Source organism: Mesoplodon densirostris, chromosome 4 (assembly GCF_025265405.1).
Source record: "Mesoplodon densirostris isolate mMesDen1 chromosome 4, mMesDen1 primary haplotype, whole genome shotgun sequence".
NCBI lineage: Eukaryota > Metazoa > Chordata > Mammalia > Artiodactyla > Ziphiidae > Mesoplodon > Mesoplodon densirostris.
Genome location: NC_082664.1, coordinates 39,472,720 through 39,535,264, shown reverse-complemented (window position 1 = coordinate 39,535,264; position 62,545 = coordinate 39,472,720). Strand labels below are relative to the sequence as shown.

The 62,545-nt window shown below is 39.7% G+C and overlaps 1 protein-coding gene across 10 annotated transcripts; it reads right to left on the bottom strand.

The window, feature by feature from the left end:
- Positions 1 to 20,097: 20,097 nt before the first annotated feature.
- WDR89 (WD repeat domain 89) lies at positions 20,098 to 56,729 on the bottom strand. Of its 10 annotated transcripts, none has more exons than XM_060098053.1 (4): positions 56,654 to 56,729; positions 54,778 to 54,915; positions 45,308 to 45,436; positions 20,098 to 21,405 (listed from the first exon to the last, which is right to left on the bottom strand). In XM_060098053.1, exon 4 carries the CDS (start codon positions 21,373 to 21,375, stop codon positions 20,215 to 20,217), a length of 1,161 nt encoding a protein of 386 aa, XP_059954036.1. In that variant the 5' UTR covers positions 21,376 to 21,405; positions 45,308 to 45,436; positions 54,778 to 54,915; positions 56,654 to 56,729; the 3' UTR covers positions 20,098 to 20,214. The 10 variants fall into 10 exon arrangements, 9 of the variants coding, with proteins under 9 accessions (XP_059954036.1, XP_059954037.1, XP_059954035.1 ...); XM_060098054.1 differs by having other exon boundaries at positions 56,649 to 56,712; XM_060098052.1 differs by lacking the exon at positions 56,654 to 56,729 and adding an exon at positions 56,408 to 56,427.
- Positions 56,730 to 62,545: the final 5,816 nt, after the last annotated feature.

Below are 62,545 nucleotides of genomic sequence, written 5' to 3'. Positions count from 1 at the left end.
AGAGCTTTGAAACAGGGATAATGGCAGCAGTCACCTGTAGTATTTGAAAATGTTCTGTCTGGTGGGTTTCAAAGTCAATAAAGCTTATATTCTTGGGACTTCCCTGGAGGTTCAGTGGTTAAGACTCTGCACTTCCACTGCAGGGAGCGCAGGTTTGATCCCTGGTTGGGGAACTAGGATCCTGCATGCCATGAGGTGCGGCCAAAAACAACAAAACAAAACAAAACAAACTTCTATTCTCAGATTTGGATGGTTAGTGACCTGGTTAACAAACCAGTTGGCAACTGGAACAAACTATTTATGAAAAAGTATTTTTGAAGAACAAGCGTTGGAAGAGACTCATTCAAAGTATAAAATTCCAGCTCTCTTGACCTTTAGAGGAAAAAAGTTATAATTAACTAAAAGTCACTGGCCTCAGAGGCAAATGGGAGCAAGTTCTCAGCTTCAAGAGAAATCATCATGATCATCATGGTGAGTACATTTCAATAAGCCTTTCAAACATTTAATATCAGAGAACTTTCCTAACCAAATTTTCATTATTTCACTTAATCATTCCCTCATGCATTCATTCCAAACATTTAAGTAACTACTCTGTGCTCTGGGAAAATTCAAATATGAATAAGACATAATAAGTACTATCACTCTAGTGTATTACAAGATGTTATGATCAAGAGCTAATTATTATGGGAGCCCAGAGCCCAGTGTAATACCTTGTGACCAGGAGGGGGAAATGGAAAAAAAATTTTTAAAGGAAGAAGAGGGCATGATATATAAGCTGAACCTTGTGACACTCAGAGCTCTCATTCACTCCTGGCTTGACATCTTATTTGTTCATTTGTTTATTCGTTACTATAGGCCAGGAACTATCCAATTGAGTCACATAGATTATTTTCATTTTATTAATAAGTGCTCAACCGGGGTTGAATTCTTCCTTCCATTCCTTCACATCTTCCCTAGGCCACCTTCAGATTTAAGAATTAGGATACTCATGACCCTTCACTCTCTGTGTGCCGGGATATTGAGGGATAGGGCAGAATCTAGGGCTCTCTCTCTTGAGTCAGAGCAACAGGAGCCTTACCAGGGACTTAGCTGGTGTAAGCAAAGGGGAGGAATTGTTAGAATTCTGGGCAGGGACACACAGCCTCAGCTAGCAGGGACTAGCAGCAGGACAGGAAAGCCCTGAGGTCTTTTTTTGTCTCTGTCCCTTGCTGTGATTGTACTCTTATCTTTTTCTCTCATTAAAGAGGGGTTTTCTCTGAGGACAAGGCTACATGGTGCAAAACAGCAGATCAAGCTCTCACATTTTCATTGGCTCCTTTTAAGAGAGCATCCAGAAGTTAGGCTAGAATCCCTGGATAGGGGGCTTTGGTCCAGCCTAGGTCAGGTACCCATGTCTGGTCCAATCAACTATGGTCAGGACATCAGAGGCGTGTTGCACAAAATGAGTGACTGGGGCTCTCTGCTGTTTCGATGTGTGCTGGGAAAGAAAAAGAAGAAAAAGAGCCATTGCCCCAGAACACATGCAATGATTGTCTACTTAGGACGTCTTTGATTTTTTTCCTCAAATTAAATTTATAATAGTGGAATTAATGGTCTAGGGATAAGAATATTCCTTAAGTCCTTGATTAAGTTCCACCACATTGCCAACACTCTCACTCCCTTTCTCATCTTGTCTAAGTTGATAGGCCCCAAATTTGAAACTAATCATAACTTTCATCTCTTTAATTACAGAGCTAAAATAGTTAAAATATTTTCCACATATTTAGTAGTCATTTATATTTCTTTTCCTGCAAATTGTCTATTAGCATTCATAGCTTATTTTTCTATTACAGTTTTAATGCTTTTGTGATTTACTTACATGAGCTTTCTACACATTGATTTTTACATACAGGAGTATACCAGATTTCCTTTGGGATTTCTTTCATTGCTAAGCATAAATTCTTAGAAAGTCTTTGCCTTAAAAATTCCTCCCCCTGGAAATATTTCAAACAAAAATACTCCTAAGGTTTACCAGGGATATTCACTGAAGAATTTTAATAACAAAAAATATAAACAAATATGTATCAGTTGAGGGATAGTAAAATAAATTATGGTACATTCATACTATGGAATATTATGTAGCCGTTAAATATACGGGAGATGTATATGTACTCATATGGAAAGGTATCTATGGCATTAAGTGAAAAAAGCAAGAATTACAAAATTTTAGGTTAAGTAGTACTCTATATTAGGAGAAACCTGATGTATAGTTAGATATATAGATATCTAGAAAAGGTAAATATCTAGAAAAAGTCTGGAAGAATATACTTCGAACTGTTAACAGTGAATATTTTGGGGCATGGGTCAGAGGTAGGTAGTAAAGATTAAATTATATACTGAGATACTGTTTCAATTTGTATAAGGAATATGCATCATCCTAAATCTTATTTAACAAAACATTTTAGACTTACAAAGAGCCATAATGAGTAATATAACAATAGTGTAACCACACGACTCAAGAAATAAACACCAACCTGGTGGAAGTCTCCTATGTAACAGTCTCCGGTCACATCCCTTCTATCTCAGAGGTTACCATGACCCTGAATCTGGAGCTTATTTTTCCCATGATGTCATACTTTTACTAAATAAGTACATTTTCCTAAACAGCATGTAGTACTTTTTTCATATTTTATGATTGTATACAACTGGTGTTATACTGTACATTATCTTCTGTAACATAATTATTCATTCAACATGATGTGTTTTTAATTTAACCATGTTGACAGAGGTACTTTGGATCATTCACTTTCCCTGCTATATAGCATTCTACTTACAAATGTTCTGCAGTTTATTCATCCTCTTATTTTGTGATGTTTGGGTTGTTTCCAGCATTTTACTATCTTGAACAGTGGTGCTGTGAACATCTCCTTGTGTACAGTAGTTTCTCCAGTGTGTGTATCTAGAAGTGGCATCAGGTCATAGGGTATGTGCTCTTCAACTTCACAAGATAGGGGCATATTGCTTTCCTAAATGTTTGTACAAATTTACAATCTCACCAGCAGTATACAGGAGATTCTGATGTCCAAAAAAATCCTTCCTCATCCAGAATGTGGACATTTATCTACATTATCTTCTAATTTTTAAAAATTTTTCTCTTACACTATACCGTTTAATTGAGCTTGAATTAATTTTGGTATATGGTGTAAAATGAGAATCTAAATTGATTTTTTATAAATAATCAATTTTCCCACCATCATTTATTGTCACAAGTCTTTCTTCATTACACTTTTAAGTCTTTTTCTTCCTTATTCTCACCTGATGACTCGTGTAGTTGAATATTGGTATCATGTTGTAGAGCTCTCCTAAATATTATAATTCATTGAGATTTGATTGCAATTGCATTAGGCCCAAGAACTATTTTAGCCTAAAACCCACACTGAACAGATCATTCTTCCACTGTCAAACTGAAATGACTAAACTCCTCACTGCACAAAATCCAGTATCCTCAGCCACTACTGAAGTCCCCCCAATATCTGTAATCTCTTCTCAACTTTCAGGCTCATCATTTTAAGCAGGCCTGTGTCCTCTTTGTCCCCTAAGCTTTCGTCATCTATTTTTATCTCCAAACTTTGCTCATGAGGTTCCCTCCCGCCAGAAATGCTAACCCTTCCTTCCGTTCCCTTATTTTGTTTATTCAAGACTTTTCCTTCCTTCAAAGAAGAAGGAAGGGGTCTTAGCTACTCTAAGAGTCCTAGTCAGGAGTTATCCCACTATCTTGCATTGCAATTCAATTTTCTCATGTGTTTGTATTTAATCTCTCCAATTCTATGATTGCATTAACTAAAATAAGAAAAGGGAGGCAAGTAGAACTTGCCTGGAGAGAAGTTGGTAAGAACAGTTGCTGGTAAGAGGATCAGCAACCAGGTTAGGCATTCCACTTTTAAAATCTGTAATCTGGCAGTGGAGAAAATAGCAGGACAAATGGAAGACAGAAGCTCAACATCTCTCATGGTGCTTCAACATCCCACCATGCCTGGGTATGGCCAGATGCAACAGTGGGGAAGCCAGATAATAGAGAAATCCACATCATCACCATAAAACAGTGCTTTAGGGTCTGCCAACTTGCACACACATCATCTCATTTAACCCTGAAAAACTCTTTGAAGTAGTGACATGATCTCCATTTTACCAGGGAGGACACTGAGACTTAGAGGTTTAATGCAATTCCAAGGTCACAGTCAAACAGCTAGGAATTGGCAGTGCTAGGTCTACAACTCCAGCCTTCTAACTGAAACCTACTCACCACTCTTTTTTTTTTTTTTTTTTTTTTTTTTTTTTTGCGGTACGCGGGCCTCTCACTGTTGTGGCCTCTCCCATTGCGGAGCACAGGCTCCGGACGCACAGGTTCAGCGGCCATGGCTCACCGGCCCAACCGCTCCGCAGCATGCAGTATCTTCCCAGACAGGGGCACGAACCCGTGCCCCCTGCATCGGCAGGCGGACTCTCAACCACTGCGCCACCAGGGAAGCCCTCTCACCACTCATTTTATCACACCCACGGTTGTTTCCGTGATAACTGTGTTAACTTTTTAAAGTATCTTTGTTTATTTATTTATTTATTTGCTGAGCCCCAACGCATGCAGAATCTTAGTTCTCCAACTAGGGATCGAACCCATGCCCCCTGCAGTGGAAGCATGGAGTCTTAACCACTGGACCGCCAGGGAAGTCCCCTAAAATTATTTTTAAAAAATTTTAATTGTGGCAAAAAACCCACATAATATAAAATTTTCCCTCTATTTTTAAGTGTATAGTTCAATAGTGTTAACTATATTCACTTTGTTCTGTAATAGATGTCTAGAATTTTTTTCATCTTGCAAAACTGAAACTCTTTAGCCATCAAACAACTCCCCATTCCTCCCCGCCCTCAGCTCCTGGCAACCACCATCCTACTTTCTGTTTCCATGATTTTTGACTGTTCTAGATATCTCATATAAGAGGAATCATACAGTATTTGTCCTTTTGTGACTGGCTTATTTCACTCAATATAATGTCCTCAAAGTTCATCCATGTTGTAGCATATGATGGGATTTTCTTCTTTTTTAAGGCTGAATAATATTCCATTGTTTGTTTATACCACATTTTCTTTATGCATTCATCTGTCCATGGACACCTGTGCTGCTTCCACCTCTTGGCAATAGTGTAATGCTGCAATGAACATAGAGGTGCAAATATCTCTTCAAAATCCTGCTTTCAATTCTTTCGGAATATATACCCAAAAGTGGATCACATGGTAATTCTATATTTAGTTTTTTAAGGAACCAGTTATCTTGTAAACAAATAGCCCCGTTCTCACGGACTCTCCTGCAACATGTTAAGAGGCGGCATATTGCCTTCCCTCTAATTAAATTGAAAATAGCAATCATGCTCATATACAACCATTACAGTATGTTTAAACTTCTTACTTAAGATGCATCAATTACAATGTTGGCAACTGTAGACACTTCCATTTCCTCCCATTCTCAGTTGACAAGCCACTCTTCACTTTTAATAACCTCCCCCCCAATTATCAGGGTCACTAGATCAGAAGATACATGATGGAAGGACCTATCTGTTTTGTCCAATACTGTGCTTGAAGTAACTAATCCAGTCGCTGAAATAGAATGAGCACTCAAAAAATGGATAAATGGGACTTTCCTGGTGGCGCAGTGGTTAAGAATCCACCTGCCAATGCAGGGGACACAGGTTCAAGCCCTGGTCCGGGAAGATTCCACGTGCCGTGGAGCAACTAAGCCCGTGCGCCACAACTACTGAGCCTACACTCTAGAGCCCACGAACCACAACTACTGAGCCCACGTGCTGCAACTACTGAAGCCCATGCGCCTAGAGCCCATGCTCTGCAACAACAGAAGCCACCGCAATAAGAAGCCCGTGCAACACAACGAAGTGTAGCCCCCGCTAGCATGCAGCAGTGAAGAATAAATAAAAAAAAAAAAAAAAAAAAAAAAACGGAATGTTATTTAAAAATGGATAAATGAATAAGTACATGAACAAAAGACCATGTTTCTGGGTATAGTTTGAAAAATTGAACTTAACCCAGAAGTGGGTGTTGTCTTTGATGAGAGAGAATAGTTTAGCACTTCTTGTTCCAGCAAGCAGGAAGTAGAACATAGATGGCAAAGAAACACTCAATGACATGAATTTTGCCAGAATGATGATAACATCCCTAGGATGAATTCAGACTAAATCTCTGCTGATAAGACTAAATCTCTGCTGATAATGTAGGATCATACTGACCACAAGGATTTGGGGAGCTCAGAGGACTTGGGGAGCTCAGAGAACCCTTGGAATTCTAAGGTCTGCCAGATTGATGGGACAGTGCTCTAGGTAGGAAAAGCCAACAGAGGGCACTAATAGTGCAGGATTGTATTTCCCTTCTCTTCTGCCAGACAGCATGAGCCCTGGGTAGAGAGCATCAGAAGCAAAAGCATTGCCACCCCAAGTGGAAGATTTTCTGCTGGCCAGCTTGCTGTGCATTAGGCTGACTGATGCCCTCTATTGGGGACAGGGGTGTAGAAGCAAAGAGAGGATTAAACACACTGAGGGTAGTTATTGTCTCAATGAGAAAGCAAGCTCTCCTGTTAAAGGCTGCTGTCCATACATCTTTGGATTTAATATATAATCTTATGAAAGGAGAAATGGGATTATACTATATCAATGAAAATTAAATTTAGACTTAAAAAATTACACGAATTTATAAAGGATAGAGGCACCAGAACAAATTGCTCAGTGGAATCTGTGCTCTGCACATGTCTGAAGAATGAATGAATTGTAGCTCTCTTCCATTTTAATGAGGAGATGGAATTCAAGAGAAAAGTATCTTCTAATAGGCATGTCTTTCCAAAGGGAGGAAAGACAAGGTTACGTTGTTCAGTGATTTTGTGAAATTTTTTCCCATTCTCTTAGTTAAGAATTTAAATTCACACTAGCAAATCAATACAGTAAATAGTGGGACGTTTTATACACTGCTCTATAGAGGGGTCAGCATGGTTTAATGGAAAATCTGCTAAACTTGGGTCAAAAAGACTTGAGTTCTGATATTGGTATTGATTTGACTACTTTAGCCCTTCAGAGAATTATCAGTCCCCCTTGTCTACACTGCCAACAGAATGATACAAATCTCATCATTGTCACTCCTTAACATAAAATTCTTTATGGGCTCCCATCACCTATAGGGCAAATTCTGAACACCTCTGTCTAGTACATCCCTTCATTATCGGACTCCTGCTTACCTAACCTGCATTAACTTACATCATTTGCCCCTCACTTCGTGACAGGCAACACTGAATGGTCCGTAGTTTCCTCAAGATACACCATAGTCATTTAAGCTTCCTCTGCTTGAATACCTTCCTCTCTTCATTTACTTGGCAAACTTCTCAACATTCCTGTCCCAGCTTAAATGCCACTTTCCTCTGACCTTCCTCCTGGAATTCCTATATGTCCACTGATCCTTATCTGTACCTCCACAATGACAACTGTATTATAATTAGTAATTTGCATCCCTGCCTCACCATTAGACTCTTCCCTTGCACCACACCTTTTATTTTTCTGACTGTAAAATTAATATACTTTTATCATATAAATTCAAACACAGTGTAGAAAATAAAATGGGCTCTCAAAACCCACTCCCAAAGACAGCTCTTGATAACCAAAGAGCAGGAACCATACATTTCCATCTTTGAATTTTCAGAACATAACAGTGCCTGGCACATAAGAGGCCTCTCTAAGTAGTGTTGAATGAATCCATAAAATGAAGATGGCATAACTGGCTATACCAGCCAATAGAGTGATGGAATCAGGCGGGATAATAAATGTGAAAGGTCTTCGAAGACTGTTGAACATTGTGCAAGCACAAATTTTTGTGATCAGTGACTAATGGCCGTGGGCCTCATTTTATCTGACTTCTGCCACCTGACGAACTCGGTTCCAGTGACGACGATGATGATGATGTTGATGGCTAACACTTATCGAGGACTTTTCTTGTCCCAAGTACTATGCTAAGTGCTTCACCCATATTAATTCATTTAATTCTTATAACAACCCAAAAGGCAAAGGCTATTAATTGCTCCATTTTTTTCAGATGAGGAAGCCCAGGCACAGAGAGGTTATGTAACTTGCCCCCCAAATCCACAGAAGCAATAATTAACATAGCCAGGACTTAAACGCAGGCAATCTGACATCTGAGTCCACACTCTTAACCACACAGATCACATTACTGCCTCCTACAGACAACCGAGAGGATGTCACCAGTTTTCAGAACAGAAGCCACTTCGTAAATACAGTCTAGTTTAATCAATGAGGAGGCTACTGGAACCAAAAAACAGATAAACAAGAAGACTGAAGCTAAATGAATGCAGCATTGCCCCCTAGGCTAGGGACTAAAGACAGAGGGTAGAAAACTAACAAACCTGGCGTTAACTAGAAACAAAAAGCTAAAAACTAACCAGGAAGTTTTTACAAAGCAATCTTGCAAATGTTCTGAATGTCAGAGATGAGCATGAGCCTTTAGAAGGAAGAGCTTCTGAATGTGCACAATTGCAGGATGAGTCAACGGCGAGGCCCTGAACTGGAACCAGAAGAGTAATATTAACAACTACACTTATTATCTAGTGGTACTGAGGCTAGGAAACAGGCTCAGGGAAACACAGTCCTCAGAATTAAAACAGTGAAAAATCAAGACGTAAGAGATGCGATGAGCCATCTGTGGAGGTAACTCACCCTAAGAAGTGTTTTGTGAACGTGTTTGCAGAGAAACTCAGGAAGACCTGAGTCCGACGCTCATGACTAAAATTAACCACGTATTTTGTGCCTCTGCGTCTGTGCACATGTTGTTCCTTCTGCCCATTTTATCTTCTGTTGCTCTTTTCTCCCCTTTCTCCAGTCTATCAGGTAAACTATTTTTCTTTCAAAATACAGTCCAGGCATCATCTATTCTTAACCTGAGCCTGAGAATAGAATGAATCATATTCCCATCCCTCCTACCTGTGCACTCTGTACATCGTATTATCATTATTAGAGACTCTATCTCATCTAGCACATTGCAAGCCCTGTGAGGACAGAGACCAAATCTCTTTCTCCAGCATCATCTACTACAGTGCCCAGTCCAATAGATATTTATCCTAACTGATCAACTGAATCGGCCAGGAGAGGGGAGGAGGGGTATGTCTCCTCTAAGGGTGGTGCATCAGGATCTTTTGGCAGGGGTCCGGGGGCGGGGAGTGAGGAGGGGTTTGCAGGATTGGCATATTAATATTGTAAAATATTAAATAGGTTTAGGGGCAGTATCAGAATCTACATGAACCATGAGATTTTTATGTTTATTGAGAGAGAATTCCAGTTGTTTTTGTTTGTTTTGTTTTGAATGAGAAAGAGTGGTTTAATAGGGAGACAAATGTGTAAACTGAAATATCAAGTTGCTATAAAAGTAGACACAAGATTAAGAACCAGTATAAAGCAAAGGAAGGATTAACTCCCCAGGTGGGGATCAGAAAAAGTTTCAGAGAGAAGGAAATGATAATTCTGGGGCTTAAGGACAAATACAAGTTTGCCAAATAAACCTCTAGGCAGAGGGAACAACCTTACCAAAGCATGGAAATAGTATAACATTATAAATATTACTTTGCACTCACTCTAAGAGCTGATAGTGCTCTAAGAGCTTTGACATATATCAGTTCACGTAATGTTTTGAACAATCTTAAAAACTTTATACAATGTTATCAGTTAGGTTCCACTGCTTGCAACAGAGACCTAAAATAACAGTGGCTTAAGCAGTAGTTTAATAGTTCCTTTCTCCACAAAACCTCAGGGTCCCAGGTTCCTTTTAGCCAACTACTCTAGAAGCTAGTTGTGGCCATCATCCTCCTGGTCCAAGATGTTGGCTAGAGCTCCAGCCATCACATCCACATTCCAGATGGCAGGAGGGAGCACAGGGAACTCAACGGTCATTTTATGGAGGTTCTACATATGTCTCATTAACCCAAAATAGTCTTTTTTTTTTAGCCATACCATGTGGTTTGTGGGATCTCAGTTCCCCAACCAGGGACTGAACCCAGGCCATGGCAGTGAAAGCCCAGAATCCTAACTACTAGGCTACCAGGGAACTCCCAACCCCACATAGTCTTATAACCACAAACAGTTGCAGAAGACTCTGGAGAATATAATCTTTATTCCGGGCATTACATCCCCACCTGAAATGTGGGGTTTCCATAAGTATGGAAAGGGAGAACAGATAATGGGAGACAATTAGCAGGTTCTGTCACATGCTCATCTTTATTTTTCAGATAACAAAACTGATGCAAAGTGTGGTTGCATTATTTTCATGGGGTATTCAGGGATTTCAAGTAATTTCTTTTGGTTTATGCATAAGGTGTAAGAGTGGGAAGAATGGAGGGTGATAAGGCTGCAAAGTCGTATGATTTTAATTCTGACACTTCACGTGATCAAAAAGATAATGGGCAGTGAAAAGCACAAAACCCAGGCAGCACTAAAGTGCAGAAGACATAATGTGTGAGTAATCTCAAAGCCAGACAATTGAGATTGGTTTGTGGATCCGAGAGATGGATTTACTAATGAGACAGTAATTGAATAATAAATTAATTCAATATGATATTACTGATTGCAGTGGCAGATTACATAAACTTTGCGAAAAAGACAACAAAAATCATCTGGCACATTTTTCAATTTTTCTTTTAATTTTTTTTTTGAAGTATAGTTGATTTACAATGTTGTGTCAGTTTCTGGTGTACATCAAAGTGATTCAGTTATACATATATATTCTTTTTCATATTCTTTTCCATTATAGTTTATTACAGAGTATTGATTATAGTTCCCTGTGCTATACAGTTGGACTTTATCTATTTTATTTTTTTACTTTAATATTTTTAAAATATTTATTTATTTTTAGCTGCGGCATGCAGGATCTTTGCTGAAGCATGTGGGATCTTTCCTTGCCGCATGCAGGCTCTTCATTGTGGTGCGCAGGCTTCTCTCTAGCTGTGGCGTGCAGGTTTTCCCTTCTCTAGTTGTGTGCAGGCTCCAGAGTGCGTGGGCTCTATAGTTTGCAGAATGTGGGCTCTAGTTGAGGCGCAGGAGCTCAGTAGTTGTGGCACGCAGACTTAGTTGCCCTGCGGCATGTAGGATCTTAGTTCCCTGACCAGGGATCAAACTCGTGTCCCCTGCATTGCAAGGCGGATTCTTTACCACTGGACCACCAGGGAAGTCCCTGTTTATCTATTTTGTATATAGTAGTTTTCCTTTCAATTTTTTAAATGTCTACCTCTCTTCTAAACAATAGTCCAATAAAGATATAATAGATATATAGATATAATAGTTTGCATTTAATGCATGTTGATCACTACAACAGTGCAAGTTAATCATCTCACAAATATATATATTTTAACATCTTTACTGGAGTATAATTGCTTTACAATGGTGTGTTAGTTTCTGCTTTATAACAAAGTGAATCAGGTATACATATAAATATATCCCCATATCTCCTCCCTCTTGCGTCTCCCTCCCACCCTCCCTATCCCACCCCTCTAGGTGGTCACAAAGCACCGAGCTGATCTCCCTGTGCTATGCGGCTGCTTCCCACTAGCTATCTATTTTACATTTGGTAGTGTATATATGTCCATGCCACTCTCTCACTTCGTCCCAGCTTACCCGTCCTCCTCCCCGTGTCCTCAAGTCCATTCTCTGCATCTGCGTCTTTATTCCTGTCCTGCCCCTAGGTTCTTCAGAACCATTTTTTCCCCTCACAAATATCTTACATTTATTTATTTGATTCAATGATAAAGTGAAAAATATTTTGAAGTAACACATACACATAACTGAAGTAGTTAGTACCTGTAGAAGAACTATTCATCAACTCCAACCTTCTTTTCCATACTCGTCTCTGAACCCATGTGCTTCAGAGGGGCATATGTTATCTACAAAACCACAGGCTTGTGAGTCATGATTGGGTCAGTTGGTGGTAATTGTTATTTCTCTGGCTAGTGACTATTTTTGGCTTGGGCACATAATGAAATTTCTGCCAATGACACTTGCTGCACGGCTTCTCAGAAAGTGTGTGTAATCGTTAATAAAAAGAATCACAAGCAAATGTCTCCATTAAACATTGTTGAGGGGACTTCCCTGGTGGCGCACTGGTTAAGAATCCACCTGCCAATGCAGAGGACATGGGTTCGAGCTCTGGTTCCGGAAGATCCCACATGCCGTGGAGCAACTAAGCCCATGCGCCACAACTACTGAACCTGCACTCTAGAGCCCATGAGCCACAACTACTGAAGCCTGCACACCTAGAACCTGTGCTCCGCAACAACAGAAGCCACTGCAATGAGAAGCCCGCACACTGCAACAAAGAGTAGCCCCCGCTTGCCACAACTAGGGAAAGCCCGTGCGCAGCAACGAAGATCCAACGCAGCCAAAACTAAATAAATAAATTTATATATTAAAAAAAAAAACCTTTGTTGAGTATGGATGTGCTCATTGGCTGATTGTAGTCATCTTGTGAACTTGAACCTGACAAGATGAAAACTGGCAGAGCAGAAAAATGGAAAGAATTTGCATTCTTGCTAACAACCAGCCCTGGGAATGCTTCACTCCTGAACTTATGCAAGGTAATATGTTCCTTATTTGGTTAATTTGAATTGAGCTGTGATTTGCAGCCAAAAGTATCCTGATATTCTACCAGAAGGTATGCATATAACAAAAATCAAAGAACAACAAAAACAGCAGTCTCCTATCCTTTCTTTTCTGCCTTTCTTCTCCAGAGGGAACCACTTTCAACTCTTCTGTTTTGGCAGGTGATTTACTTACATACTTCTAAAAAAATATGTTTATATGGCTATTTTCTTGACTTATCCATAGAAAGAATGCTGACTTTTTACAATGGAAAAGGAAAGCTAAGCATTTGCACACCCCTTTCACTTTCCTTCCTTGCTCTCAATATAGTTTTACAACTTTTGATTAAATCAATATTGTCCTTACACTATGACCACATAAATATTATTCGCCACGGGGTCAAGCAGTACACTACAATCCCATTTCTTTTCTCATACAATTTTTCCCCACTTGGAGTTAAAAATTACCCCCTGCCTCTTCATTTGCATGGTTTTCCATATGCCTATGATTAGTTCTCAAACTCTCCAGTGGGGTTGTACTATCCCTTCAAAGAGATTTTCTTTTCTTTCCTACTAAAATTATTGTCTTATCTCTCTCTCCTTCCTCTCTTATTCTCTCTTCCTCTTTTATTTCTAAACCCACTTCCATTCCCTTCTCTCCCCATACCAGGCAACCACCCTAACGTGATTAACATGTATAATTGTCTGTATATTCTTGCAAAATGTGAATTGCTTTTTGTATATTTTAAACGTATATAAATGGTTTTCCCCACACATGTATTCAATTTCTTACTATTTTCATTTGGTACTATATTTTTATGATCAAGCCATATGGCTAAAGTATATCTAGTCTGTGGTTTGTAAGTATTGCAGAGTACTTCATTGTGTACATCCACCACATTTTTACCTGTCTCCCAGGGATGGATATACAGGTTGTCTCCAACTCCATGACATCACAAATAATGAGCGACAATGGACCTGTATGCAAATATCTTTGGGATATCACAACAGGCAGTGTTATTCCTAGGTCAGAGGGTAGATGAACACGTTTTTGCTCTCCAGAATAGCTGTATCTGTGTATCTACACTCCCATCAGCAGTGCATGAGGGTTCCTATATGCCCACGTCTCCAATATCTTGGTATCATTTAATTTCCTAACTTTTGTAATTCTAAAAGATACAAGGTGATTATTTTTTCAGTTTTCTAATTACTAAGGAGTTTGATGATTTCTTTGGTTTCTTCTGAAATTTGCCTTTTCATATTCATTGCTCATATTTCCATTGGTATTGTTTTCCCTTATTGATTTGCAGAATTCCTTCTATAGTCTACATTTAATCATTCATTGATTTCAAGTATCTTTTCTCCCATTCTGTCATTTATCTATAGATGTTCTGTGACCAGAAATGCTTAATTTTGATATAATCAAATTCCTTTTGTTTTGTCTTATACTTCATACTTTTGAAGTTTAAGAAGCCAGTTGCCACCCTCTAAGTTAGAGATATTCTCCCATGCTTCCTTGTAAATTTATAGTTATAACCTTTTATCATTTAATTCTATCATTTAAGGAATCTAGCTTTATTTTTCTCTATATAGTGAGCTAGTATCCTCAAAACCACTTAATAAAAAACTCTCCTTTTCTATTATTACAAATATTACAAATATTAAGTTGCCATATATCCATGCTGTCTCCGAGCTCTATTCATTTGCATTGTTCTATGGCCATATCAGTTCTCACTGCTATGAGTTTGTGGAATATCTTAATATCTGATAGGGAAAATCCCCCTTTCTAAAGTTTACTTAGTTATTTGTGGACCTCATTCTTCCATACAAATTTTAAAGTAAGTTTGGATTCTGCAAAAAATTCAACTGGAATTTGGTTGGGATTAATTTTTAAGAGTAAATTTAGAATGTTCACTTTTTTAATATTGTCATCTCACTGGAAGCATGGAATGTTTCTTAGATCATTTTCTATGTCTTTATTGGAATTTTAGAGTTTTCTCCAAATAGATCTCTTATATTCTTGGTTAATTCCTTGATAGTTTTTAACGTTTGCTATTGTGAAATGATGTTTGGATTTTTATAGGCTGACTTTCTTCTGGCAACTTTGCTGAACCTCTTTATAGTTCAAATAATTTGTGGATTGTTGGATTTTTTCAGGTATTTATCTTTTGCAGAGTTTTTTTCCCCTCTTCTCTTACAATCCTTACATATTATAGTTTTTTAAAAATCTTTCCTTATGGTATTAGACAGAATCCGTACTATGATAGGCTTACCCACTGTCTTGGTCTTGAAGGAAATGCATTTAATCTAATAACATTTCTCCACTAAGAATAACATTTAGTTTAGATTTTTTATATATAAACCTTAACCAAGTTAAAAAATTATTCCATTGCTGGCTTGATGCTGTATTTTTCATAATAGGTGTGAAACCTTGCCATATGCTTTTCTATATCACTTACGATAATCACGCTTTTTTTTCTTTTTTTGTCCATTATTCTGATAGATTTTCTGATGTGGAGTCATCCTGGTATTCCTGAGATAAATCCTATTTGGTCACGTATTTTAAAATACACCATTGGATTTGGTAGCTAGTATTTTTAACTGTGAATATATATTCATAAACAAAATGGGCCTTTTTTCTTCATTTTCGTCTGGTTTTGAAATCAACATTAGCCTTAAATTCTATTTTGTCAATAATTAAGATTGCAATCTGGGCTTTTGGGTTCATATTTGTCTGGTATATACTTTTTTCTTTTTTTGGCAAGAGCTTTATTCAGATATGGTTCACATACCATACAATTCATCTATTTAAAGTGTACTATTCAATGGTTTTTAATATGCTCAGAGTTGTGCAACCATAACCACAATCAATTTTAGAATATTTTCATCACCCCCAAAAGAAATCCTATACCCTTTAGCTATCATTCACACCCTCTCATTCCCCCCCACCTCCCAGCCCTAGGCAACCACTATATATATATATATATTCTCTTTATAGATTTGACTATTCTGAACATTTGATGTAGATGGACTCATACAACATGTGGTCTTTTGTGGCTATTTTTAGTTAGCATGTTTTCAAGATTCCTCTAAGCTGCAGCTTGTATTAGTACTTCATGCCTTTTTATGGATGAATAATATTCCATTGTACATATATACTTTTACCCATTCATCGGTTGACGGGACATTTGGATTTCCACCTCTTGGTTATTATGAATACTGTTATGAACATTCATGTAAAAGTTTCTGTGTGGACTGTTTTCAACACTCTTCAGCATATACCTAGGAGTGGAACTGCTGTATCAAATAGCAACTCTGTTTAATCGTTTGAGGAATTGCCAGACTGCAACTACCATTTTACATTCCTAACAGCAGTATATGAAGCTTTCTATTTCTCTACACCCTCACCAATATTTTTTTATTATATTCACCCTAGTGGGTGTGAAATGGTATCTCATTATGGTTTCAATTTGCATGTCCCTAATGACTAATGATGTTAAACATCTTTTTTTGTGTTTACTGACCATTTGTGTATCTTCTTTGGAGAGATGTCTATTCAGATCCTTTGACCAGTCAAAAAATTGGTGTCTTATTATATTTTTAATAGATTTGTTTTTTCCTTTTTTTTTTTTTTTTTTCTGGCAGCGCCACATGTGGGATCTTAGTTCCCTGACCAGGGATTGAACTTGCACACCCCGCAGTGGAAGCATGGAGTCCCAACCACTGGACCACCAGGGAAGTCCCTGGGTCGTCTTATTACTGAGTGGCAAGTTTTTTTTTCTGATTTTTTAAATAAGTTCTTGATACAAGTTCTTATCTATTATTTGCAAATATTTTCTACCATTCTGTGGGTTGGTATACCTTTCCTCATCCTTTTAACTTATGCCTTTAAGTGAATCTTATTTATTGCTTTTATCTTTTAAAAACTTTTATTTTTAAAGGTTTTCACTTAAAATTTTTCAATATAGGATCTCCTGTAATTGAGTTTAATCCGCTTATACCATTTTCCCCATGGTCAAATGCATTGGGTAACCTGTCAGTTCATTTTTTTCCCTGGACATCTCCCTCCCCATAGCTCATCCTCCTCCAATCTGGACTGAATATTGTGGGCCTGCTGCAAATGTTATCCTGTCACTATACTGGGTTGGGGCACTGATTTCTGGTATCTCTTGCCTCCCTTGATTTACTCCCTTATTTTTTGTGGACTACATCCTCCAGTAGACTTTTATTTATTTTTTCCTAGATGAGCCTTTTTTTTTTTTTGCCATAGCTAACAACTTATTTATTTTGCAAGTGCTCATATTTAAGTTTTGTTTTTTTCTATTTCTTTTAACATCTTTATTGGATTATAATTGCTTTACAATGGTGTGTTAGTTTCCGCTTTATAACAAAGTAAATCAGCTATACATATACATATATCCCCATATCTCCTCTCTTGCAACTCCCTCCCATCCTCCCTATCCCACCCCTCTAGGTGGTCACAAAGCACCGAGCTGATCTCCCTGTGCTATGTGGCTGCTTCCCACTAGCTAGCTATTTTACCTTTGGTAGTGTGTATATCTACATGCCACTCTCTCACTTTGTCACAGCTTACCCTTCCCCCTCCCCATGTCCTCAAGTCCATTCTCTAGTAGGTCTGCGTGTTTATTCCCAATTTTTTTTTAAGATTCCATATATATGTGTCAGCATACGGTATTTGTTTTTCTCTTTCTGACTTACTTCACTCTGTATGACAGACTCTAGGTCCATCCACCTCACTACCAATAACTCAATTTCGTTTCTTCTTATGGCTGAGTAATATTCCACTGTATATATGTGCCACATCTTCTTTATCCATTCATCTGTCGATGGACACTTAGGTTGCTTCCATCTCCTAGCTATTGTAAATAGAGCTGCAATGAACACTGTGGTACATGACTCTTTTTGAATTATGGATTTCTCAGGGTATAGGCCTAGTGGGATTGCTGGGTCGTATGGTAGTTCTATTTTTAGTTTTTTAAGGAACCTCCATACTGTTCTCCATAGTGGCTGTATCAATTTACATTCCCACCAACAGTGCAAGAGGATTCTCTCTTCTCCACACCCTCTCGAGCATTTATTGTTTGTAGATTTTTTGATGATGGCCATTCTAACTGGTGTGAGGTGATACCTCATTGTAGTTTTGATTTGCATTTCTCTAATGATTAATGATGTTGAGCATTCTTTCATGTGTTTGTTGGCAATCTGTATATCTTCTTTGGAGAAATGCTGCATAGAAACTAAAGTTTAAAATTTTGTATGTCTTAAATGTTTTAAACTTCTCTTCATGTTTTAAACTTGAAGTATAAAACATGAGGGTAGTTTGGTCACAGAATTATAGGTTGGAAAAGCAAGTATCTCCTGAAATCCAAATCTCTTTTATTTCCTAGGTTCAGCCACTGAGTTTGGTTAGCAACGAATACTGTTAGCTAAATAAATTTGGTTCCTGAGTTTCAGAGAGCAAGAAGGAAGTGTTCACTAAGCAAGGGATGTGTCAAAAAAATTTATTGTAATCCGAGTTTAGATTGAATAGTTTGAATCTACTGTAATCTTCATGAATTTGGAGAGCGTAAGTTCAGATAGCAGGAATATGTCCTCAGAACTTTGAAGCCATTGATCTACCATTTTTTGTCATCCAGATTTGCTGAGTCTAATGCAGATGTTATTCTTGTTCCTAAGTGATTGTATTTTTACCCTCTCTTTGAAAACTTTTAAGATTTTCTCTTTATTCTTAGAGTTCTAAAACTTCACAGTGCTATGCCTTGGTGTGGGTCTTTTTCATTCATTACACTTGACACCCTTGTTGGGCCTTTCAACCTAAAGAATGAAGTTCTGGGATAGGCTCTTATGTTATTTCATTTTAATAATCCCTTCCCACCCCTTAAAAAGTTTTTTTTTTTTTCACTTTCTAACACCATCAGTCTGATATTAGACCTCTCTTGCGGCCTTTATCTTTTCTCTCACTTTCTGTCTCTTTCAGAGGTATCTCCTCACTTGCATCTTACAGCTCTAATAATTACTTCTGAATTTCAAATATTTTTAAGAGCTCTGCTGTTTTATAACTCCTGTTGCCTTTCCTGTTATTGCATAAATGCAGTGTCTCTGAAAGTCTTTTTTACCAACTTTTCCCACTTACAGCATAGTCAGCATTGTCTCATATCCTAAATATCTTGAAAACATGGTTTTTCATTTTAAACAGTCCTCTATCAAAAGATCAAAATGTATCAAAGATTTTAAGCAGCATGAGGCATTATCAAATCTGTGTTTTCGATGTTCAGTCTAGAAGTAGTAGGAAGAATGAACTGGAGCAGATTAGAGACAGAGTCTATAATCTAGGAGAAAAATGATGAAAGTCTTATCTAAGGCAGTAGTGCCGGGGGGTAAAGGCAAAAGAACAGGCTGACAGATTTTAGGAGGTGGAATAGCACAGGACTTGGTGATTGACTGGTTAAGGGAAAAAGGAAAAGTACTATATTACCCTCAGGTTTATGGTTTGGACAATACCAAGAATAGCTGAATCTCTCCAAATAAGAAACATGTATTTTTAATATATTTAATAGAACAACAACTTACCTGTTGTTCAGGCTCATTTGAGTTAAGCTAAATCATATCTAAATATAAGTTACAAATGTTCTATAGAAAAATTTCCCCCAGTGCTACAGTCTCAGAGATAAGATACCAAACCTTTAGAGGGATCAACTTTTTAATTAAGATTCTTTAGAGAAATATTTAAAAGGAAGGATGGAAAAATTAGCAGTAAACAAAAATTCAAGTTTAAAATTATGGATGGATGAAACACTATAGAAGAAAATTTTATCACAAAATATTGCAATATTTTGAAATAAAAAGTCATTCTACTATCATAAATACTTTTGTTTTTGTATATTCATTTTGAGTCTCAAAAAGAATTTTGCAAGGTAATTTCCTCTTCATCAGTGAAACACCTGTTTACTGTTTAATCTACAATATTAAAGTGTGGATGCAAATATTTACTAAATATACTTTTCTCAAATAAATGCAAATCACTATTTCTGAAAAGGTTTAATTCTATTTAAACTCATTAGAATATTTATATTTAAATATGCCAGTGTAATCTATATGTATTAAGCAAGTAGGAGCTTCTCGGATGAAGAAACAGTCTGAATTGGTTTTATAAATAATGAAGATGTAAAAAATTGAGCTTAAAAAACACAGCCCAAACCACCTGTTTTTTAAAGTCACACCAGCCATCTACTTCTAAAAAGCCCTTATCAAAGCTATTTCTTCAAACTCAACATTTACTAATTCAACAGATGGGTTTTTAAAATGAGGAATGTAATTTTACTTTCAACTCACTAATTATATACTCAAATGGCGGCTTAAAAAATAATTTTAGAATACACAAAGACCTGAATTAAACCATTCTCAACATTTTTTCAGGACTGTTTGCTAACTGGCTTGTTTTTATTTACATATGAGCTTTAAACACGTCTACAACAGGTAGTACACAGAAATAATTATTTGCAACTAAAAAACCTGTCAAGTAAACCCCCAATGTAACATCACTGCTTTTTCCTTCTCTTATAAGAATCATTACTATGAACTCGAACTCGCTGGTACACAGAGGATGCTATTTTCATGCTGTCTTTCTTTGTAAGCGTCTTCTCTACTGCTCCAGGTTTCCAAAGTAACAACTGTGCATCTTCTCCTCCAGTTAGCAAAGAATCATCCTGCATATTCCAACAGAAAGAACGGACTGTAGCAGCATGCCCTCCCTGAAGCCTGGTCACATGGACCAATCCTGATGTGGTACAGCTCATTATGTGAATAATTCCTGTGTTTGTTCCTCCAACTACAAACAATCTGTCCGTCTTTTCATGATATAGGCCGCCAATCAAATAGTCCAAAATCCCTTCTTTCACATTAATTACTTCTCTGACATCCGGAATGTTCAAACATGTAATTGGTTCATCGGTATCCAGATGATTAAGATCCCACCAACAAAATCCTTCATCGTGTGTCATGCAGTAAATCTGTTTATAATCTTTCCCAGACCAACCAATATAGCTTACTGATGAAACTGAGTTACAGGTTGTAACCAGTGCATCTTCTTCATTATCAACAGTAATATCAAATACATTTACCAGGCCGTCAGTTGAACCTGAGACTACCATGTTGGGATTGCTGGGATGGAAACATACTTGAGTGATATCATCACTATGTGTCTCTGAATATGCACCAAGTGGGTCTTTAGTAGTAGACAAATCCTGAGAATTAATTCTTGCATCCCAAAATACCAACAATGCATCATCATCAACTTTTTCTGTACCAGCACAAATGACATGATCATTACAGCTGATATCAAAACTGATAAAAATATTGGAAGGGTAACCCTTGAACAGCTGGACAGGTTTTTCACTGGCTAATCGAGCATCCCAACATTTTACAGTGCCATCAGTGCATGAGGAATACATGCTGTCACAGGAATTTGCAAACTTGACTCCATTAAGTCCAGGATATCCTCTAAATTCTCGTAGTACATTTAATCTTTCTTTATCATATATTCTGATTGATCCATTAGAACATAAAACAGCAACCAAGCTTCCTTTTTCTGCTTGTACAGTCTTTGATGTGTCTATGCCAAGCAGATAAGTAGGCTCTTTAGTTTCTGAGGAACGTTTAACAATGTTCAAATTAGCAAATTGTTCCTCAATCTTCTCCATATCAGGAGTGCATCCAAGGGTAGTAAAAATCTGTAATAAAAACAAAAATTAAAATTAAACCCAAAGCGTCTCTACATTGTGATTAAATCAATAACATTTCCCTCTGAGAGCTGGCACAAAACAACAGAACTAAAATCTAATATTTTAATCATTTCCCTACCATGATGTAACTAAAACTCAGTTGCCTACTTCTAATTCAATCACTTTTTTTTTTTTTTTTTTTTTTTTTTTTTTGCGGTTCACGGGCCTCTCACTGTTGTGGCCTCTCCCGTTGCGGAGCACAGGCTCCGGATGCGCAGGCCCAGCAGCCATGGCTCACGGGCCCAGTCGCTCCGCGGCATATGGGATCCTCCCAGATCGGGGCACGAACCCGTATCCCCTGCATCGGCAGGCGGACTCTCAACCACTGCGCCACCAGGGAGGCCCCTCAATCACTTTTTATATACTGAATCTACTGCCAGTAAGAGAATTTTAAAACATGTACATACCTTGCTTAGTAATTCCTTTCAGCTCAAACTTAATAATTGGTCCTACGCACAGTCCTCAGCATTAGCCAGGATCTCCACTTTGAGATCATCTTGACCTGGCCACAGCTGCCTTAACAACTATAGAATCTAAACATAGATGTGTTAGCAGAAAAATGGTCCCTCAAAGATGTTCATGCCATGGGGCTTCCCTGGTGGCACAGTGGTTGAGAATCCGCCTGCCAATGCAGGGGACACAGGTGCGATCCCTGGTCTGGGAAGATCCCACATGCCGTGGAGCAACTAAGCCCGTGCACCACAACTACTGAGCCTGCGCTCTGGAGCCTGTGAGCCACAATTACTGAGCCCGCGTGCCACAACTACTGAAGCCCACGCACCTAGAGCCCGTGCTCCACAACAAGAGAAGACACCACAATGAAAAGCACTGCAACGAAGAGTAGCCCCCTGCTCGCCGCAACTAGAGAAAGCCCGCGCACAGCAACAAAGACCCAACACAGCCAAAAGTAAATAAATTCATTTAAAAAAAATGTTCATACCTTAATCCCAGGAACCTATGAGTATGTTAGGTCACATGGCAAAGAGGAATTGAGGTTGTAAATGGAATTAAGGTTGCTAATCAGTTGACCTTAAAATAGGGAGATTATTCTAGATTATATGGGTGGGCCCAAAGTAATCACCAGTGCCCTTAAAAGTACTGACAGAAGAAGCAGGCAGAATATGAGAGTCAGAGGGAGATGTTATTATGGAAGAAAGGTTCAGAGAGATACACTGCTGGTTTGGGCAAAGGAGGCCAATAATTGGGTGGCCTCTAGAAAGCGGAAAAGGGAAGGGAACAGCCTCCTTTAGAGCTTCCATGTGAAAGTGCAGCCCTGCTAACACCCTGATTTTAGCCCATTGAGACCCATTTTGGACTTCTGACCTCCAGAGTTATAATAAATTTATGTTGTTTTGAGCCACCAAGTTTGCAGTAATTTGTTACAGCAGCGATAAAAAACTAATAGAGGTACCCAGTAGGAATTCTGGAGATGTGCTTCTCAGGCAGTAGCAGCTTGTAAATGTTGGAGATGCAATCTGAGCTTAGGCATTCTGGCTTCAGGGACTGTGCTCTTAACCACCACACTAGATTGCCTCTCAATGGTAGGTTGTATACAGAACAAGTTCAAGGCCAGAAAAATATGCATGCCTAGTGACTTTATCACAAACTTTTCTAACTTGCTTTCACCAACGAATATTCCAGCCTGCCTCACAAGTTCACATTTTCATTCTTAAGATGAAATGCTTTTTTTTTTCTGTTGCTTTAGTGATAGCTTTTTAACCGTCTGTCTTTTCATCTTTACAAGGAGAAACGAATACTAATTCAAGAGTTGTTAGAAGGATTAACTGAAATAACGTGTCTGGCATATCATGATACACATTCAACAAATGTTATGTAAAAATGACCAGTATTACCATTATCAATACCACTAACACCACATGGGGAAGAATTTGGATCTATCAGAGTGGCTCCAAACAAAACAATTAAACCAAAAGGCAAAAAATATTTATAAGTTGCATTGGGGTTCAAAAAAAAGAATAAGGGGCTTCCCTGGTGGCGCAGTGGTTGAGAGTCCGCCTGCCGATGCAGAGGATACGGGTTTGTGTCCCAGTCCGGGAGGATCCCACATGCCGCGGAGCGGCTGGGCCCGTGAGCCATGGCCGCTGAGCCTGCAGGTCCGGAGCCTGTGCTCCGCAGCGGGAGAGGTCACAACAGTGAGGCCCGCGTAACGCAAAAAAAAGTAAAGAATAAGCATCCTCCCCAACTTTAAATTTTGACTATTTAAAAACTTACAATAGGGCTTCCCTGGTGGCACAGTGGCTGAGAGTCCCCCTGCCGATGCAGGGGACGCGGGTTCATGTCCCGGTCCGGGAAGATCCCACATGCTGCGGAGCGGCTGGGCCCGTGAGCCATGGCCACTGAGCCTGCGCGTCCGGAGCCTGTGCTCCGCAACGGGAGAGGCCACAACAGTGAGAGGCCCGCGTACCGCAAAAACAAACAAACAACAAAAAAAAACTTACAAAAGTTCAAAGAATAGTACAACGAACACACACACACATAGCCTTTCACCTCCGAGGTTCAACAACTTGCTTTCTTCTATCTCTATAAGCACACACACACACATTTTTTGATGAACTATTTGAAAGTTAAATGCAGACAAAATATCACTTCATTTCTAAATACTTTCACACAGAGCACCTCCCCAATCTTTTGTTTTCTTAACACTGAATTTTTATAAGTCCAGGCCAGTTGTCTGATAATATGTCCCATATTCTGGATTTTTCAAATTGTTTCCTACTCATGATTAGATTCCAGTTTAATATTGTTATCAGGGATAAAATTTAGGTGATGCTGGGTACTTTTTTTTTTTGGCTGCATTGCATCTTCGTTGCTGTGTGCGGGCTTTCTCTAATTGCAGCGAGCGGGGGCTACTCTTTGTTGCGGTGCGCGGGCTTCTCATTGCAGTGGGTTCTCTTGTTGCAGTGCACAAGCTCTACGCACGCGGGCTTCAGTAGTTGCAGCACACGGGCTCAGTAGTTGTGGCACGCGGGCTTCAGTAGTTGTGGCACATGAGCTCAGTAGTTGTGGCTCATGGATTCTAGAGCACAGGCTCAAATTGTAGCGCACAGGCTTAGTTGCTCCGCAGCATGTGGGATCTTCCCGGGCCAGGGATTGAACCCGTGTGCCCTGCATTGGCAGGCGGATTCTTAACCACTGCGCCACCAGGGAAGCCCTGGGTACTTCCTATTGCATCACATCACAGAGACTCATAATAACAAGTTTGATCACTTAAATTCTTCTTGGTGCTCAAACTGTCCCCAACTTGACGACTGAGAAACTCCTCAAGCAGCCAGCTTCTGATATGTCATTATCACAATTAGTATGTGAGCCCTAAATGGAACAACTCTGTATAAGAGTAAGTCTGAAAATGGTGAGCATCCTTCAAGTATTCTGAGACTAAATGACCATTTATCTCCACAGCATAACTGTTGGCTTTACAACCAGATAGGCTAAAATGGCCTTCTCTCCTTAAACATGTCATGCTTGCTTCTGTCTCAGGACTGTAGCAATAGCTGTTTCTCTGCCTGGAATACTTTCTGTACCTTTTTTGTGTAACTCCTTCCTGTTATTCAGGTCTCAATATGTTACCTCCCCAGAGAGAGCTTCCCTGATCAACCAACCTAAAGTAGCCTGTCACCCCCCTATTATACTGCCCATTTGATTAATTAAAAAATTAAAAATGCTTAATTATAAAATATTTCAAATATACAAAGAAGTGTAGAAAAAAGGAAACAGACACCCAAGTACCGTACATATTACCCAGATTTAACATTTTGCCACATTTGCCTCAGTTTTTCATTTAAAGAAATGAAACCTTATAGACACAACTCCTATGATTAAGAAATTTTTTAAATGGCATCACAATTATATGTAGCTTTGTTGCAATTTGCTCTTTTCACTCAATATTTTTTAAAAACCTGATTTTACTGGTGAGGTGAACTTATTACCTGACTCTTTCTTGCTTTTTTGTTATCAATATGATTGTTGAATAAATGAGTGAATAATTGATTCAACTTTCATGCATTAAGAGCTGAAGAGTTCCAGGAGAAACAGAATAAATCTAAAATGATATTGCATGTGTCTGTGTGTTTGCAGGGGGAGCTGTGCTTATGGAAATTAGTAAAATAATGGTATTTTTTAGCAGTACTTTAAATAAAGTACAAAAAGGAAATATAGAAGGAGACTTTATTTGTGAAAAAAAACTTATTTAACTTTATTTTTTTTTACTACAAGCTCTTCAAATACATCCTAAAATGTGTGTTCACTTAAGAGTGTACTGCCTATACACTTCAAGGAAAAATCCTTTTTAATTCCAGATAGAAACAACTGCCCACTCTTGAAATACTAGTCAAAGTGTTAATGAGATTACAAAAGAAACAATTCTTTGCTACTGCTTCATATTGATCTCTGCATATGAAATATCAGATTTTAAACAATAAGAAAGTTTAATGTGACTTTTAAGCTAATAGTAAGTTATAGGACTATGACTATGCACTGCTACCCCCAAGCAGGACAGTAGTGCAGTACTCCTTCCCTCCACAGTGCTGCCTGGAGAGTCTGTTTCACACTGGAACAGTCCCCTGCAAGGATTCTGGGGATTGATGAGGCAAGCAGAGTGGGTCCAGATGGAACGCTACAACAAACACTTTTAAGACAGTAGTAATGGTAACAATCTCAATGGTTGTCCACCTGACACACTGTTTAAATGCAGCATAGTACTTAAAAAAAAAGACAGATGTTAGAAGGTAGGTAGCTCCTACAACACTCTCATGCTATAGAGTTTATATTCATTTGTCCACAGATACAAAGAGTAAAATAGTTTAATCTCTTAGGGAAAAGATGAAAACCTCTGGCTTATGCTTTAACACATTAATATGCAAGTGAATCATATTTGAAATATAACTTCCAAGGCTACATAGTTAATTTTAATTTAATATACTAATGGATCATTCTAAAATGAGGAATAAACCCTTTTACTTCTATGTATGCCCTTCTCTGTGTGTTCTTTGTATGACCCACTTCCCAGTCCTGAAGATAAGCCATAGGCTCTCTTTTCTTCTCACTTGACATTCTCACAAGGCAACCTCATTGACATTCATGTTTTCAAGTGCCACCTAAGTGCCAATGAGCTCATCTATTTACAAGTCCATATTTCCAAGTGTCTACTAGTCATTTCTCCTTGAACATGTCCCAGTACACCTCAAAGTAAAACTGATTATTTATGCCCCCACCAACCTTCTCCTTAAAAACAAAATCAAAATATGCTTCTCAATGTTCTCCAGGTTGGTCAATGGTATTGGCACCATGAAAACACTCTGATCCACCCAGTTCTCTAAGCCAGAACCTCTGGGGAATATCCAACTCTCCTACTCAGGGCTCTCTTCCAATCCATTTCTTTTTCTTTTTTGTTTTTAAAATCTTTATTGGAGTATAACTGCTTTACAATGGTGTTAGTTTCTGCTTTATAACAAGGTGAATCAGCTATATGTATACATATATCCTCGTATCTCCTCCCTCTTGCGTCTCCCTCACACCCTCCCTATCCCCCCGACCTCGGTGGTCACAAAGCACCGAGCTGATCTCCCTTCCAATCCATTTCTAAATCTCACTTTTGCTGAAGGCTACTAAGAGTATATTGAACTATACGGTTCAATCTATTTCTGTAGATCAAAACAATATTGACAACTTCATATAGTTCAACCTAACAAAAACATATAAAGAGAACAAATAAGATTATCCATAATTTTAATCTTTTCTCTATTTATTTCTGTTAGATGCATAAAAGGAAGCTTAGTTAGCATTCTAGATCTCAACAGGCTAGTGAGAGCTGAGGATGTAGAGTGAGCTTTTCTTATATTAATACATACACACACACACACATAAATGAAAGAGGGGACAAAAAGAGAGGGACAGAAAAGAGTACTAAAGCAAAGACTAGGGAGGAGAAAAGAGAAATGAAGATAAGCCAAAAGAGAACAGCAGAGAAAAGAGAAAGTAATGGATGGAGTTACCGCCACTACCTGTTGGATCATATTGCAGTTCTTACTTTCCCAACGCTGACATGAGACAAGGAGAAGAGGTCCAGGTAAAGGAAGTTTAGTAGAGTCTAAAGCTATGTTGGTTCACTTGGCTAAAGAGTTTTCATTAAAAAAAATTCCTTGTCCTTGAGTTAGTAGAGGTAGCAAGCAACCATAACCCAATTTAAATATTGGCCTAACTGTTCTGAAAAAATTACTAATATCTCATCTTGACCCACCTGGTACAGATCAGGAAATAGCAGACCCCCAGCAGTGCCCTGGCATTGAGCCACCACCACTGCTGTTGTGGTCTTTACTGGGATACAGAATTCTCGTGTCTGAATATAATGCAGTAGCTGGAAGATGTTTAGAAAGACACCCTAAAACAAACACCTTAGGGTAAGCTTCAAGGGGGTGAAAATATTAACTTCTTGGTGAACTGCCATCTTGCAACACATTAGAAGGGAAATGCTGACTAATCTCTAATCTGAAGAACTGTCCTTAGGTAATTAAGAGTTAGTTACTTGATAACAAAATCCCTAAATATAAGTATTTCTTTTGTGGCTTTTGCCTTAGTAAAATGTAAGTTATCTTTATCAATCAAAATATTTTTTCATTTTACTTCCTATTAAAATAAACCCAATAAAATGTCATTTCTATATATAAAGTACATCCTAAATACATCTAGCCGCAACTAGGTGTTGCTCTTATTCCTGAATTGGCCAAGTTTGAATATGAAATCTGAAGGACAGCCTAGGTAGCTTAAATCATTCCATGATGGAAGAGGAAGTAGCTTTCTTTCTCATTTAAACAAGATGAAAAAATTGTATTAAACGAAAACACACATTTTATACCTATTTAGAAACTATTGATTACAAAAGGCACTATACTAAAAGTTTTTGGCATATTACTTTGTAGGAAGTCAGAAATGAGCAGTATCCTTAGAAATAGATATATTTCTGTCTTTCGGGTATGAATAAATGTTCATCATACTTGAAAGATCTGACAGCATAAGCAACAAATACTATTACATTTTTACTACTAAAGAATAAGAGTTGTATTTGAGCTGTATGTTGGAGAAAGGACTAGTTTTCTTTTGAAACAATTTATCAGACTTGGGTCAGAAAAACTAATTCCCCACAGCTGAAACTTAATACTGCCCATTGACCGCCTAGAACTAGCTCTGATGATTGCACAATGCAGAGATCCGGCTAATGTCCCCAATGCAGGGAGAAGCTAAACGGGAAAAGTGATTCAGGAATGGGCTCTAATAACTTCACAATCCACACTTATAATTTAACTACAATAATGCTAACATATCTATCAAATTGGGCTAGGATGATTGAGTCTCTCAGAGAAGAAAATAATCGTAATTGGAGTTCAACAAATGCTAGGCGGTGTGCTAGAAACTTATTCATACATCTAATTTTTTTACCCTAATCATTTAACCCTATGAGACAGGTATTATTATCACCATTTTACAGAGGAAATTGAAGTTCAGAGAAACTGAATAACTTGCCAATGCTCTCATGGGTAATAACAGGGGGAGTCTGATTTGAAACCCAAATTGTAACTTTAAAACCTGTGAACCCGTCCGTGTTCATTTCAATTCTATGCTATTCCTCTTCCATGTAAGTACTAAAATATTAGTGTCAACTTTAATTAAGGAATATGCCTATTAGGCTTTGACAGAAAGAATTACATATTAATTCTACATATAAGCAGAGGAGAAAGAAAGGGAGCAGGATGGGGGCTTCCCTGGTGGCGCAATGGTTAAGAATCCGCCTGCTAATGCAGGGGACACAGGTTCGAGTCCTGGTCCAGGAAGATCCCACATGCTGCCGAGCAACTAAGCCCGTGCGCCACAACTACTGAGCCTGCGCTCTAGAGCCCGTGCGCCACAACTACTGGAGCCCACGCACCTAGAGCCCATGCTCCACAAGAGAAGCAACTGCAATGAGAAGCCCGTGCACCGCAACGAACAGTAGCCCCCGCTCACCACAACTAGAGAAAGCCCGCACACAGTAATGAAGACCCAAAGCAGCCAAAAATAAATAAATAAAATAAATAAATTTATTTTAAAAAAGGGAGCAGGATGATTGAAAAAACACAAACACAGAAAAAGGTTACGGTAAGCAGCCATTACTTTTAATTTTTTTGTGTCCCATTTTTTATTATGGAATTTGTATGGAATAAAGAACAGTAAAAGAAACCCCTATGCAACCCATTACCCACCACGAACAATTACATTCCTCAAAACTTGGGCTTCCCTGGTGGCGCAGTGGTTGCGAGACAGCCTGCCGATGCAGGGTACACGGGTTCGTGCCCCGATCCGGGAAGATCCCACATGCCGCGGAGCGGCTGGGCCCGTGAGCCATGGCCGCTGAGCCTGTGCGTCCGGAGCCTGTGCTCCACAACGGGAGAGGCCACAACAGTGAGAGGCCCGCGTACCGCAAACAAACAAACAAACAAACAACGTATTAGCAGTGGAGGGGTCAAACATATATCGTATTTTATTTGAAGGGCAATTAAGAAACTGTAGAGGACATCTAGCATGATGGAACCCCTCCAACTCACCCCTCCCCCCTCCGTGTGGCATCAACGTTGTTTCAGTTGCCTGTAGCACCAGGGATGGATCCTAATTAACCTAATCATAGTAATGCCATCCTTTTAAACCAGTAATTGGTTCAGAAACCTTACATTTTTGCCAGTCCACGCATGTATTCCCCTCCTAACTAACAATCTGTTCACATGTGGAATGCTAATTCTAAAGGGTACCCAATCCGACTGATGGAAACAACTTTAATTCCATGTGTATGAGATTCAACATTTTCTGACTATTTAAGTCAATTTGCAGTGGAGTTTTTGTTAATGCAGCCAGAACCAGCCTAACTAATTAGAGATAATCAAATAAAGTCTTGGGTGTTATCACCAAGTACTGACTTAATGTAAGAGGCTCCTACAAATAAAGATATAGGGAACATACTTTAAAAAGTCAAATGTCATTCATATTTAAGATGGGGACTTTGATCTTTTGTTCCCTTTAGAACATTCTATCCTCTCCCCTTACCCACCTATTCCAAAAAATAGGATACACAAAGGAATTGTCTGAAGACTATGAAAACCTATGCTCAGTAATAATGGTAGGATCCCTGCTTCTAAAGACATCAACAAAACAAAAAAACAAACAAACCTCTGAAATGCTACAATATTTTAAAACTTAATATAAAACTCAATCTGGTAAGTTTCTGTGTACTTTAAAAATTTATCTATATTTTTGAATTTCTAAAATAGTCCCATGGTTCAAAATTCAAAAGGTTCCAAAACTAATATCTTAGAACATTTCTGTCCTCAAGCCCCTTTCTTCTCCCAGGAGTCGTCAAATGTTACCAGTTTCTTATGAATATTTTCAGAGATTGTCAATTTGGAAATAATGCAGTGAAGTAATTTTCAGCTTGTCAATAATCTGTCAGTGTGATACAATAAAAAAGCAATACGTTTAAGAATAAAACATACTAATTTCAAGCCCTTGTTCTACCACAAACTAGCAAAGTCATCATTGTACAAATTAACCTAACCTCTGTAAGCCTCAGTTTCTTCATCTTTAAAATGGGGATAGAAATGGACATACTTGATATTGAGCACCTTTTATAGCCAAGTACAGTGCTAAATGCTGGAGATTCAGATGAGAAACATACTTGCTGCCTTCAAGAACTTAGGAGACAGACCAGTAAACAATTACACTATAGGGTGATGGTACAAGGACAGAGATAATCAGAGGATGACACAGGAACACAAAGCAGAAGGAGGTAGTGGGCATAATTCTTGGCATAAAGAAAATAAGCAAATATTGATTTCCTTTCTTTCTAATAACTTCATTTGATTTGCCTTATTTCATTTCACATTCACATTTTAAAAATACCATTCTACAGCTTTTAAAAAATGAAAGCATTCTGTTACTTTTATATTAAAACTATTTTTTAAAAAGTGAACCAATATGCAAAATTTCATGAACATGAATATTAAATCAGCAACTCAATTCTGAATAAACCACTGACATATCAAATTGAGTGGGTGCTTTTTAAGATTTCATTTTTCATTTTTTAATGAAAAATACATTTCTAAAGAGCAAATGAACTTCAGTATTTTTTTTTTTTTTTTTTTTTTTTTTTGCGGTACGCGGGCCTCTCACTGCTGTGGCCCCTCCCACTGCGGAGCACAGGCTCCGGACGCGCAGGCCCAGCGGCCATGGCTCAGGGGCCCAGCAGCTCCGCGGCATGTGGGATCCTTCCGGACCGGGGCATGAACCCGTGTCCCCTGCATCGGCAGGGGGACTCTCAACCACTGCGCCACCAGGGAAGCCCCCTTCAGTATGTTTTAGAAGATTATATAGTTTCACTGAAGTAAAACAAGCTCTCAGTGAACTTCTCCAAAATTCTTGTCTTTTAGTTAGGTACTAATCAGAAAGGCTTAAGATCTACCCTATTAAAAATACCCTTGAGGGGCTTCCCTGGTGGCACAGTGGTTGAGAGTCCGCCTGCCGATGCAGGGGACACGGGTTCGTGCCCTGGTCCGGGAGGATCCCACATGCCGCGGAGCGGCTGGGCCCGTGAGCCATGGCCGCTGAGCCTGCGCTTCCGGAGCCTGTGCTCCGCAACGGGAGAGGCCACAATGGCGAGAGGCCCGCGTACCGAAAAAAAAAAAAAAAAAAAAAACAACCCTTGAATCTAAAAATATGTATATGTATAACGGATTCACTTTGCTGTACACTTGAAACTAACACAACATTGTAAATCAACTATACCCCAATAAAAATTAAAACTACCCTTTGACCTCCTTGGACAAATGGCCTGAATCTGGGTCTGGGACAGGGAAAATACAAGATGAGCCTACAGCATCGAATAGTGCCTGCAAGTAAAGAAGTGCTTAAAAAAAAAAAAAAAAAAAAGACACAAGAGCCAGGATCTCCCACTGGTCACTCTAGACCAGTTTGGGCAAAAAAGCAACCAAACAATAAAATAAACACCCATGAATCCATACTGATAAAAATAAATGATTGAGTAAGTAAATAAATGAGGGAGAAGGGACATAGCTTCCTTACAGAAAAATTCCAACTAATATAAGCAGATACAACCTCCTCCAGGAGGTGGAGCTCAGTTCTCCTCTTCTGGAGTATAGGCTGGACTTAATTACTTGCTTCCAAAGAACAGAGTATTGAAAGAGTAAAAGATAGTAAATTCAACTAGAGAAAATCAGAAGACACCACCTTAACCAACTGATCACGGTCAGCATCTTTGGTAGTAAGTCATGTTGATGTCACTTGTCCTCTGATGTGATGTGATGAGAAAGATAGTTTACTTCTGTGGCATTCCTCTCAAAAATTCATAACCCCAGCCTAATCTTAAGAAAACGTCAAACAAACTCAACTGAGGGATAATTTACAAATACCTGGATAGTACGCTTCAAGTTTCAAAGTTGTGTTAGCAGAGCATTTGGAAGCAGTAGCTGCTAATGTCTAATGTCATGTGCTAGTGGCAAGGTCAGTGGCAAATGGGAAAAATCTAATGTTAGCTACAAAAGTTCTATACTGGACATTAAAGAACAGTCCCTGATATGCACTACTACTATGTCCTAGAGAAATCAATACCTTGGGATAAAAAGCATGCATTGGTTTAACTTCTGCAGAACATTTCTAAGAAAACTTTTAAATCAAAAATTTAGAGAGGGCTTCCCTGGTGGCACAGTGGTTGAGAGTCCGCCTGCCGATGCAGGGGACACGGGTTCGTGCCCCGGTCCGGGAGGATCCCACATGCCGCAGAGCAGCTGGGCCCGTGAGCCATGGCCGCTGAGCCTGCGCCTCCGGAGCCTATGCTCCGCAACGGGAGAGGCCACAACAGTGAGAGGCCTGCGTACCACCAAAAAGAAAAAAAATTTAGAGAAATTTGTGTGTATGTTTTAAACTGACACATAATTGGCCTTAAAACAATCTATCAGGGCCTCCCTGGTGGCGCAAGTGGTTGAGAGTCCGCCTGCCGATGCAGGGGATACGGGTTCGTGCCCCGGTCTGGGAGGATCCCATATGCCGCGGAGCGGCTGGGCCCGTGAGCCATGGCCGCTGAGCCTGCGCGTCCGGAGCCTGTGCTCCGCAACGGGGGAGGCCACAACAGTGAGAGGCCCGCATACCGCAAAAAAAAAAAAAAAAAAAAAAAAAAAAACAATGTATCAAAGAACCATTTGTTTTAAATTGGGCAGAAGTGCTGCATATTTAGTGGAAGGTATGCTAAACTGACATCTGCTACAATTTCAATGTAATTTTAAATATCATATTCATTAATGACTGAGACAATGTCTTTGTAAATTAATCCTGGTTAGCGAGCCTGAATATGCTATTCTTGTTCACACGAATGTTCAAGATACTGGTTGCAGCAACATATGGCACTTCATGCATTAAATACACTAAAATTCTTAGGGAGAGCAGTTTTTAAAGTGCAGGAATTTGTTACCAAGGAAAAGAGGAAGGGAGTGGGAAGGAATGACACACACACTCTCTCATGCAGTATGAGATTATCCTTCAGGTTCCAGATATAACATTCAAAGTATCTTTAAAAAACAAAGACATTTTCCTCAATAACATCTTGAGATATCCAGTTTCTCAAGTAAATCTTTCACCCCAAAGTCACCCTTTATAGTAAGTCTATGAATACCCAGCTTCTTTCAACAAGAACAATGAACTGCCTTTGCCTTTCCAAAACAACCAGCTGGTTAACCAAACAGAGAAGAAACCAAACTTCTTCAGTCACCAGATGTCTTAATTTGGAACAGATAGTAGCAATGTGGAATAATCCAATTCTTGAATTGGTACTCTATGTTTACTACTTCTTTTTCTAATTCTCAAGAGATGCTTTTCAAAATTAAGCAAATGGGCTTCCCTGGTGGCACAATGGTTGAGAGTCCACCTGCCTATGCAGGGGACCCGGGTTCGTGCCCCGGTCCGGGAAGATCCCACATGCCAGGGAGCGGCTAGGCCCGTGAGCCATGGCTGCTGAGCCTGCGCGTCCGGAGCCTGTGCTCCGCAATGGGAGAGGCCACAACAGTGAGAGGCCCGCGTACCACAAAAAAAAAAGAAATTAAGCAAATGCTCTCTGTAATAACTGCAAATAAAGGGAAGGGGGAGGGGGAATAAAAAGAGTAATGACCTATAATAGAATGATGTTAACATTATCAAAGAACAATCCACTTGAATACTATGTTATAGTTAGAAACTGATAAGCAATATCATTAAATCCCTAGGACTTCCCTGGTGGTCCAGTGGCTAAGACTCCATGCTCCCAATGCAGGGGACCCAGGTTTGATCCCCGGTCAGGGAACTAGATCCTACATGGAGCAACTAAAGATCCTGCATGCCACAACTAATACCTGGCACAGCCAAATAAATAAATATTTTTTAAAAATCATTAAATCCCTATTCAATAATTCAGAAACGATTCTCGAATGGCTAACATGACAGGCCTAAAACACACTGGATTTGGCAAAGTCCCTGCTCTCAACAAAGAGCAGCGGGGAGACAGACAGATATATAGACAAATAACTAATTATACTAATGAAAATAGTGATAAATATTATAAAAAATAATATTGGGTAAGGCAAGAAATGGGGCAGGAATAGTCTTTTAGATTTGGTCATTAAAGGCAAGCCTCTCTCATGAGGTGAGATTTGAGCCGAGACCAAAATAGAATGAGGGAGCAAAGTACTGGACCTTGTGAACCAAGAGAAAAATAATGAAATGAAAATAAAAACAAAAATAAGCAAATGGGATCTAATTAAACTTAAAAGCTTTTGCACAGCAAAAGAAACCATAAACAAAACGAAAATTCAACCCTTGGAATGGGAGAAAATATTTGCAAACGAAGCAACCGACAAGGGATTAATCTCAAAAATATATAAATGGCTCATGCAGTTCAATATCAAAAATACAAACAACCCAATCCAAAAATGGGCAGAAGATAATTTTCTCTCCTGGGCAGAGAAAAATAGCAAGTGGGCCAGTGCAGCTAACACTGAGTCAGAGAAAGAAAGGGATGTAGGAAATAAGGTTGAAGAGGTAGCTGCAGTCAGATAAGAGCTTTGCAGGTCCCAGTAAGGACTTCAGATTTTATTCTCAAGAGAGAAAGCAAGCCACTGCAGGTTGACAGCAGGTGAGAAACGTCTGTGAAGAGATTCCTCCAGCCGCTGACTGGAGAACAGACCTAGGGCAAGAATGAAAGTAGTAAAGAGGCTTGTGCACAATTCTGGGCAAGAGATACAAAAGTAGGGAGAAGTCGCTGGATTCAGGCCACAAGTATGAAAGAGGAATAAACAGCATTTTCTCATTAGACTTCAAGAGGGGTATGAGAAGAAGTGTCAAAGATGATTCTTAGGTTTCTGGCCTCAGCCACAAAGTGAATAGACCATTGGCATGTTACTTTTAGGATAATTACAAGATGATTAATTAGATAATTAGACAATTATCCAACTGTTTAAATAGTCTTTATAAACTGTGGTATATTAGTACAATAAAATTATACACAGCAAAAAACAAAACAAAAACCCACACACCACTGGTACACGCAACAAGGTGCATGAATCTCAGAACTGTTTAGTGACCGAAGCCCGACACAAAACGTTGCTACAGAATTTCACTTATATAAAGTTTAAGAACAGGTAAAACAAATCTACAATGGTGGCAACTGGAATACTGGTTATCTTTTGGGGGAATCCGGACTGGGGAAGAAAGCAAGAGAACTCTGTGAGTCGTGATTATGCACAGATGTATACATTTGAAAAAACAAACAAATCATCACGGAGGAGAATGACCCTCTGCCTCCATCACGATTCTCACACGGAGTAAAAAGCATCAACAGTCTACTGCTGGAGGAGAAACAGCATGGTGAGAAAGCCCCTATCTGGCACATGCCAGCAGTGCCTGCTAAAAGTTGCGAGTGGAGAAGGACAATGAGGAAAGCCCTCCAGCATCCCAGGCCCAACACTGCAGTGGCTTATTAACATCAGACAAAGGAGAGGTCTGAACAAGCACTATTAATTCACTCAAAATTATCATAGACCTAAATGTGAGGGCAAGAACTACAAAACTTCTAGGAAAGAAGCAGAGAAGTTATGACCCTTGGGTTAGGTGAAGATTTCTTAGAATCCAAAAGCACAAACCAGCAAAGAAAAACTTGAATTAATTAAAATTTTAAACTTCTCTGCTTTTTGAAAATCAGTTAGGAGAATAAAATGTCAATCTCTGATCAGTTAGGAAAATAAAATGTCAGTCTCTGGGACTTCCCTGGCAGTCCAGTGGTTAAGACTCCGTGCTTCCAATGCAGAGGGCACGGGTTCAATCCCTGGTCAGGGAACTAAGATCCCACATGCCGCTGCAGTGCAGCCAAAAAAAAAAAAAAAAGTCAATCTAAAAGAAAAGAGGTGAAGCTCAAGGTACCAGAAATCAAGTTTATTTGGGAACAGCAGAGTAATTGCAATTTGCGACAGCCAAGCTGCAACGAGTTACAGGCAAGTCTGTTGAAGGTTTAGGATGGGTTCCTTTTATGGGCAAGCAGTGCAAAAAAGGAGAGTCCAGGGCTTCCCTGGTGGCGCAGTGGTTGAGAGTTCGCCTGCCGATGCAGGGGACACGGGTACGTGCCCCAGTCCGGGAAGATCCCACATGCCACGGAGTGGCTGGGCCCGTGAGCCACGGCTGCTGAGCCTGCGTGTCCGGAGCCTGTGCTCCGCAACGGGAGAGGCCACAACAGTGAGAGGCCCGCGTACCGCAAAAAAAAAAAAAAAAAAAAAAAAAGGAGAGTCTAGTTGGGGGCCATGCAGCAAGTCACTGGTTCGAAGATGGGAAGAGATTCTTGGAGGATGCTCACTAGTCACAGGTTAAGTTTCGATAAATCTGTAAATTTGATAATTCTCTAAATCGGGTATTCATGGGAAATCAGTCTCTCAGTGTTTAGGTTTTGTTTTTCTGAGGGCACATGAATGGGTCTACATTTCATATCCTTTGGTTCCATTTTAGATTAAAATCCTTTCACTCTTCCCTCGCTTGAGCAGGATCTTTCTCAGACAGTATCGCTGATCAACCTTATTGCGTGGGCATTTGTTTAGTCAGAGATGTTGTTAGATGTTGGGCTGTGTGTCCCTTGGAGCTGCAGAGGACCATTCTAAGATGTTCTGTTCCACCGAAGAGGGAAATGGCAAGTGGATTTTTGGCTTCATTTGAACAACATGGGGAATCTCAGTCATAGTCCTCTAAGGTGGTCAGGTTGGTTTCCATGGTCAATTGAGCCTCATGATAAGCCTTAGGAACTTTATCCTGTACGTACATCTGAGGGAAAGACATTTGCCTACTGAAATAAGACAGCAGAAATTTCATTAGGAGGATGACACCCAGGGTCAGAAGTCCAGTTATGGTTACTGACCGGAACAAACTTCTCAACCAGTTTCCCCAGCTACCTATATTTAATAGGTTGAGAATGTCCCAAGTCCTGGAGCTTGGCCTATTTCAGTTAACAGATTGATACTGTCCATCATTTTTTATTTCTTGCATTATTTTTCCCCATTTGTTAACATAAAAACAGCCTTCTGCCCCAAGCAGAGCACAGGTTCCTCCCTAGTGTGCAGTGAGGAGGTGTAGTGCTCTGTGGTTTTGTAAGACTACTTGCGCTAGGCTGTCTGTTTGGGTTTGTTGATTTTCAAAGGCTCTAAGAGAAGCATGAAAGGTAGTTGCCATGACTACAGAGAGGTTTCAAATTGCTTTTTCAAGTCTGTTACTCCAACCCAAGGGGAAAAAGACTCAGGCAAAGGCACGCCCAAACCCCTTTCTATCTACTATGGGGTTATTTGTGGGCATCCATTCAAAATTATATCCATCCCAGCTTTGACGTGCTCTTTTAAGTTGTTAGGAGAAAGAACCCAGACTGGGTACATAGGCAGTGGAAGGGCAACGACTCCACAACGTCCCTTCCATTTAAGGAGGAGTGTTTCTGCACAGAAAGAAATAACCAGTGTTTTCTAAAGACAGGATGTTACGTGGGCCCCCTTTTTTTTCCTGGTATAAAAGAGCTCTCAGGATCAAAAACATGGTCATTTACATATAGCACATGACAGTCAGCATGGTGGGAATGGCTGTAAGAACATTTTAAATTTCTATACATTTGGAATAACAGGTGAGTTTGATTATTGCGGGTGAGTTTCTCATGAAGGTCTGGGGAATCTCCAGGGAGAAGGTAAGTTGAATTAAGTTCCCACCATTCACCAGATTTTTGATCAATTCCCTATTAAGTACCATCGAAAGGAAGCACATCCGCTTCCCATTCCCTGGTACCATTATAATTTTCATTATCCCACCACAGAGATACATTAATGGAGGAGACATTTAGTCTTCTTGATTCCAGCAGGGAGTGAATTCATGATCATCTGAGTCATATAGAATTGTATAGTTACAAGCGTTTAGTGGGAGGGATGCCAGAGTTTTGCCAGTACCATAAATGTTTTCGAAACACAAAGAAAGATTTTGGGTAAGAGTCCAGACTTGATTAAGGGGTATTCCTTTATGGGCAGGGGGCACCCAATGGAATGCTGTAATGTCTGGTGCCAATTTGCTGCAAGGAAGAACATGCACCTCTTCAAAGGTACCAAAGGAAAAGCCTACATCTCTGCCAGACAGATTTCGCCATCCTTCTAAGGTTAATGGCCAGGTTACCAGTTCAGGTTCATCATGAATGTTATTAGCTCTGGCACAAATCAAACAATCCGTAAGGCTGGCAGAATCAGGGAGTTTTGGTAAGGTGCACCAAGGGATGCGCTAAAGCTAATGAGAGCAGCAAGAAAGCCAAAGAAAGGGCAATTAGAACTTTAAGCAGCATGACACAGGCCTGTCTGGATATCCTGGGAAAGCTGTCTACTTCTGATGTCATCTGCTTCAGTAGAAAATTTTAGCTTTGAATCACCAGTTAGGTTGCAGATCTACTCAAGTTTGGGGGCCTTTTTTTTTTGCGGTACACGGGCCTATCACTGTTGTGGCCTCTCCCATTGTGGAGCACAGGTTCCGGACGCTCAGGCTCAGCAGCCATGGCTCACGGGCCAAGCCGCTCCGCGGCATGTGGGGTCTTCCCGGACCGGGGCACGAACCCGTGTCCCCTGCATCAGCAGGCGGACTCTCAACCACTGCGCCACAAGGGAAGCCCCTGCGGGCCTTTTTATAGAAGAGACGCATGAATCCAGGAGTCCATCCCTTGGAGTTTAGCGACACAGGGGTTAGTCAGCAACAGCTGGTAGGGGCCCTTGCAACAGGGTTGGAGGGAAACTTTATGGATATGCCTTCTCCAACAGACGAAGTCACCAGGCTGCGAAGTGTGGTGTTTGACATCTTTGTCTCCTGGGAGCATGCTGTGGAAAGATTATTCCTCCAAAGCATTATTATTGTCAACGGATTTAATTAGACTTTTGCAAATCTGAAATATATCCCCTTTTATTATTTGTAGGTCAAAGGAAGCAGGGACTAGATGCGTTGGCTGTCCTATAATTATTTCAAAGGGTGAGAGCTTATGAATCCTGAATGGAACGGGTCCCAGAGTTAGAAGAACCAGCAGAAGTATTTTTGGTTGAGGTATTTGGAGATTTTTAACTAATTTAGCCAATGGATCTTGATAATTCCATTTGTATGTTCAACCAGTCCTGAAGAGTGAGGATGATAAGCAAAATGAAAATGTTGTAGAACTGGCCAGACAGCACAGATTTGTGAAAGTAATTGTCCAGTAAAGTGGGTTCTCCGGTCACTATGGAGTTCCAGGGTGGTTCCTCAAATGGAAGTAATCTTTTTTAAAAGGACTTTAGCTACAGAAGAGGCAGCTGCCTTTCTACATGGAAATGCTTCAGTCCATGTGAAAACATGCACACCATTACTAGCCTCATATATTTATATCCATGAGACAGGGACAATTGTATGAAATCCATCTGCCAGACCTCAAATGGTCTATTGGGTAAATCAAAATGTCCCCAGGCAGTGTAGATAGTCTTCTCTGGGTTGAATTTAGGACAAGATATGTGTTTTTTGTGGCCTTGCCGACGTTTCTCCACCAAGATTCATTCATAAATGTTACCATTTTCTCACTGGACCAATGGTTTAATTCATATATGGTAGTTAAAAAGGGAAATTTTAGATTTTTTTTGGCAGGACCAATTAATTACTGGGTCCAAACCAGAGTCCCTTTACTTCACAGTACAACAGCCTTTGATTTTCCAATTCTGTTTTTCTCTTTCAGAGGCCAACTGTTGTACTTCCCTGGCTAGTTCCCTTAGGTCCTCGCCAGGGGGAGTAGCCTTCTGGACTATGACAGAGGTTTGGCTTATAGATCTCAGAAGGGTGGCATTTTTTGCAGGAATACTGGTGAGGTGGTTTCCTTTGGCTTCCAGAAAATCAGACTTGGAATGCCCAGGGACTTTAATGACAGCTAGAGCTGCTGGCAGCAGTATAGCATCCAACAAATTTTGGACATAAGGGCCATTCTTAATTTTAACTCCACTAGAAGTAAGGAAACCCCACTGTTTCCATAACATTCCAAAGCCATGGGCTATCCCAAAGGCATGTCAACTATCTGTACAGACATTTGCCGTCTTGCCTTTGGCTAAAACACGTTTGAATGAGAGCTTGTAACTCCTCTTGTTGGGCTGAAGTGGTTGAAGGCAAGGGTGCAGCCTCAATGACCTGGCATACCTGGCACAGAATTTGCCATTCTCACTTTTTAGGTAAGAACCATCAATTAACCAGATCAGCATTCACCAAGGGGGTTTCTTGTAAGTCATCATGAGGGGTCAAGAGGTGATCCATCAAAGTCAAACAGACATGGGGAACTTCATCAGTGCAAGAGGGAAGAGGGATAGCAGGGTTTGAGACTGTTATAATGAACAAGAGTCATATGAGGGGAGGTTAGTAAGAGGATTTCATAGGTGGTAAGACGTCTCGCTCAAAGGTTTTGAGTGTGGTACAAAATTTAAGAAAGGCTCAACAGGCTAAGGTACAAAGATGATCAAGGAGGATCCTATAACAGTCCCTTCAGTAGCCTTTACTAAAAGAGTGGAAGCAGGCATCGCTCTAAGGGGTGGGGGTGGAGTACTCTCAGGCCACTGAATCTCACTGTTGGCTGTAGAAACATAAAGGTCGGTGATAGTCCCCATGTTTTTGGGTAAGTAATCTGAGGGCATTCCCTTCCTTCTCATATACAAAAAGGAAAATGGGTAGCTGATAATTTAGGTGTCCAAAGGCAGGTGGATTTATTAGGCTTTCTTTCAAGACCTTAAAGCCCAAGCTATCTTGATCATCCAAACAATGGGGTCAGGTTGGTGTTCTTTAGTAAGGCATATAGGGGCTGAACCACTAAGGAGAAATTTGGGATCCAATTATGACAATGACTAGCTAGTCCAAGAAAGCCTCCAGCGAATTTTCTGTCATTTAAATCAGCCTTTCAAACTTGTGAGAAGTAAGAAGGCCTCAGTAAAGCCTTGAGGCATGACTGTCCAGATGTACTGTTGTCCTTCAGGTAAAGGCAAAGAGACACTGACTACCCCTTTCAACAGGGACACTAAAAACCCACTGTATAAGTTGACTAGAATGTAAAAGTTGCTTCTAGTATGGATGGATACCAACAGCATGTGGGGATTAGAAAAGACAGGACAGCAGAGAATTACAATGTTATTTATTGCCCTACGGTCTTGGACAAATCTCCATCCTCATCCTTTTTTTTTAACAGGCAAAATAAGGGTATTACAAGGACTAGCACAAAGGATAATAAGTCCTTGGGCCTTATGGTCCTCTGTAATGGGCCTTACGCCCTGGATATTCACAGGATATTTGTTTATTCTTAGGAGAGGTTTTGTGTGGCCAATCCGGATCATAATGGGAGGGGCACCATGAATTGTGCCTTTTTCTGTTAAGAATTTTGTCCAAAGATTAGGGAATTCCAGGTTTAATAGGACAGATGAGTACAAAGTTTGGACTGCCTTGGTTTGTAGAGTGCCAATAATGGCAAAAGGGGTTAAATTTTCCTAAGTGTTGAATTCAAACTCAAGGGATATTTCTGCCTTTTCAGAGAAAAAAAAAAGGCAGCATTGTATTTCTCCAGAAAATCTCATCCCAGTAAATGTTTGGGAGCAGGCATTTTTCTTGCAAAGGTCCAGACAAAAAAATATGGGCTGAGAAATAAGGACACATTGCAGTTTTTTAAAGATTCCCACTGTTTGAACATACATATTACTCCAAGAAAGGGACTGTTTAATTGTAGTGGGGTTGAGCACTTATAAGAGTAGCTCCTGTGTCAAATAATACTGTAAGGAGGGACTTTCCTGGTGGCGCAGTGGTGAAGAATCCGCCTGCCAATGCAGGGGACACGGGTTCGAGCCCTGGTCCGGGAAGATTCCACATGCCGCGGAGCAACTAAGCCCGTGCGCCACAACTACTGAAGCCTGTGTGCCTAGAGCCCATGGTCCACAACAAGAGAAGCCACCGCAATGAGAAGCCCACTCACAGCAACAAAGAGTAGCCCTGGCTTGCCTCAACTAGACAAAGGCCGCACGCAGCAATGAAGACCCAACACAGCAATAAACAAACAAACAAACAAACAAATAAATTAATGTATTTTAAAAAAGAAAATACTGTAAGGAATTGGTCCCTGATCTGGAGAGTAGTTTCCTCCAGTCTATTTAATGGCAGAACAAGGAACAGTCCCTGTGTGTCCTTGGAGTCCCATCATTGGGGGTGGGTTTGGCCATGGGTTCTTAGAAGGTTGTGACTATTTGGATTTCAATTTGTAGCCATCTTTTTTCCATGGTCAGGTTTTTTACAATAATGACATAGTTCTGTAGGACGGATTTGCTTTGGAGTTTCTATCCGTTGGTGTTGTAGATTCAAAATCTTAGTTGTCTTTTTTCTAGAGTCACCTTCTATGGTGTGAGCTAATTTATTAGCCAGATTGACAAGGTCAGGGGTGAACACTGTCTCCCATTTGATACAGGTTCTTTTGACCAACAAGGATAAGTCCTTGTGCAGGCAATTTATACACATGGAATTAAAAGCCACCTGAGTGGGGACTTCTCTGGTGGCGCAGTGGTTAAGAATCCGCCTGCCAATGCAAGGGACAGGGGTTCGAGCCCTGGTCTGGGAAGATCCCACATGCCGCGGAGCAACTAAGCCCGTGTGCCACAACCAATGAGCCTGCGCTCTAGAGCCCGAGAGCCACAACTACTGAGCCCGTGAGCCACAACTACTGAAGCTCGTGCACCTAGAGCCCATGCTCCACAACAAGAGAAGCCACAGCAATGAGAAGCCTACGCAACCAAGAGTATCCCCGCTCGCCGCAACTAGAGAAAGCCTGCGCACAGCAACAAAGACCCAACACAGCCAAAAATAAATAAAATAAATAAATTAGTTTAAAAAATATATACTGTTTAAAAAAAAAAAAAACCACCTCAGTGGACTCAATGTCTATGGGGAGTCCAGAATTTTCTTTGGAAACAATTTGGAGTTTGTTCTAATAGTCATGGAAGGATTCGGCAGGCTTTTGGATGCATACCTGAGTTTTATTCCAGTCCACAGGTTTGGGGAAGGCTCTAGGGATGGTTCTGTGCAGCCTTTTGGCTATATGATGAGGTTGACCATATAAAAGGGCTACTGGTTCGTTTAGCTTAAACCCTAGAAGTTGTTCAGGGTTTCCCCAACCTGCAGTTTTAATCCATTGTGGGGCCTGACATTCTCCAACAAGCAAATGAACTAATAAATAGAGACCAGAGAGACTATGTTGGTAGGTTGGGGTTACAATACTGAATTCCTCAGCAAATGTATGGGGATCCTCAGTTACCTTGGGGAAATCCTTAATTACAGCCCTAATTTTTTGGTCTTTGTCCATGGGGCGTAGGAAATCTAGGGCAGTTTTTAGTAGGATGCTCAGAAGGTCTCATTTTGAAAAAGAAGATCTTAATGGGCTCAGTTTGGTGAGGAACGAAAGTAAATTCAGACAGAGGAGAGACTCAGGAAGGGGCAAGGAGGGATACAGAGGAGGTGGAACAGTGGGGTTAGAAAGGACCTTGGTTAGCACTGAGGAAAAGGGCTCTGGAATTTTTTTATCCATCTTTGGTTGTTTATTTTGCTTCAGTCAATGTAGAAATAAGGAGGCAATTTTAGAATCCTGAATGTTTAGTAGCCTCTAGATACCAATTAAAATAACAATCCCACTCAGATTGCTTAATATTGTAGCCATGGTCTTCTAACTTAGTTTAAAGAAAACAAGTTTGGGGAGATCAAAGTTTCCACAAAATGATAATTGGAGTTCTATGTTATCCTTTGTAAGATTGGTCTATTTAGTCAAACATGCACATGAGGAAGGACCATAATTTTTTTAACATAAAACTGGCTAGGGGGCTTCCCTGGTGGCGCAGTGGTTGAGAGTCCGCCTGCCGATGCAGGGGACACGGGTTCGTGCCCCGGTCCGGGAAGATCCCACATGCAGCGGAGCTGCTGGGCCCGTGAGCTATTGCCCAAGTCTGCGCATCCAGAGCCTGTGCTCCGCAACGGGAGAGGCCGCAACAGTGAGAGGCCCGCGTACCGCAAAAAAAAAACCCAAAAAACGAAAAACTGGCTAGGATTCCCCAAGGGGGAGGCCACCTTTAGTACATTCAGATGACTAGATAAAATTATCAGAAACAAAAGAGTACTTACCAGAAAGACAATCTGTCTCTATCTAGATTTTGAATAAAGTAAGACAGCTCAACCAAAAAGAGGTAGCTTGAGATCTGAGAGGACTTACCAAACTGAAAGTTACAGCGACTCACAGAAGCAAACAGTGCAAAGGACTCAAGTGCAGGAACCTCACTTGATCCCAGAAGTTCAAGTGGTTGGCGCCTTCAGATCACTTATGACACCATGCAATGTCAACCTAAAAGAAAAGAGGTAAGCTGAGGCAAACTCGAGTTACCGAAAATCGAGTTTATCCTGGAGTAGCAGAGATATTGCAGTTCAGGACATGCATGCTGCAATAAGCTACAGGTGAGTCCACTGAAGGTTTAGGCTGGGTTGCATTTATGGGCAAGGAGTGCAAAAGGGGAGGGTCCAATTAGGGGCCATGCAGAGTTCACTGGCTCAAAGATGGGGAGAGATTCATGGGTCAGAGGTTAAGGTTCACTCTTTTGTAAATCAGGCATTTATGGGAAATCAGTCTCTCAGTCTTTAAGTTTCATTGTTCTGAGAGCACAAGTGTGAGATTCTCCATTCCATATCCTTCAATTCCATTTTAGATTAAAATCCTTTTACAGTTTTATCCACATCAGGCTGGAGGGACATATGGGGGTAGCCAAGGGAGGATGTAAAATAGATATTTGGATACATCAGTTTACAGCTCTGGAGGAAAGTATAAAACTGGGTCATCAGACTATAGGAAATAGGCAGTAATTAAAAACTAGGGAATTGGATGAAACTCGCGAAGGGGAATTATACAGAATGATATAAAACAACAGGTCAAGAATGGAATCCTGAGGGCTTCCCTGGTGGCGCAGTGGTTAAAAATCCGCCTGCCAATGCAGGGGACACGGGTTCGAGCCCTGGTCTGGGAAGTTCGCGGCATGTGGGATCTAACTAAGCCCATGCGCCACAACTACTGAGCCTGCACTCTACAGCCCGCAAGCCACAACTACTGAAGCCTGCACGCCCTAGAGCCCATGCTCCACAACAAGAGAGGCCACCGCAATGAGAAGCCCATGCACCGCAGCAAAGAGTAGTCACCACTTGCCACAACTAGAGAAAGCACACGTGGAGAAATGAAGACCCAATGCCACCATACATACATACACACATACACACATACATACATACATAAATATAAATTAGGGGGGAAAAAAAAGAATGGAACCCTGAAACACCAGTTAAAGAAATGGGCAGAGGAAAAATAAAAACTATAAAGGAGACAAAGAAAAAAAAAAGAACCAGAAGAACCTCAGAAAAGTGGCCAAACAATAGACAGCTAGTATTAACTGATTAATAACTAGGTTCCTATATCAGTTTCTTCACGTGCATTGCTTCATTTAACCCTACCAATAACCCTAGAAGATAATCTTTTTATTACTGCTTTTTAGGTGAGGAAACTGAGGCTTAGAGAAATAGGTATTGCACAGTAGTTGAGAGAATGGGTATACCGCCAGACTGTCAGGGTTCAAATTCTGGCTTCACCAGCTGCATAGCACAGGGAGATCAGCTCCATGCTTTGTGACCACCTAGAGGAGTGGGATAGGGAGGGTAAGAGGGAGACGCAAGAGGGAGGGGATATGGGGATATATGTATATGTAGAGCTGATTCACTTTGTTATAAAGCAGAAACTAACACACCATTGTAAAGCAATTATACTCCAATAAAGATGTTAAAAAAAATTCTGGCTTCACTAGTTATGTGTTTCAGCTTCCTGTTCTTTAGACAGAGGTTAACAGTTCCAACCTAACAGGGTTGTTATAAGATATAAACTAATTACTACATGTTAGGTGCTCAGAATGATGCCTGGCCCGGAAGAACAGGAAGTGCCAGCACAGAGAACTTCAAAGAAATGCAAGTGTCAAACGATAAACTTGCAGAATAACCTATTAGATTTTACATATATATATACATATCCCCCATGCTGTTAACCATGATAACTGACATCAAACTGAATATATACACTGGAGGGAGTGGGGGCAGGGAGACAAGCAGACTAGATACTTCTACGGTGAATTCACAGTATGAAATGTTCTCCCCAAAAGTCACCAAACAGAAAGATGCTTTAACACTTTAGCATACTAATAATTCTTTTAATTTCCACTGTTAACCAGTGCCTGAAATAAGGTTAAGCCAGAATGAGGCTTCCTAATACTGGAGAGCTTATAATCATGTCCACATATCTCTCATACAAAAGGCAACAGTTTATAAATATTTATAAATTGATAGCTAAAGATATCTTCTTTTACATTTTGAAGTATAGATTCACTATTTACTATTCCAAATTATATGAGTATCCAAAAGGGATCTACTGCAATAGAAATCAAAACAGTGGTAAAAACCCTTAAACAGAAATATTTATAGCTTTATATTCGTGTAAAGATTCAATAGGACAGACCAGTTCTCTTAACCACTTTGCGCCATATCACGGGAAGATGAGAATCTAGTTAAGTTCTAAACTCATTTCCTTTCCTCTGAACACAGTGAAAGATCCTGATATCAGAGAAATAACCAACAAAAGGCATAATTCTTGAACCATGCTACAAAAGCCGGATATTAAGAGGAAAAAAAAAAATTCCACACTTACTGTATAGATCTGATGTGAAGGCTAAAAAGGACTGGAAATAATGTACTGTCAAGTTTAACTTTACTAAACATGAAGACTTAAGCTGCCAAATTCTTTTTTAATACTCGCCTTCTTTGCTCATGGCACTGATGACTACTGCCATCGAGCAACAGGTGCAGAAATTAGAGAAGGACAACAAACATCATTCAGGACTTAATTACAAAGTCTCCAAACAGAATAAATTTCCACTGTTACCCAGGATAACTGAGATTTTCTTAAGTTGTTTTTTCCTCTTCACCTGGCAATATAAATTCCTACCTCTATGTGAACTCCTAGATTTTATCCTCAACCCTGATCTTTCTTCAAAATTCCAATCCTATATTTATAATGTCTGCCTAGACCTCTACCCCTGAACGTGCTGCCAAAACTTCAAATTAAATACACTCAAAATGTAACTCAAACCTATATTCTCCATCTCTGTTAAGTGCACCATCTTCTCAGTCACCAAGGCTCAAAATCTCAGAATGACCTTTGATTAAAGGGAGGCAAACGACAAGATTCCCCTAGCTAATAAAGCCTACCTTGAAAATCGCCCTTTACATCCATCTCCTCAGTTTGTCCTGCCACTATCCTCCTGTTTTCCATTACCTCTCGCCTGCAACTGCAATAACCTCCTCTGTGCCTGATACAGAGCATGACAGGAAACACCTGACTTAACATCTGATTCCTGGCCAAAGATGTCAAGAACGGGAAAATTTCTTACCTCCCACACGAGAAATACCATGTGAGAGTTTTATTCTTAGAAGCCAACTTCATGTTGTAAAAAATATTGACACTCAGTATATCAGAAATAAAAGCAAATATAGATTTCACCAACATTTCTTAAGTATATAAAACTAAACACTTAATTTTTATAAAGTATGACATACATTCTTTTGTTGTTTCTGCATGAACTGCAGATGTTTGAACATGTGAATTACACACTATATTTTACAGCAAGCCCAGACTCATCAATACTTTAATAGGCTAGGCAAAATATTTTCCCCACAATACAACTGCAAAAGAGTTGCTACTCTCTCCAAGAATCCTACCTCATTTTCTTGAGTTATCTAGATAATACCCATGCTTCAAGGTATAGCTCAAATTCTAGCAGTACTACAAAATCTTTCTTAACTCAGCCTAAAGTGAGTTTCTACTTCCTCTGAATGCCAAAAGATCAACTGTTATTCATTTAGCAATCATATACCAAATATACTAAAGTGTTATTTATCTCTAGTTATATGTTCTATATATTTATATTTGCTTCTTTCTCCAGTATAAAGTATAAACTTCTTAAGGACAGGAACCATATTTTCCAATTCTCTAATATCAGTCCTCCACCAGCCTGAGACTAACTCCACAGCTTACCTCACGAAATGCTACTTCCTATGAGAGGAGTATAAAAATATAAACACACACAAAACACACTCAATAGAGGCAGGCAGGAGGCAAAGATAAGGAACTGCACATAGATGTAAAACAATGACAGTCAAAGACAGGAAACACACACACGCACACGCACGCACGTGCGCGCGCACACACACACACACACGCACACAGACCAAGCTTTAGAAGCAGCTATCCCTTTTGTGGAGAAATTAAATAGTAATAATATTATCAATATTGATAAAACATCCATAACCACAGTTTAGAGGTAAATTCACTCAACCTCCTAACATCATAGAAAGCACCAGGAAGGCATAACTGAGGAAGCTAAGGAAAGGGCTAAGATTTGGGAACATCACCTTACCATCTTACACAGTACCCTATAGGCGGAAAGTATTCAACAAACACCTGATGGTTTGAATGCAATTTAATAACTAGATCTACAAACCCAAATTTCAGACCAGTATGTTCAAAATGCAACTCTTCTTTCACAAAATACTTTACGGGATCAAACTAACTCAAAATTCCAGTATAATGCACTAAATACTATGTGCTTTGCTTATATGATACAAACGTGCTTTTGATGCCAAAAAGATACATCCACATTATAATCTTTCAAGATTTTAAAAAATAACCCAATGATTCATAAAATTGTATTCTTCCTATTTTTATAATTATGGCTCAGGGTATTTGTGTGATTTTCAGGCTCCCTTCTTAGTTCCTAAGAAATAACTTCAATTTGACTTTACAACCTCGGGGTGGGGTGGGGGCAGGGGAAGGGAAAGTTTGGAAAGAATAAAATAGCTCTGCAAAAATAATTCAGTGCTACACTAAATACACATTTATGATAGGCTAATGAAATCACAGTGGCGCAGTGGTTAAGAATCCGCCTGGCAATGTAGGGGACACAGGTTCCAGCCCTGGTCCAGGAAGATCCCACATGCCGCGGAGCAACTAAGCCCGTGTGCCATGACTACTGAGCCTGAGCTCTAGAGCCCGCGAGCCACAACTACTGAGCCCACGTGCCACAACTACTGAAGCCCGCGTGCCTAGAGCCGGTGCTCCGCAACAAGAGAAGCCACCACAATGAGAAGCCCACGCACCACAACGAAGAGTAGCCCCCGCTCACTGCAACTAGAGAAAGCCCACGCACAGCAACTTAGACCCAACACAGCCAAAATTTAAATAAATAATTAATTAAAAACAACAACAACAAACACTAACCACTATGAAAAATTTAGCTGCAGTATCTATTCTTTCTTCCTTTCTTGAAAACAGATGCCTGTCATGCATGCCAACAACTTTAGGTCTGAGTAATACAGGGCTGAAGGATTCATGAAGAAACGGAAGCAGTCTGACAGAATTAGAACCAAGATAAAAATACTCTAACAAGCAGCCAAGAATTGGAAACACAATGGAAAACAAAGGAACGTGTCTCTGAGATGGACCTAGTCAATATGAGTGAACTGAAAGGTGTTAAAGGTGGAAATGAAGGCAGTGTTTTTATGGGAAAAGATCTGCACTAGAAGTAAGGAGGCTTACTTTTTTTTTTGCATGTGACCTTCAGTAAATCACAGATCCAATCTGAATCTTGGTTGCCTCACATTTCCACTTGTTCTGTTTACTGATACCTTTGTATGCATCAGTGACATTAACAGTAACTAAGACATAATGTACTCTTGTTATAATCCAGGCACTGTTCTAAATGCCTTATATGCATTATATCTCATTTAACCTTCCAGACAGCCCTACAAAGTAGGTACACTTACTTCTCCCATTTTATATAATTAGGAAGTAAAGCTTAGAAAAGGTAGGTGATATGCCAGAGGTCACTGTGCTCACAAATGCATAGCAGGGACTGGAACTCAAAACTGGTTTCAGAGCCCACACTCTTAAATAGTTTCTTATACTGCCTCTCAAATGATATAAAGGAAATATTTTACAGAGCATTCTTAAATGGCCATTCAAATGTAAAGTCCTGTTATAATTCTTATTTGCACTAATCAAAATGACTTCATACAACCAAGCAACAAAAAGTTAAAAGATTTAAAGCATAAATATGTGGAAGGCCTTAACAAAGTTTTTTAAGACAGTGGTAATATCAATGATGTGAAATCCAGTGCAAATTTTAGCTGAATGGATGTGTAAATTTCCAAGTATTTATAGGCTTAGAGACTTAAAATATCAGCTACAAGATATAATTTAAAATATAAGCCATCCCCTAGAGCTTTTTCTCTTTTAGCTATTATTTCACATTAATACTTGATGAATGATACTGAATAAAATCATTAAGGAAGGAATTTATTTAATAGTGTTTGTCAGGCACTGTTTTAAGCACTTCACAAATATTTATTCATTTAATCCTAACAGCCTACAAAGTAGTTATAATTGGAGCCAGTATTCAACTCAGGTCGTCAGGTTTAAGGATCTATGCTCTTAACCACTAGCTCCATTGCAATTCAAGAAATGGTGAAATTCTTCTTTTTTTTTTTTTTTAGGCCAATAAAAAGTACTAATGATCAGGATGAATGTCCACAAAGAGAATGGAGCCATCACTTACCTCAGCATACATACTAATACAAAGGAACATGTAAAAGAAATATATTAACTGATATGGTAAACTAATCTACACTATCAGGAAAAGTTATTAGTCTTTGGAAGAAGAGGTTTCTTTTAATTTTCCTATGAAATTGTACTGTTAGCAAACCAAAGGAATGAAATTGGGAAAATAATATTAATTAACACTAATATTAATTTAAAAGACTTGATAGACAGGATTTTTATCATTTTTTGGTCCAGTCATCTTATGAAGCAGCAAAAAACTTAAAAAAAAGAAATCACATGAACTAGTGGATTTCACAATAGAATTCATGCTAAATTTGAACCCTTTTAAGGTATAACAGATACTTAATACAACCTTATATTTTGTTTATGAAAGAATTACATTTTTCAAAGGACTAAAGTATTTGTTATTTCATCTGTTTCTCACAACTCCGAGAGTTAAGTAGGAGAAGTACTATTATTCTTATTTTACAAATACAAAACTTAAGCTCAGAAAAGTTAAATATTTTGCATGGTCTAGATATACCTTCTGACTCCAAGTGCTTCTTCTATTACATCATGCTGCCAAAAATTTAAGCTTTATACTTTTCAAGTTGTTTCAAAGCCAAGAAAATTTGGAAAATATACAGCAGAAAACATAATGAAGTTTTATGGTCGTTAAAATGTAAAGAGATTTGCTAAAAATCTCACTATTTTATGATATACAAGTTATCTAGCTGAAATGATGAACAAATTAATTCAGCCAAAATGAACTTGGAACCCAAGAAAAATCTTCATTTAAAGCTAAGTGATAGGGAGTTACTTACACACACACACACACACACACAACGTAACTGAATCCAATTTTAAATGCATAAATGCGAAATAACGTAACTCTACAATAATACTATTTTTCAGGAAGTAAAAAAAAAATCACTTCTAACTACCATTCATCTCAATCACTTAAATGCTAGCTTCCCAGAGATTAACCGTTTCAAAGATAGTTTTTAAAAATGTTCATTCCGGGACATCCCTGGTGGCACAGTGGTTAGGAATCTGCCTGCCAATGTAGGTGACATGGGTTTGAGCCCTCGTCCGGGAAGATCCCACATGCCGCAGAGCAACTAAGCTCATGCGCCACAACTACTGGACCTGCGCTCTAGAGCCCGCGAGCCACAACTACTGAAGCCCGTGCGCCTAGAGCCCATGCTCCGCAACAAGAGAAGCCACTGCAATGAGAAGCCTGCGCACCACAATGAAGAGTAGCCCCCACTCACCGCAACTAGAGAAAGCATGCAAGCAGCAATGAAGACCCAACGCAGCCAAAAATAAATAAATTTATCTTTAAAAATTTTTTTAATGTTCATTCCTCTATATCTATTTCACCTGAATTACTACCCAGCCAAGGAACAGAGAAGGCTGGTGAACCAAATAGGAACATTTAACAAATAAGTGAAATAGCTTAGGTTTGGATTATCAGTTATATGATTAATTATCGAGAAAACACCCAATCAACTGTACCTTAAGTGCACAAAAATAAAAATGTTGTAGCTATAAACTGTGTACTATACCCTCACAGCCCTAAGTTAGGTGGTGGACCACCCACATTGGACTTGCAAAGAAGACGGCCTAAAACTAGTCTTGTGATCATTAGCTTGACACCACTTTGAGGGAATAAAAGCACTAAAGAAGCTGATAAAGAATTTTTTTGGAATAAGTTATTTGTGGAAAAATATTACAGAATTTTTTCCTCAGGCCCACTTTACCATGCACAAGAGTGGTACAAACTCAGACCTTTTTTTAAAATTTCTTTTTAAAAATTATTATTTTTTATTGGCGTAGAGTTGATTTACAATGTTGTGTTACTTTATGCTGTACAGCAAAGTGAATCTGTTACACATATACATATAACCACTCTTTTTTAGATTCTTTACAGTCAAACTCAGACCTTGATCTGGTACCCTTAGACTGCTGATACAAGAGCCATGCCTGGAAAAGTCCAAGAGACTGTGGCTGGATACCTGCTCAAACAGAACAAGGACAAATGGGTGCATTGCACTGCATTGTTATTTATAGAGCAAAGGATGTGAGACTTTTTCTTGTGGACCTGATGATGGCAAAGGTATGGAGCCAGCAAAAAAAGAACTTTGTGTAATAGGTTTGTCTAGAGGCATTTGGACGCCAAGAGTTCACAGGGTGAAGAAACTAAAGGCTGGAAACTAAGGGCTGAGGATAAGTCTTAAGAAGTTGACTACAGGTATTGCCCATTGTAGCAGACTGCTAACTCATCAGCAGATCACTAGGGGACGCACACAACTAGACTGGTTAGGTGTGGCTATGTGACAGAGTTTTAGCCAAAAGAACCTGAGAAAAAGCAATGTAGGTCACTTCTAGGCCTGGCCCACAGAAATGTCCCACATGTGCTTCTCCTTGCCCTTAACCCTTCCATCTCCATGCAAAAAGCACAGAGACTGTTACAGAGTAGTTCTTATATAGTCAATGCCTACTTGAAGCTGGGTCCTTTCGTATTTTATCTTATTCCAACATATCCATACTGGGTGGAATGGTAACAAACCCAACTCATCAGATTCTGTCTCCTGAGAATTATTAATTCCAGCCAGACATGAGAGCAACAGATTATTACCTTCTTCTGAAGATAACAACAAAAAACTGAAGTCATCAGACCTACTAACTCCCTGCTGGGGGGACTAGAGGATATCAATCATGAGGGACTATCAGTCCAGTTCTCCAAGAAGCCTAGTGCATATTCTAGCCTTAGGAGCAATGAGACTCAGCGTATTTAGTTGCATAAATGGCTTCCTTATAATAAATCCCCATCATCTGAGGTCATGCTTCTTAAACTAGGGGACACACCTATGACTATAGTAAACTGGCTATTATAAGAAGCCACAAAATAAACTATCTCTGTAGAACAGCAATGTTATGATGTGGCAATAGTTCAAAATAGTATCAAATACAAATATTATGAAATTGAATGCAATACTCACATGAATTTTTAAGGTAGAAGATTAGAATATAAAGAAATTTCACTCTTCTAAGGGGTTAATTCAGGCTTTGTATTCACATTATCACAGGAATGTTCATTTACCTCTTCTGTTTTCCAGGGGAAAAGCTGAAGTACCAACCTATGGTAAATTAGAAGGGTCTTTTCACAGCAATCCAGAAGTCATTTTTTTTTTTTCTCTTACAGCATATCCTACTAGACTTTAAGCTGCACTAGGATAGGATATGTTTTACCCTTCTTTATACCCTTTGTGGCAAGCTAAAAATAATGCACCCCCAAAACATCCAAGCTCTAATTCCTGGAACCTATGAATGTTTCCTTATACATCAAAAGGGATTTTGTAATTAAGCTAAGGATCTTGAGATGGAGAGATTATTCTGGATTATCTAGATGGGACCTAAGTATAAACACAAGTGCCCCCACTAAGACGAAAGCAGACGGATTTGACTACGGAAGAGAAGGTGATATGATTACGGAAGCAGAGATTGAAGTGATGTGCTTTTAAAATGAAGGAGCCACAAGGCTACCAGAAGCTGAAAAAGGCAAGGAAATGGGACCTCCCTTCAGAGTCTCCAAAAGTAATCAGAACTCAGAAAAGCAGTTAAATGAGCTGATCTACTTTTGCTTTATGCTATCTACAGCAGTCTGAGGAAAGAATACAAACCAGACAAGTACCACTTCTGCATTCACAGGGAATACTATCCTGAACCCTGGATAAGCAGATAAGTGGGTCACATATGCTTAAGAGGTATTTCACACTCAAGTGGTACTAGGCTGCATGTTATCCACTGTATGTGTGTATATATAGAATACTTTAATTATAATATATATTGCATATTAATGATAATCTAGCTTCCACAGGAAATAATTTGAAAAGCAGAAAACTGTCATATGTAGTTAACATCAGTAATTTATACATATTATATCATTTGATCCTCACGACTCCAGGAAGTAGACAAGTCTGGAATTGATTTCAATTCTGCAGTGGAGGAAGCGGCGGCTGAGAAGGTGACTTGCCCAAAGGTTAGTAAATGGCTCCTACTCTGAAGTCTTTCTACTAGATCATTTTACCTCGATAACATCAATCGATTTACTTCTAGGTATGTTGTATTAACTTCTAAAATAACTTCAAGTTAGGAAAGAAAACAAGACCAACATTTTACAAGCAATATCATATTTAAATTTTACGTGCATGGAAGCCGAATGTCACACTCAATTAAGTGGTCAGAGAAAAGCTGAAGAGAACACGTGGACGAGTAACTTAACATATCTGTTTCTTCGCATGAAAATGAGAACCGTAACAGTACCTAACCCTTCAGATGTTGCTGTGTGGATTAAATGAGATAATACATGTAAAGTGCCTATTATAGTAGCTAGTCTCAGAGTTCGTACTATATACTCCAGCACGTCTCTTTCCAAAGGAAAATCTGCTTTCTGACCCCGAAAATTAACCAACCCAGGAGGTGGGTAATTTAAGAATGCGAGGGAAGGGAATGAGGGTAGGGGAAAAATAGGTCCTGGCTACCTCTCCTTGAACACTTGACGAATAGGCGCTTTGTTTTTACTCAAGAATAACCCAGAGAAGTGCTGGGGGCGGCTTCGGCGACACCAACCTAACCCTTGGAAGGCCCGCGGGGCAGGGACAGCAGAAGCATGCATGACCCAGGGGCTCCGACAACTGCACCAGAAGCCCCAACACGTGGTTCTCTCCTCCCAGCTCCTCCCCATTTCCCTCTGCTCCTCGTGCTACAGGCTCAGCGGCTTCGGCTTTCTACAGTCAACTGGCACTGTCGCTGCCCGTCTAGAGAGCTGCCCATCCCAGGAACCTGCCCAACGCAGTTCTGGGAAATATACCTCACCAGGAAGCCCACACCGGCTGCAGGAGAGAACTCGGAGCACAGCCTCTGCGCGGACCGGTCGACCGGAACTCCACCCTCCACCTCTCTGATTGGATAAACGCACAAAGGAGGATGCAGAGGATTGGTCAGCAGCAGAGAGGCGGGCCATAGCCCAGGGGAAGGGAAAGAGGTTGGGCGGGGGTAGCGAAGAAGCGCCTGGGGGTGGCCTCTCTCCGGATTGGACGAATGCAAGATATCTGCGCCAGCGTAGACCCAGTTTCCGTATAGCGCTGCACAGCACTGCCTTTTACGTTACGTTAACGGAAGTTTTAACGACTTATCGTTTGTGCTGAAAGCTTAGGTTTCCTTGCTGCGTGGCCAATAAAGGGCAAGAATAAAACGAGTTCCGCCTCCTCCTCGGACGAATGGGTCCTTCCGTTGACATAGAGCGACGTGAGTTCCTTTCAGCGTTTAGACGCTAGAACTCTCACAGAGCCAGACTCGGGTAGAGAATTGCTATGTTGACCAGATAGTAACTGCGGGTGAGAAATACTTAGTAGTTCGAATCGGGCCCTGAAACACCCACATACGCTCAGAACTCGTATGATTTCAGCATTGTAATGTGGAAGAATTAGGCCTTCTCGCGGTCCTTTGCTTGGCTGTGTCATTGGCTGAAAAAGCTGTTAATTTGAATGTAACTCCGCCTCCACCCCCAGGGAACCTTGGGATTTGAAGTATCGGGCGCAAAGATCCTATGGCTTTAAATGTGGTTGTCGCTGAGTTCTTCGTTGCTAACAATCGCTGACATTTATTGTGGTTTTCATGTGTTCCGTTGTGCTTTTTTAATCCTTTCACTTATCAGCACCATTAAAGCCAAAGGACACTTAGGAAAACTGGAAAGACTTCATATATGTTTGTAAAGATAAATACTGGTGTTTCAAACATTCCACTACTGTGCCTGGCTCTCTGCTAGATGTTCGTAATTAACGTGCTAAGCGGATACTAAGTCTTGGCTTTTTGCCTTTACAACAAAATGGTCTTTGATTTGCATATTAGTGTCCATTCGAGGATATTTGAAAAGTGCCCTAAACTTAACAGCTATCTATACTGTTTTGTCGCTGCTTACATAAATCAAGTGTTGATACATGAAGCAGAACTGGCTGCTGTCTTGACAGAAAAATAGTGCTGTAATTAAAATGTCAAACGTGACCAGTTTCAGGAGGCACACACATTGTATATTATTCGAGATTGTATTATCACGTCTATTTTCAGTCTTATTGGAAACATGTTAGTTTAAGGCAGAATTTCCCTGCCTTTATTGAATCATGAACTCCTTTCACTTCTGTGAGCACATTTAGTAATGTTTCATCACTTTGTGTTTAGCAAAAGTAAAAATCAATGTATAAATACCAAAACTTTTTGAGTGGAATTTTTCCTTCCAACAAATTTTTTTCTATTTAATATGTAATACAAATTTTCATATATGTAAGAAAAGGGCTTGTGGCTGGACTAAAAATTAAGTACACTTTTAGAGGATTTAAGCCAAGCAGAAACCGCTTTTTTGACTGATGGTTGGAATAATTGCTTTTATGTTTAAAAAAATCAAATTATTTTAATTTTTTGTGTCTTGTTTGTAGATGATGAGAGAAGGTTTCAGGTTTTATTTCCAAATGAAACATGAGAAACATAACTTTTTTATAATTCTCAATAAATAGCCAAATTGTGTGTAATCACCACTATATTTCTCCTTTAAATATTTGATATGATGTACTAAGTGACATATATGGATACGAAAATCACCCTGAGACAAAAATGCAGATTTATTAGTTTTAATGCTTTCCATTAACTAACATTTTGAAAGAATTTTCCTTTTGACTCCTATTTTAAATCAGTGGTCCATTTGGGATGTTAATTAAATTCGTTTGACTAAGAATAAAAACCATTAAAAACTGCAGGTATCAAGACTGCTACTGTCGTTAGCAGGGTTCAGCAGAGTGATAAATCAACTGAGTGACTGACTCCTAGACACATTTGGCTGATCTGTATTAACTGTCCTAAGTGCTCACTTGGAGTCTTTTGGACGCTCTCAAAGTGTTCCATTTTAAAGAGAAAAAACTTTAGTAGTTATTTTTTGTTTAACTGAGAATTTAAAAGTAGAAATTGCAACAGGCACCATTACTGCTTTTTAAGATGTGAACCCAGGAATCACCTTGGTACACCATCTGTTGGGAAATAGTTTAAGGAATGACCTCAAGGTGAGATAAATGCAAGATGACTTTTGAGATACAGGAAGAGAATAGTACAATCCCTGTTTGTAATATTTACTTTTTAATATCAACATTTTTCTTTTTCTATCTGTTTTTTTTTTTTTTTTTTTTTGCGGTATGTGGGCCTCTCACTGTTGTGGCCTCTCCCGTTGCGGAGCACAGGCTCCGGTACGCACAGGCTCAGTGGCCATGGCTCACGGGCCCAGCCGCTCCGCGGCATGTGGGATCTTCCCAGACCGGGACACGAACCCATGTCCCTTGCATCGGCAGGCGGACTCTCAACCACTGCGCCACCAGGGAAGCCCCTATCTGTATTTTTAAAAATAGTGAACATGATATAACAGTATAAACTTTGAAATCTAACCATATATATGTATATATGTTTATATATATATGAATGGTTAAAAAAATTATTGAAAAATATTTGATAAGAAAGGTGTGGAGGTGTTAAAGAAAAGATTATTCATGACACTTTTTAAGATGGTAAGGCAGACTTTATTCAACGGGGGCTACTGTGGTAGGGTTTTGTAATAGGGGAGAGAGATTGGACTCAACTCTGAATACAACAGGAAAAGTGGGAATTTATAGCCCAGGAGTAGGGGATAGGGGGTCAGTGGATGGAAAATTACTATGAAGAAACATCAGGCATAGGGGGGATTATTGCTACATCACTCAACAGTATTCTTATTGAAAGTAGGTGGGTGTAATCAGACATCAACTGGGGGATAATGAAGGATGAGGCACTCAATCAGATATTGAGGGAGGGTGATTCTGGTTAAGCTGCCTTAGCAGAATTCTTGCTACAGGATTCTTAAACCCTACAAGGAAGGACATGGGAGCTGAAGGTCAAGCCTAGTCAAAAGAGCACACATACATATACAGCCCACACATACTCTTACTCCTATATATACATAAAAATATTTGTATTTGCTATTGTTAAAATATGAAGTCTGAATTACCCATAATAACTGCTTGGAAATACTCAGGCTCAATCACTATACCAGGGCTCAACCAGAGAAACAGAATCAGTAGGAGACATATATTAAGGAATTTTTTGTGAGGAATTGACTTAACACAGTTATAGGGGCTGGCTAGGGGATAAGTCTGGAATCTGTAGAGCAGGGTGTCAGGAGAGGCAGGCTGGAACTCTCAGGCATGAGCTGAAGTTGCAATCCATAGGCAGAATTTCTTCTGAGTACCTCAGTTCTGCTCTTAAGGCCCTTCCACTGATTGAATCAGGCCTACCCAGGTTACCCAGGATAATCTTTATTTAAAGTCTACTGATTATGAATGTTAATTACATCTACAAAATACCTTCACAGCAACACATAGATGAAGAACTTCAGATCATTCGTTTGAGAGTGCAGTTTCAGGCTTGGAACTCATTCCAAAGAACCATGTTTGACACTGTGTCTTGTATTTGGGGGAGTGGGTTAGTATAAGCATATAGGATATACAAACCAATTCCATTTTCCACTCTCTGGTAAAATACATCTAAAAGGAACAGCTCTACCTTCAAACTCCATTCCAGCCTACCTCTCTAACTCCCTACCTCTTTTGGCCAGCTAGTCCTTGAGATCTCGGCCTGACAGCCTACATTTGAAGTCTTTGGCTCCATTCTTTAGCACCAGGAATACTTTGCCCAACTCTGCAATCACAGAGGTTTCCCAGTAAATAAGGCCCACTCGTAGGCAGGCCGGCCTCTACTATATGAGGAGTACTTCCTGGTAAGCTACCAGGTCTAAAGCTTTTGAAAATGTCAGCAACACTGCCCTTGAAGCCAGAAGGTGGGGTGGTGGCTAAAACATCCTGTAACAGGTGCCAGCTGGTTTATACCAGTCACCATGCCCCAATTTTTTCAAGATAGTGGTGGTATTTTAACTACTTCAGTTTTAAGATGGACTTTCCTATTACCCCTTTTAATTTAGACAGCTGAAAGTTGAGGAAGAGGCAGAGCTAGTACTGAAACTGATACTTATGTTGATCTAAAACACTACCTACCTCCAGAAAACCTCTCCATAGGGCTGCTCAGAAGTGGTGAATCAACTGCTTTAAGCTGTTTGTTCTCTTCCTGCCACTTTGAAGTTGCAAAGAATGAACAGACAGTAAAATAGCACACTAAATGGAGTCAAGAGGAGAAGAAAGACCAGACTATCTGACAAACTGGCCTTTGGGTCTTCTGTTTAATTAAGAATTAGGACCATAGTTTATTTAAAGAGAGAGGTGTGGTTAGGATCAATAGCTTAGGATCTTAATAATTGCTATGAAAATTCATTTCTTTCTTTTTTTCTTTTTCGGCCATGCTGCGTGGCTTGTGGGATCTTAGTTGCCCGACCAGGGATTGAACCCGGGCCCCGGCAGTGAAAGCACCCAGTCCTAACCACTGGACCACCAGGGAATTCCCATCACTTTTTTATTAGATAAGTTATGAAAGTGCCCATTTACCCATGCATGTGAAATTGACCCAGGGTCCTTCCTCAAGATGAGCTCTAAAAGGATATAGCTGAAAGAGTTATTGAATTTCTAAAAGGATATAGCTGAAAGAGTTATTGAAATGCTAAGATGAACGCTACTACACATTTACACCTTCTTTTTTATCGTAATTCTACTTTCCAGTTTACTTACTTTTAAAATCTGTTCAGTGTGGAAAAGTTCCGTTGTATACAAAAGTAAAAAAAATATCATGAACCCTTATGTATATGAGCCTATCACCCAACCTTAACTGATGGCTAAACTTGCTTATATCTATGCTCTCACCCACATTCCCACCACATCTCCTATCTGATTATTTATAAGAAAATCCCAGCATCATTTCATTTGTAAATAGTACTCTGTAACTCTAAATAAGGACTTTCCCCCCCAAATGTAACTACAATAGGCAGATATTTTAATAAGGACTATTACTCAAAACTAGGTGTGTGGGCTTCCCTGGTGGCGCAGTGGTTGAGAGTCCGCCTGCCAATGCAAGGGACACGGGTTCGTGCCCTGGTCCAGGAGGATCCCACATGCCGTGGAGCGGCTGGGCCCATGAGCCATGGCCAGTGGGCCTGCGCGTCTGGAGCCTGTGCTCCACAACAGTGAGAGGCCCGCGTACCACAAAAAAAAAAAAAAAAACTAGGTGTGTGATTTTGAGCAAGTTGTTTAATCTCTCTAAACCTCAAATTACTCATCAGGTGACCATATATTCCTTTCAATGGGGTTATGAAGATTAACACAGTGTACATAAAGTGCCCAGCACAGTGCATGCCACAGTACAGATGTTCAGGAACTATTGGTTCAAATTCCAACATTTGGTCTACTTTCACCACTTGCTCTGAGAGATTATTGGAAGGATGACCAAAAACAAGATGTTTGCTGAGCACTTTAGTTGAAAATTATCCTTGAAAAAAGAAAAAAACTTTAAGATAGCACTAGGAGTGTACAACAGCCAGGAAGTGGAATCTAAGAAGTTTAAATGAAGTAGATCAAAGTTATAGGCGAAGTAGAGTACAGCCCAGTAATAAGATAATTGATATGAACTTACGTGAAATACACTCGTTGACTAATCTCATATTCTTAGGGTTTTTCTTTTTTTCATGTGATCTCCAGTTGATCTATATGATGGTATAATACAAAACTATTCATCTGAGCTATAAAAGAAATATGA

What these genes read in the sequence shown, in the direction of transcription:
- WDR89 (XM_060098053.1), bottom strand. Translation starts at nt 21,375, where the DNA reads ATGGAGAAGATTGAGGAACAATTTGCTAATTTGAACATTGTTAAACGT.